General features: G+C 41.3%; 1 long non-coding RNA gene and 1 pseudogene across 1 annotated transcript; one reads left to right on the top strand and one right to left on the bottom strand.

The window, feature by feature from the left end:
- Positions 1 to 33612: 33612 nt before the first annotated feature.
- On the bottom strand, positions 33613 to 60487 carry LOC115680383 (cytochrome P450 CYP736A12-like; annotated as a pseudogene).
- On the top strand, positions 58798 to 59802 carry LOC130138984 (uncharacterized). Its single transcript, XR_008817232.1, has 2 exons — positions 58798 to 58859; positions 59257 to 59802. It is a non-coding gene; the product is annotated as an uncharacterized LOC130138984 (long non-coding RNA).
- Positions 60488 to 72089: the final 11602 nt, after the last annotated feature.

Genomic DNA, 72089 nt, shown 5'->3' with positions numbered 1-72089 from the left:
CTGAAGTGTTTCCCATTTCCCTAGGAAGTTTTGAAAAGTTGTCCACTAATAAGGATAATGGAAATCTACCCGTGTTTGATTTGATTAACTTTTCGATTTTGGAAGTTTTGAGGTTGAGAAATTCGGCTAAAATGCTCACAGGATTAAGTCCAACGGGTGGCTCTACGACCCTAGGTTTAGAATTAATTCCAATGGCGGCTTGATATTCTTCTAATGTTGATACCAATTCATGTTCTCCAAGATGGAATGTGGCGGTGGAAGCCTCCCAAAAATGCGCCAAAGCTTGGATTAAATTGACTTGATGTTCCACATGCATAAGTTCGAGAAGGTATCCAAGCCTTTCTTGGACATAAGTTTGGTTATCCTTGGACATGCCTTTCCACCAAGCAACAAGTTCCTTCCGAAGAATGGGAATTACTTGGATGTCTAGTTTCTCCATTGAGCTTAATCATGCAAGAAGATTTGTCATTAATCACCATGGATTGTGAATCAATTTTAATGCCACCATTTCAATCATATGTCCTTTTGGGGTAAAACGGAGGTAAAATATGCTTGCATGCCTCGAAAGTAATGCAAATGTTATTTTGAGTCCGTTTAAACCTTAAAAGAGCATATAGTTGAGATTATGGACAAATTCAATGTGTGATGTAATGCCCATTCTGTCGTACTCCATTTAGACCATAAAGTCCTAAACTATGGTTTACAACTTCGAACACATGGAAATGAACAAATAAGCATTTGACTTACATGGAAAAATCCACCATGGACCTATACATTTCATCTAAAAATGAAATAATGGTCAAATGGAGTATAACGCCCTAATCTTGCATTCTAAAATGAAAGTGCATTTAGACCAAGCATTGAATGTCATTTAAACTTTTTTTTTTAAATGTGCCAACTAACATGCATAATTGTAAAGGAATGGAATGGAACGATACTTGCTTACCATGATATTTTTGTTTGGTTTTAGGTATACCAACCACAAAGACAAGCGAATGCAACCAGTGAGGTTTTGACGCCTAAAAAGGGTAGGATATGCTAAAGGCTCAAGGTCATCACCTTAATGGACAAGGGATTCCATTCCAATAGGCAATCGGCCTAAAGTTATGGAATATTATTTCACCTCGGTGATCGGCATTGTATTTAAACGATCCCATGAACAATCGGCCCATAGTTTCGCCTAAACACATACCTCCTAAGGGTAATCCTAAATGTAGCCGAGGTTGAGCCAAGGGTGGTGTGTGCTAATGGTGTAGTGCTAAAGCAATTTAAAGATATGCATAGCAATTAATGACCAAACAACACTTCTAAAATTCAATCAAAACACATTCAATCTCAACACCATCCTGCAAAACAAGGGTTAGCAAAGACAACACACCCCTTATAACACCTGCCTGCAAAACCATTTAACACTATCATTAGCGGCACGTACCTGGGATCCTTGCAAGCACAAAACGCAAGCAATTCGTTCTATCTAGGCCTAAGTCCACTTAGAAAAGGTTTCTTCCCCAGCGGAGTCGCCAAGCCTGTCGCGCCGCGCCTTTTTTAGGGCGCTTTCGGGATTTGCGCGCTAAGGAGGTATTTCCGTGTAAGGGTCTCTCCCAGACCATACCTCACGTGACAGTAGAAGGTGATTTCTTATTTAGTCTAGGTTTGTGATTTTGGAGTCGCCACTAGTCATTATTGATAGGTAGACTAGAAACCTAATCGAGGTACGGGAGAAATACCACAATTCTACGAACCAGAGATTCTGAATACGGGGACTTGGTTACGTTATTGATCCCAAATCGAGCTCCCTAATGCCCTTTCGGTACCTAAGAATGATATGATGTCTAACTTGTCATGCGAATTTTCGAGGCTTACCCACTAATCCTATCCGTTCTAATCGTAGGAAAGACCAAACAAGTATTAAACACACAATCAAAGTCAATCCAATCAATCAAATCCTAAATGGTCTCTAAAACGAAAATCAATCAAAACACCCAAACCCTAATGAAGCTCTAAAAGCTTATTCATTTCATGATATGCATTTTTTAGGGTTTTAGGGTTTTCTAGAGGTTATAATCCCTGAATTTGGAATTTTTCTAAAACTACCACTTGGGCACTTCCGAAAATTCAAATTTCACTTTTTATGGTTGGCCACGATGTTTTTGGACCATCCTGTGAATTTTCAAAATTTTTTATTTTTGATTTTTTTTTTTGGAAAATTTTTGTAAACCGAGAATTGATTTTTTATGGTTTTCCGAAAATTTTTATGAATTTTCCAGTTTTTCAATTTTTTTATATTTTCCAAAATTTTTACATTTTTTATTTGTATTTTCTGAATTTTTTGAATTTTTATGAATTTTCTAAAAAAAATAATTTTTTTATTTTTATGAATATCCTTATATTTTATATTTTTTTATGAAATTTCTGATTTTTTTCTGAATTTTCTGTTTTATTTTTTTGAATTTTTTGAATTTTTTATTTTTTATTCTTTATTTTTTTTAATTTTCCCGCCGGGAAACGAACCGGGCATCGCCGACGCCAGTCGCCGATCATCGTCTCCCGCGGGCACGATGCCAAAATGGCACCGTTTTTGGCCTTCTTCATTAGGGCATTTTCACAAACAAGTGGTGTGCACTGTTCTGAGTTTGATGTTTTTGAGGCCGCGACTTCGGATCAGAATCCGGCGACCTTCCGGCGACTGTCTCGCCGTTCCAATTGAACCATCATTAAGTTCATATATTCCAATACTAATCTAGACTAATCAGATGGCCGCCGGACGTTCGCCGACCGGCGAAAAACCGGTCAGAAAAATGTCAATTTACCATTATTCCTGACCTTACATTACCAAAAGCTCTAAGTTCCTATTTTATTCGCCCTAGCCGTCTACATCGATCAAAATGATTTCCAGAACATCAAACAAGGTAAGAACAGACTGACTTGATAGGCCTATGGCCTCGGCGATGCTCCGGCGAGAGCCTCTGAATTCCGACGATATTTTCCAGAAATGACTGACTCGGTTTATACGTTTTTTATGCCCAAAAATGCAATCAAACAACACCAAAAATGATTAGAAATGTATTTAGAACATCAAGGATCTCATAATCATCAAAGAAATTGTAAGATTGGCAATATCAAGCTCAACTTCATTTTCTGAGAATCTGGAAAAACCGAGGTGATGAAGGATTTTTACCTGTTCTGTTCGATGATCAAACAACTTCTTCGAGCTGATCCACGATCGTGAAGATGTTCCTCAACTCTTACGCTTTAAGCTAATGGCCTTGGATCCACCGGAGAGGCTCTTGACACGCTAACAGGGACTCGTTTTCAAGCTATGGCGACCAGTCGTTCACTGGTCGTCTTAGGTGAGGACACTCACCTATGGAGACCACTTCGTCAGCGCTTTTCCGGCCGGAAAAAACGCCAATCACGCAGTCACAGGGAGTGTCGACTCAACCTTTCACTTGTTTCCTCTCTTTCTCTCTCTCTTTCTCTCTCGGTAATTTCCTCGAGCAGGTTCTCTCTGCAATGTTCAATTTTTTTCGTTTTTTGTTGATCGATTCCCGCCCAAATTAAGTTAGAACTGACTTGCAATCGGTTGGGATTGATTCCCTGGTGCTAGCCGGATATTTTCCAACTGGCAAAAACGATTAAAACGTGCTAAATTGATCGGGAATGATCGGTAAAGTCGCGGGCACGAGTTGTTTTTTTCTGGGTTTAGTGCGCTTTGGCTAAGTCGGGCGAAGAAGGTGAGTAACCCGAGTCAGGTCGGGTTGACCCGGTCGACCCGATAGACCGGGGTTGGTCTAAATTCTCAAATTCGACCCGATTTTGACCCAATTTTTCAAATTTAACCCCAAAATTGAATTCCCCATCATATTCCAAACCCAAATATATAATTTGCCCCAATTTTTATTATAATTGTGTCCAAAATTTTCTCATTTTTATATTCGGTTTAATAGGGTTTTGTTCAATTTGATGTCCTAATGACCTGATTAGGCAAAATTGATGCCAAAATTGAATTACCCACATCTAATTAACCCTAGAAATGATGGTCTCATGGTTCGACAATTTCATATTGGGCACGATTCCCAATTTGGATTCAAAATTATTAATTTTCAATCAAATTTTGGGGATTTTTTTATTTTTATTTCAAATTGTGCAATTGGACCGACCATTATGTAATTCAAGGTCCCAGAATCATTTGTTGTGAAGACACTATGACTTAAAAATGACTAGAAAAAATTTAATTGCATTTTTGGTTCAATTCGGATTTAATTTTGCCCAATTTTAGGAAAAATATATACCCGATTGAGATTTTTTAAAATTGACAATGTATTCATGAAATTGGATTTAAAATAAGACTAATGACTATTTTTATGAAATTTTATGATTCCATTTGCTATTTTTCTTGATTTTCTCACCTATTTTGACTAAAAGAAATTAAGGAAAAATGCATAAAAATGCTAAAAAATTATTTTTTCGGTTTAGAAATAGGTTTCTAGGCTTGGCCAAGATTTCTAGACCTAATTTTGAAATTTTTTAAAATATGAAAAAAATGAGCTAAAAATTAGGTGTCAACAGGTGGTTGAAGGCTAAGCGACCAATTGACGTCGAACCCTATGTACCTTTGAGTGTTACTACTCATTTTGATGAACCGTACATCCCAAAGTACATTGTGCCAAGCACGCCAGGTGTAGAGCCGTATGTTCCAGAGGAGGTTGTAATCGATGTGGAAGAATGGGAGATATGAGTCAAGGAATATGAAGAAACTGAAGCTACCTTAGTTAGCAAGAAGCCTAGACTTGTTTAAGTTAGTGTTCCCCTATTTTGATGAATGACATTGTAATAAAAAATTTTAAAATTGAAACAATTGCTTAATGAAGTTTCAAAATATTTTTTGTAAAGAATCACCATGGATTACAATTCTTTAAATTGTATGATTCCTTGAGAAAGGCATTGATGAAGGATTTTATACAAAGCTAAGGCTTGTATGAAACTTCTTACTCTGGACAATCTCATGTAACCATACAATTAAAAGAATGTAGGGTTTCATGATCATTTTACTATACTGATATCTGGTCTTTTTTGGCAAAGCAGGTTGTTTAGCAACGGAAGGTAAAAGATCTCGGACTCGATTACAAGTTAGAATAGCGGAAGAAGAAATCCGTGCTCGACTAGCTGAAGTCGAGAATCAAAAGACCCAAATGGTTTCAATGATGGCAGAAATGAAGGCTTTTATTCTCACATCTCGAGGATCTTATCCTACTACTCCAAATGTGAGAACTTCAAACGCTACCGAAACACCGATTGAAGATTCAGTCAGAAACAAAGAACCGGTTCAAGAAAATCCTCCAAAGACTACGCCTGAGGTAGTAAATTTGCAAGAGGATGATCAAATCAAGAAGACATCCAAAACAAAAGATGAAGAAGAGGGCAAGAGATTGGCCAAAATTGAAGAATGCTTAGCAAGTCAAGGTTATGAGCTTCAAAGGTTTGACAAGTTTTCACCATATACAAAGGTGGTTGTTCCAGAAAACTATAAGGAACCAGAGTTCATGAGCAAGTATGATGGCACTGGTTGTCCCAAAAGTCATTTGAAGTATTATCTCGGTAAGATGGCGAGATATTCAGACACCACGCCACTTCTTATTAGTACATTTCAAGGTAGTTTGAAAGGAACGGCCCTCGCATGGTACACAGCCCTCGACATAGAAGACTTCACTGAATGGGATCATTTGGCGGGAGAATTTCTTCGCCAGTACAAGTTTAATGTTGAATTACTCCCAACTAGAAAGGATCTCGTCAGAACTGAGAAACGGAAGAATGAAGGGTTCAGAGCCTATGCTCAAAGATGGAAAGCTGTTGCCTCACAAGTAAAGCCCACCATAAGTGAAGATGAGCTCATTGAGCTCTTTCTAAAGTCATTGCCAACTGAGTATTATGACAAGCTTCATGTATCAGGCTGTCAAACATTCACCATGTTGGTAAAGGTTGGCGAGAGAATTGAATGGGGGTTAAAAGAGAAGAAGGCTCAAGAAACAGCGATACGAAGGCCTTACCCCGGGAAAAAAGACAAAGAACCCATCCGAGAAGTGGCTATGGTGTCAAGCCCAAATACTCATCAAACATCATTTCCAAGGCAATCAAATGGCGCTTGGAAAAACCCAAGGCAGTTCGAGCCAAATAAAAGACCCGTGAGGCAATATACACCGTTGCCCCGATCCCTATCAAAGCTATTACCAATGCTTCTAGAAATGCATTTGGTAGCCAAGGAAGTACTGAGAGACAATCCTGCAAGATTTTCTTTATATGATGAATCAAAAACCTGCACTTATCACATGGGAGAAAGGGGACATGATGTACATCATTCTAAAGTACAAGGTTCAACAACTCATTGACAAGAAGCTATTGAACTTCCAAGAGCCCGAGCCGAATGTACGTCAGAATCCTCTTTCGGAGCACAATACAGTAAACATGATCAAGGATGAAGAAACAGTGATCAAGTCTGACAATGAAGATGAATATGAGACCAAGATTAAAACTTCTCGATTAGGAGATGCCCGTTTTCGTCAAGAAGCACTACTAAAAGGAGAGATTGTAGACAACTTGGGAGAAGACTCCAGAAAATATAACTTCCAAGTGAAATATACCTCACCTCCGTGAGCATTCAAAGATGAAGTAATTGTGCTTGATGGATGGGGTGGTATGGATGACGAAATCAGCCCTGAGGAGAAGACCCTACCTTAGAAGGAAATGCTCCAAGATAAAATAGATATGGATGAAAAGGAGAAAGAAAAAATCTGACAAGGTGAAAGGCGTTTCACCCAGAAATCATCCGTTGAAGGCGAAACCGTAGGCTTACTCGGTCAAGACAGCGGTGTTGACACCTGATTTTTAACTCATTTTTTTTCATATTTTCAAAAAATCTCAAAATTAGGACTAGGAATCTTGGCCAAGCCTAGAAACCTATTTCTAAACCAAAAAAATAAATTTTTAGCATTTTTCTGCATTTTTCCTTAATTTCTTTTAATCAAAATAAATGAGAAAATCAAGAAAAATAGTACATGGAATCAGAAAATTCCATAAAAATAGTCATTAGTCTTATTTTAAATCTAATTTCATTAATACATTATCAATTTTAAAAAATCTCAATCGGGTATATATTTTTTCCCAAAATTGGGCAAAATTAAACTCGAATTGAACAAAAAATGCAATTAAATTTTTTCTAGTCATTTTAAAGTCATAGTGTCTTCACAACAAATGATTCTGGGACCTTGAATTGCATAATGGTCGGTCCAATTGCATAATTTGATATAAAATAAAAAATCCCCAAAATTCGATTGAAAATTAAGAATTTTGAACCCAAATTGGGAATCGTGCCCAATATGAAATTGTCGAAACATGAGACCATCATTTCTAGAGCTAATAAAATGTGGGTAATTCAATTTTGGCATCAATTTTGCCTAATCAGGTCATTAGGACATCAAATTGAACAAAACCCTATTAACCCGAATACAAAAATGTGAAAATCTTGGACACAATTATAATAAAAATCGAGGAAAATCACATATTTGGGTTCGAAATATGATGGGGAATTCAATTTTGGGGTTTAATTTTGAAAATTGGGTCAAAATTGAGCTTAATTATTGAATTTAGACCAACCCGGGTCTGCCGGGTCGGCCGGGTCAACTCGATCCGACTCGTGTTGGTTGTCTTCTTCGCCCGACTCACCCGAGTCACACCAAACCCAGAAAATTCTAATTCAAACTCGCGACTTCACCGATCATTTCCGGCTAATTTAACACGTGCAAATCGATTTGGTCAGCTGGAAAATATCCGGCTGGCACCAGGGAATCACCCTAACCGATTCAAGGTCGATTCCAACAAACTTTGGGTGGGAATTTTTGATGAATAAAAAGGAAAAAAAACTGAACATTGCGAAAGGGACATGCTCGACGAAATGCCAGAGAGGGAGAATATAGAGAAATAGAGGAAATCAAAGAGAAAGATCTAGAGAGGGAGGGTCGAGAGTCCCCTCACAAGTGTTCATTGCCGCCGTGGACGGCGGAGCACCGGCGAATCGTGGATTGGCCGTGGCTCTCCCCTGGTGGTTTCAGTCAGTCAAACTGGTCACGAAGCCCTGAAAAAGAGCTTCGTCCGGCGCGCTGAGACCTACTCCGGCGAATCATAAGCTACTAGGGTGAAGTTCAAGTGTCATGGAACAACTAAAGAGGCACAGATCAGTTTGGAAATTCCTCTTGATCATCGGACGAAGAAGGTAAAGTTGGCTCATAGTCATTTTTTTCAAAATTTTCCAGAATTTGATTTCAACTTCGATATGCATGTTTGTGTGATTTCGTCGATGAATCTTGGCATTTTGATGTTCAGTACTAGTTTCTACTCATTTTTTGTGTTGTTTGATTGCATTTTTGGGTATTAAAATGCATAAACCGAGTCGGCCCCCCCCATGAACCATCTCGCCGGAGCTCAGGTGACGTTGCCGGAGCATCACCATGGCCATAGGCCTATCAAGTTAGCCTCTTTCAACCTTGTTTGATACCTTGTTAGTGATTAGAATCGAGTTAGACGGCTAAGGCGTGCAATATTGTGATTTGAAGGTTAGGTTAGTTAGTTTAGCACAGTTGCGATTAGGTTTTTTTGACCGGTTTTTCGCCGGCCAGCGGACTTCCACCGGTGTTCTAAGTAGACTAGATTCAAAGTAGAACATATGAACATCATAATGGTGCAATCGGAACGGTGAGATAGTCGCCAGAGGGTCGCCGGATTCCAATCCAAAGTCACGGCCTTGATAACGTTCAAGTCAAAATTGTGCACGCCAAGTGTTCGACCAATTGCCACAATGAAAAAAGGATTAAACGGCGCCTTTTTTGGGTTTTGGGTTCGCCGGAGAAGGTGACCGACGCCGGCACCGGCGATGCCCGGTTCGGCCAAGCCGAATCGGGTCGAACCGGGCCGGTCCGGTTCATTTTCCTGGCGGGAAATTTAAAAAAATTTATAAAAAAAATTATAAAAATTATAAAAAAACTCTCATAAAAAAATCTAAAAAAAACTCACAAAAAAATTAAAAATTTTAGAAAAAAATAAAAAATTTCACAGAAAAATAAAAAAAATATAAAATTATAAAATTTTTTGGAAAATCGAAAAAAATTCAGAAAAAAACAGAAAATTCACAAAAAATTAGAAAATGATAAAAATTAAAAAAATTTCAGAAAAATTCATAAAAATTCAGAAAATTCAGAAAATACAAATAAAAATGTGAAAAAAATTAGAAAATCAATAAAAAATTGAAAAATTGGAAAATTAATAAAAATTTTCAGAAAATCATAAAAAATTAATTCTCGGTTAATAAAATTTCTGAAAAAAAAATCAAAAAAATTCAAAAAAATTCAAAAATTTTAAAAATTCGCAGTATGGTCCAAAAACACCGTGGCCAACCATAAAAAGTGAGATTTGAATTTTTGAAAGTGCCCAAGTGGCAATTTTAGAAAATCCCAAATTCAAGGGTTATAACTCCTAAAAAACCCTAAAACCCTAAAAAATGTAAATCACGAAATGAATAAGCTTCTAGAGCTTCATTAGGGTTTGGATGTTTTGATTGATTTTCATTTTTAGAGACCACTTAGGATTGATTGATTTGATTGACTTCGATTGTGCGTTTAATACTTATTTGGTTTTTCCTGTGACTAGAATGGATAGAATTAGTGGGTAAGTCTCGGAAATCCGCATGACACGTTAGACATCGTATCGTTCTTAGGTACCGAAAGGGCGTTAGGGATCTCGATTCGGGATCAATATCGTAACCAAGTCCCCGTACTCAGAATCTCTGGTTCGTAGAATCGTGGTATTTCTCCCGTACCTCGATTAGGTTTCTAGTCTACCTACCAATAATGATTAGTGGCAATTCCAAAATCACAAACCTAGACTAAAAAAGAAATCATCTTCCACTGTCACGTGAGGTATGATCTGGGAGAGACCCTTATACGGAAATACCTCCTTAACGCGCAAATCCCGAAATCCCCAAACAAAAAGCGCAGCGCGACAGGCGATAAATACAATTACCGTATCAAATATACTCCACCACCATGGGCATTCAAAAATGAAGGAATTGTACCTGATGGATGGGGTGGCATGGACGAGGTCCCGATCAGCCAACTAAATCTCGAGGAGAATGAAGATCGGGAAGAGAAAAAGAAGAAAAAGACTCGCTGAGGTGATAGGCGATTTGTTCGAAAAGCACGAAAACAAGGTGAAGTTGTCGATTTTCTGGGCCAAGATAGTGGCCGGTATAATTACCGTGTCAAATATACCCCTCCTCCATGGGCATTCAAGAATGAAATAATCATACCTGATGGCTGGGGTGGAATGGATGCTGACGAAGTCAATAGAAGCATGGTATCCATGATTATACCATTTCTAATCAAGCTTGATGAGGTAGATAAATATAAGGAGGAGGAAGGTCCCGTCACACCAATCACTATCCAACTTCCCATTGATCAGCTAAGGATCAAATAAGAAGAAACGCAGCCTGTGATTATCACTCTCCCTCCAAAAGAAAAGTTTGACACTAAGTGTGTACCTTGGGATTACTCTCCTAAAGAAATCGATGCCGTAACCCGATCAGGGAGATGCAATGTCCCAAAAGAAGGTGGGCACGAAAAGAGGGGAGTAACTGAAGAAGATGTCAAACAGTTGCTTTTGGTCATGAAGACGAGCGAATATGAGGTAATTGAATAGCCAAGAAAGATGCCGGCATAGATTTCTCTGTTAGATCTCTTCAAGACTTCAGAAAGCCACAAAATGGTGCTTATGAAGCTTTTCAATGAGGTGCACGTCCCGGAGACGATTAATGAAGTGCAATTGGAAGACTTTGTTGGCACTATTCTTCTGAAAGATCAATTTGCCTTCTCCGATGAAGATTTCCCAATCGACGGGCGTTCCCATAATAAGGCTCTGTATATTGCCATTAGATGCCGGGGCAAGGAGGTGTCACGGGTGCTGATCAATAATGGTTCCGCACTTAATTTGTGTCCACTAAGCACACTGCATCTCTTGGGGATTAGTGAAGAGCTCATTAAACCTTCTAAGGTGACAGTACGTTCGTTTGATGGAACGAAGAAGGATGTTATTGGCGATATCGAGCTCGAGGTAAACATAGGCCCTGTGCCTTTTCTAATTGACTTCCAAGTAGTGGATATTCCGAGGACTTTCAACTTGTTACTCGGAAGACCTTGGATTCATATGGCTGGTGCCATTCCTTCAAGTCTCCATCAGAAGGTCAGGTTTGTCATTAATGGCAAGATGATCACCGTACACGGGGAGACAGATTTCACCACCTACAAAGAGAGTGCAATACCGTATGTCGAACCCGAAGTAAAAGAAGAACCAAGTTATCATTCCTTCGAAATGATCTCAATGGTGCAAATTCCTGCAGGTTGCATCATAAAATCCCCGAAGTTCTCAACACCATCCATTATGTCTGGAAGGGTGTTATGCCAGTATGGATTTACTCCCGGTAATGGTCTTGGATCGAAATCCCAAGGAATCAAGGAACTTATCACTCCGCTTGCTACAAGAATGAAACATGGAGTGAGTTATATTCCAGATAACTCTAAAGATCACCATGGAGGCCAAGGCCGAGGTCGAAAGAACCATGGAGTCTATAGAGGCCGAGGTGATCGTATCATTGATCCATCCATATGGAAGGGTAAAGCTAAAGAGCTTCCCTATCATCAGATTCATATCAAAGAAACCTTTCCTAGACCTTCCAAGCTACTTCAAGAAGAAGACTTACATGCAGAGGAAGAATCTGTTCTGCCAAGTTTATTCAAAGAAGATACCGTCAACGTTATCATAATTGAGGCAGAAGATACCTACACACTGGAGTAAGAAGATTCTCTTAAACTTTTACTACAAGCTTTTTCCATTACAATTTGTTGATTATAATTTCAAATTTCTTGTGATTTCATTTACAATTTCAGTTCAGTTACAATTTACATTCCTGTAGATGTAATTGCATTTTTTTTAAAATCAATAAAAGTGGTCAAATGTTTTGTTAAGGACATGTAGAAACAAAAACAAACCTATAATGAACATTATCCTCATTCGTGAGGCTTGAGGCTTTGGATTTCTATATTGCTCTTCAGTGCGAAAATGATTTTAAGAGCAAGGAAGTCTGATGATATGAGGACTAGCTTTGTCCTTTTATTCTTTCAAAATTAGTTTCAAAATGAATTTTCAAAAGGTTTTTAATAGGACCATGTGCGTTACTTACTTCATATGCAATTACTAATCATGTTTGTTATATGTCGAGCACGAGCATTCGCATATCCATAATAGGTTCATATGTGAGCCAAATCTTTCCGAGGAAATTACTTGCGATATTGAAGAGGATAATGGGTCAGAAAGGAATGGATTCGTCATGAAGAATCAAAGCCACTCACATTAGAGAAAACGACCACTATTAATCTGGGTGATAAAGAGAGTCCCAAAGAGGTTAAAATTGGAGAAAGTCTTCCCTCAACCGAAGCAGAAATGATCACAGATTTGCTCAAGGAATATCAAGATATATTCGCATGGTCTTATGCTGACATGCCAGGCCTTGATCCAAGCATAGTTGAACATGCTTTGTCAATTGATCCAAGTATTCCACCAAAGAAGCAAAAACTGAGGCGAACAAAGCCGGACTTGGCAAAGAAAATAGAAGAAGAAGTGATGAAATTGCTCAAAGTTGGTTTCATTGAAGTAGTACCATATCCAAAATGGGTTGCCAACATAGCCGTAATGAAGAAAGATGGTCGAGTACGGGTGTGCGTTGATTATCGCGACCTACATAAAGCAAGTCCCAAGGATGATTTCCCACTTCCACATATCGATGTATTAGTGGATAGCACTACTGGGCTCGAAACATTTTCATTCATGGATGGTTTCTCAGGATGTAATCAAATCATCATGAAGAAAGAGGATAAGGCGAAAACGTCCTTCATAACACCATGGGGTACATTTTGTTACAAGGTGATGCCTTCCGGTTTGAAAAATGCTGGTGCCACATATCAAAGGGCAATGGTAACTTTGTTTCATGACATAATGTACAAAGAAATCGAGGTATATGTGGACGACATGATCGCAAAATCCAAATAAGGAGAAGATCATGTTGTGGTGCTTCGCAAATTGTTCGGAAGACTTAGAAAGTACAAATTGCGGTTGAACCCCAACAAGTGTGTATTTGGAGCAAAATCCGGCAAACTTCTAGGATTCGTGGTCAGTAGCAGGGGCATCGAAATAGATCCCTCCAAGATCATGGCAATATACGACTTAAAAACTCCTTCTACGGTAAAATAAGTGAGAAGCTTGTTGGGGCGATTAAATTACATTGTCCGCTTCATCTATCATCTTTTTGAGACTGCTAAACCATTCTTCAAACTGTTGAAGAAAAATGCCAAAATAAAGTGGGATGCGAAATGTCAACAAGCCTTTGACAAGATCAAAGAATATCTGGTATGCCCACCAGTATTGGTACCACCAATTCCTGGAGTTCTGCTAATCTTATATTTGACGATTCACTATGAGTTGTTAGGAGCGGTGCTTGTACAAAGAAGACCAAATGATGGCAAAGAACAAGCCATTTATTACTTAAGCAAGAAGTTCACAATATCAGAAGTGAATTACCCAACGGTCGAGAAGATATGTGTTGCATTGATTTGGGTATTACACAGATTAAGACAATACACCCTTCATCATCAAATTTTGCTAGTGACTGAGAATGATCCGATCAAGTACCTTCTTGAGAAATCCTCCTTAGTTGGGAAATTGGCAAAGTGGAAAGTCTTGTTATCTGTCGCGCCACGCTCTCGCGTGCTTTACGATAGAGGTATTTTTCTATACTGGCCTCTCCCAGACCATACCTCACGTGACAGCGGGGTTTGTTTGATCTAAATTTAAACTTGGAGTTACCACTAGTCATTTACGGTAGGTCAACTAGAAACCTAATTGAGGTACGGGAGAAGTACCGCAATCCTACGAACCAAAGATTCTGGGTAAGGGACTTGGTTACGTTAACGATCCCAAATTGAGACCATTAACGCCCTTTCGATACCTAAGAACGATATGGCATGTCTAGCGTATCACACGGATCCTTAAGGTCACTTCACTAATCTAATCATGGACAGACGATTAAGCATCCAAAAATCAAATGCACATCCAATGGCAAATCAATCACAGCAACCCTAATTTGGTCACTAGAAATGAAAACCTACCCAAACCCTAACAAAGCTCTAATAGCTTGTTCATTTCATTTTTTAGGATTTAGGGTTTTTTAGGGGTTTTGGCCCTAAATTTGAAATTTTCCAAATTATGCCACTTAGGCATTTTGGAAAATCCAAATTTCACTTTTTATGACTGGCCACAATGATTTTTAATCAATCTGTGGATTTTCAAAATTTTTGATTGATTTTTTTTTTTGGAATTTTTTTTAAAATCGAGAAATGATTTTTTATTATTTTCTGGAAATTTGGGTGAATTTTCCAATTTTTCAAATTTTTATTGATTTTCTAGAATTTTCAAATTTTTTATTTGTATTTTCTGAATTTTCGAAATTTTTATGAATTTTCTGCAAAATTTTCGAATTTTCTAAGAAAATCTAATTTTTTTTTGTGATTTTTGTGATTTTTTTTAGAATTTTTCTATTTTTTGAATTTTTTTTCTCCCGGCGAGGGGAATGAACCGGACCGGACCGGTTCGGCCGAGACCGAACCGGCTGTCGTCGGCGCCGGCGCCGGTCATCCTCTCCGGCGAGCACGATGCCAAAACGGCACTGTTTTGGGTTTCCTTCATTTAGGCATTTAAACAAATAGTTGGTGTGCATGGATTTGCATTTTTTCGTTCTCAAGACTGCCCGTTCGAGCTTACCGCCGACGACCTTCCGGTGACATTTTTGTCATTCTGATTATACCATTAGCATGCCCATATGTTCTATTTTCCATCTAGCCTATTCCGGTCATCGTCGGACCTTTTCCGGCCGGCGAAAAATTGATCCGAATAGCCTAACTTGTAAACTTTTCTAAACTTATAATTTCCAGAATTGCTAATCCTAATTCTAACCGCCTTAGCCGTCTAAATCGTTCAAAACAGACATCAAATCATCATACAAGGTCAGGGAAGGCCTACTTGAACGGCCATTGGCCATGGTGACACTCCGGCGAGCACCTCGCGAGCTCCGGCGAATTTCGGCAATGGTGGCCAAGAAGGTTTTATGCAGTTTTTATGGCCAAAATGCAATCAAGGAACATAAAACATGATTAGAAACTAGCTTCAAACATTCACAAGTCTAAAATCGTAAGGAAAATCGCATGAACATCAAAACTTGGGTTCTGGAATTTTTTCAAAAAATAGGGCAATGAGCGATCTTTACCGCTTTCGTTTGATGATCTGACGAGGTTTCGAGACCAGTGATGGTCACAGAGTTCTTCCTTAACACCTCGGCTTCAAGACCGTAGCTTTGGAATCGCCGGAATGCCTCTAGAATCGCCGGCCGGGGCTTGTTTTCAGACCTTCGCGGACTGGCTTCGTCACCGGCTCGCCGGACGTGGAGGATCACAATCAGAGCCGATTCGCCGGCGTTTTCTCGTCGGAGAAAACACCGATCACTCGGTCTTTGAATCCTCTACACGTCTCTAACACACACTCTCTCTCTCTCTCTCTCTCTCTCTCTCTCTCTCTCTCTCTCTCTCTCTCTCTCTCGCTCTTTCCCTCTCTTCTCTCTCTCGGGAATTTTCTCGAATACCCTCTGTTCTTCTTCTTCATTTTTTTTTCTTTTTTTCTTCTTCGATTTCCCGCTCAAAAATCGTTGAAAACGACTCCCAATCGGTTGGAGTCGTTAACCGGTGCCAGCTGGAGATTCTCTAGCTGGCATCTCGATCAAACACGTGCTAGATTGATCGGGATAAGTCGGCAAAGTCATGGACACATGCGCGGGAAATTCTGGGTTTATTGTGTTTTGGCCGAGTCGGGCGAGGAAGAAGGATTGTTCGGGTCGGGTCGGGTTGACCCGCCCAACCCGGCAGTTCCGATTTTGCATAAAATTGCAAATTAAGTCTAATTTTGACTGAATTTTCAAAATTTGATCCTAAAATTGAATTTCCCAGCATGTTCCGAACCCAAACATATAATTTTTCCTAATTTTTATTATAATTGTGCCCAAGATTTTCTCATTTTTATATTCGGGTTAATAGGGTTTTGTTCAATTCGAGGTCTTAATGACCTGATTAGGCAAAATTGATGCCAAAATTGCATTACCCACCCCTGACTAACCCTAAAAATGATAATCTCACATTTCGAAAATTTCATTTTGGGCACGATTCCCAATTTAGGTTCAAAATTCTTAATTTTCAATCAATTTTTGGGGATTTTTTATTTTTACATCAAATTGTGCAATTGGACTAACCATTATGCAATTAAAGGTCCCAGAATCAATTGTTGTGAAGACACTATGACCTAAAAATGTCTAGAAAAAATTTAATTTCATTTTTGGTTCAATTCGGGTTTAATTTTGCCCAATTTTGGGAAAAACATGTACCCGATTGAGATTTTCCAAAATTGACAGTGTATTTATGAAATTGGATTTAAAAGAAGATTAGTGACTATTTTTATGGAATTTTCTGATTCCATTTACTATTTTTCTTGATTTTCTTGCTTATTTTGACTAAAAGAAATTCAGAAAAAAATGCAGAAAAATGATAAAAAATTATTTTTTTGGTTTAGAAATAGGTTTCTAGGCTTGACCAAAATCCCTAGACCTAATTTTGAAATTTTTGAAAATATGACAAAAATGAGTTAAAATTAGGTGTCAACATTATCTGAATTCGACATCAGAAGTTCATCCCAAAAGTTAGTCAAAGGATGGGCAATAGCAGACATGTTGGCAAAAAATTCGCAAAATATTGCCAGTCCCGAAGAACAACTTGATGATCATATATTGACACTGGTCGACGATAAATGGACCATGTATTTTGATAGTGCAACCAACTTATCTGGATCAGGAACTGGGGCAGTACTGATCTCTCCAGAAGGCCAACACTATCTGGTATCTACGAAATTGGTATTTCTATGCACCAATAACGTTGCTGAATACGAAGCATGCATTCTCGGCTTATAATTAGCCATTTCAATGAAGGTAAAAAGGTTGCAAGTATATGGAGATTCTATGCTCATCATATTGCAAACAACTGGTGAATGGCAAACTCGAGATGCCAAGCTAATTCCTTATCACAAATACTTAGAAGAGATGATAGAAAACTTCGAAGAAGTAACATTCGATTATTTCCCAAGAACTCAGAATCATTTTGCAGATGCTCTTGTAACTTTGTCATCTTTACTATAAGCTGAATATGGTATGGATATAAAACCATTGAGAATCAATATTCTTAAACAACCAGCTCATTGCATGATGGTTCAGGCAGAATTTGACAATGAATCATGGTATCATGACATCAAAAGATATCTTCAAACAGGAGAATTCCCCGAAGGAAGCCAACCAGGTGATAAGAAGTTTATAAGGAAGATAGCCAATAAATTCTTCCTTAGTGGTCAAACCCTCTACAAAAGATCATTTGATTCAACCCTACTAAGATGTGTGGATGCCATAGAAGCTGAACAGATCATGAAAGAATTTCATGAGGGTGAATGTGGACCGCACATGAATGGACATCTTCTAACCCAAAAGATTATGAGGTTGGGATACTATTGGATGACAATGGAAACAGATTGCATCCAACACGTGAGATGTTGTCATCAATGTCAAGTTTATGGAGACAAAATCAATGCACCGCCAAATGAGCTACATCAAATATCCAAGCCATGGCCATTTTCAATGTGGGGCATTGATATGATTGGTCCAATAAACTCCAAGGCCTCAAATGGACACCGGTTTATCCTAATCACTATTGACTATTTCACTAAATGGATTGAAGCAAACTCGTACATGAATGTTACTGCCAAGAATGTTGCAAGATTCATGAAGCGGGACATCATTGCTAGGTATGGAGTTCTAGAAGCAATAATTACGGACAATGGCTCAAATCTAAACAACATGATCATAGATGATTTACTCGAGCACTTCCACATCCGACATCTGAACTCATCGTCCACAAATGAATGGAGCAGTTGAAGCAGCAAATAAGAATATCAAGAAGATATTGGCCAAGACAGCCGAAAATTATCGTGATTGGCACGAAAGGTTACCGTATGCTGTGATGGCATACCGAACTTCAATTCGAACATCAACTGGAGCAACCCCATTTTCCTTGATTTATGGAATGGAAGCAGTGCTACTTGTTGAAGTAGAAATTCCTTCATTAAGGATACTATCCCAGTTGAAGCTTTCAGAAGCTGAGTAGATTCAACAAAGATATGAACAACTCAACATGATCGATGAAAAGAGATTGAGAGCTATATGCCATGGGCAAGCTTATCAGAGAAGAGTGGCTAGATCCTTTAATCGAAAAGTAAAACTGAGGAATTTTAAAACAGAGGATTAAGTAGTGAAGAAAGTCATCTTCAACAATTCAGATCCTCGTGGTAAATTCACTCCGAATTATGAGGGTCCATACATTATCAAGAAAATTCTTCCTGGAGGAGTATTGATTCTTGTAGATATGACAGGAACAGAACTAGCATATCCTGTAAATACAGATGCTGTCAAGATTTTCTACCCATGAAATGATGACGAATATTCAAGAAAGGATTTGGGTTACTTTAGAACATGTGCATATCACACATATTATGCATAGCATGCATTTCATGAACATATTTATCTGTTTTGCAGCAGAAAGCAAAAAAAATTCGAACCAGTGGATGATTTCAGAATTCCCAATGGAATTATCAAATAATAGAGGGAAGTATCACTTTCAATTCTATTTTCCATTGATATCCTCTAATGTGCTTTTCGTTTTGTCATCCCTAGGGAAACAAAGAAAAGGGAGCAACAAAAGAAGAATCCCAAGTGAAACTAAAGCAGAAACATGCAAACAAGAGGGATCTTAGTAAATTGATGAGATGAGTATCCCTAAAATTATAAGGACATGTGTTAAAGAAGTTGCATTTTTAAGAGAAAAATCGAACTTCTTCTTCCCCAAGCAGAATGACACTAAGGCTGAACAAAACAAAACAGATTGTTTTGAAAAGAAAATACCTTAGAAATGTTTCAATCAAAAGTTTTGAAACACGCATTCTTTGAAAATGCATTAAGCATCAAAATTCCCTAAAATGGATAATTTGACAAAAGGTTTTGAAAAATTTCGAAGAAAAAGTTTGGATCAAATTGAATGGAAAGACCTTCAAATGATGAAAGGTAAGCCATATCCAAATTCGTCCTTTATACACTCAAAGTCAAAATGGAGAAGTAAGTGAGAAAAACTCATCCGAAGGAAATAGGGGATATTCGCAATGATTACATTGATTGAAATGATGAAAGGCAATCATCTCACTATCTCAAATACATGCTTATCACTTGCAAACCAAATTTGAGCCAAAACAGTAGAGAAGTGTTCCCAAAACAACCTTGTTAAGAACCACCCCACATTGGGGCAAATCAGGAGGTTTGTGGACTGACAGCTATGGAGAATAGGATCAAGAAAGATTTTATTGCATACTCTTGCATCAATCTTTCCGTGATAACTTCAAATGAAGTCATATGGAAGCTCAAGACATCCCAAGAGGAAGAAGAGCACTTCATTTCCTATACCCAAACACATTACCTTTGGTAAAGCCCAATTGAGCCTGAATATTCATTTCAGAAACTTAAATTGGTGATCATCTCTTCACACTAGAGCATGAGCATATGATCCACTTTAATAGATAAGAAACAAAAGGGTATGACACAGAGTCCTTAGAACTCAAAAAGATCAAAAATAAAAGAATGTGGGGCATGAAAAAGCAGTGTGCCTCGTAAAAGCAATGCCAAATGTCCAAGGAAAATGAGAAAGAAAAGAGAGTTCGAAATGACAAAAAAAGTCATGACAAAGCAAAGTCAAAATCACGAGAGATCATAGATCATAACAAGTGTGAATAAACAAAAGAAAAGAGATTGTAATGAATGTTTAGGGGACTCTAATGTTCATAAAAGAAAGATCCCTAATGAGCAAAAAAAAAAAGAAGAGAAAAGTGGTGATGCCAAGAAGATCACCAATTTCATAAAAACCCTGAATCCAAACAAATGAGCCTTTTGAGCCTACCCAATACCAACAATACAACCTCTCCCAAAAGACTCTTCAAATTGGGATGTTGAAAATAGAAACATGACTTTATGACAAGAAGTCATCACTCAAAGAAGTGTATGCAATAATATCTTGCTTTATCCTCGAGGTTCTTAAGTTGTAGACCCGAAGTCAGAGATGATGAAATCTTTGTTTATTGGCCTCAGAATGCTTATCCTTTGAATAGCCATTGACCAAACCAACATTACAACCTTTTGAAAGACCTTATCAGATCAATTGGATTGTATACATTATGAACATCTCTGAACACCTAAGGATTGGATAAGAGAGATAAAATTGAGGGATATCAAACAAGTCCCCTTTCAATCAAATAAAGAAAAGACCAAGTTCATAAATTGAAATAAATCCTTTCAAATGAAGGTCTTCCAAATGATCATTTCAAGCATTTTTTGAAAAAATTGCAAGCATTTTGTTCAAATAATTCCTTAAAAAGGAAATTTGATTGTCTGAAATGCGTTAATGCAAAGAATGCATATTTCAAAACCAGGTTTCAAAAGTTTTTGGTCAACTTAAAATCAAGTTTTCAAACAGTTTGTGGTAAGTTAAGAAAAAACCATGCTTCAAACAGTTTTGATTAACTTCAAAACTACTTTTCAAAAAAGTTTTTGGTCGACTAAAAAATCATACAAAAGTTAGTGAAACCTCAAAATCACATAACTCACGGTCAAGGCATTCATTGTTTAAAGTCTTCCCAAAGTCCTACAGGCGAGGAGCCCCTAGGCAAATTCAAGTCCTACAGGCGAGGAGCCACTAGGCAAATTTAAAGTCCTACAGGCAAGGAGCCCCTAGGCAAATTCAAGTCCTACAGGCGAGGAGCCCCTAGGCAAATTCAAGTCCTACTAGTGAGGAACCACTAGGCAAATTCAAATTCCTACAGGCGAGGAGCCCCTAGGCAAATTCAAGTCCTACTGATGAGAAACCACTAGGCAAATTCAAAGTCCTACAGGTGAGGAGCCCCTAGGCAAATTCAAGTCCTATAGGCGAGGAGCCCCTAGGCAAATTCAAGTCCTACTAGTAAGGAACCACTAGGCAAATTCAAAGTCTTACAGGTGAGGAGCCCCTAGGCAAATTCAAGTCCTACTGGTGAGGAACTACTAGGCAAATTCAAAGTCCTATAGGCGAGGAGCCCTTACGCAAATTCAAGTCCTACTGGTGAGGAACCATTAGGCAAATTCAAGTCCTACAGGCGAGGAGCCCCTAGGCAAATTAAAGTCCTACTGGTGAGGAACCACTAGGCAAATTCAAAGTCCTACAGGCGATAAGCTCCTAGGCAAATCCAAAATCCTACTGGTGAGGAACGACTAGGTAAATCCAAAGTCCTATAGGCAAGGAGCCCCTAGGCAAATTTAAGTCCTACTAGTAAGAAACCACTAAGCAAATTTCCAAACTCTCAGGCGAGGAGCCTCAAGTGTTCATGGTTCGTGAATTCGTCCTTAAACCACGAAATATGAATAATCATCATAATCATTACCGCCATCAATTCATGCCCTTGGATAAGCAACAAAGATACGCTCACAAACATGTAAGTTTCTCTCCCTCAAACATTAAAAACCTTTCAAAATATGTTCTGAAAAGAGAGCCTTTGGATTAGATCACGAATTTCAAAAAGCAAGATCCCTAATCAGTTGTTGTGAAATTTTCATCTTATCTTGTTCAGTGAGTCGACTAAAAATTCAGGTATCACCTTGTTTTTGAGATCAACCTCTAACGAGCTCAATCTCAAAGAGAGGTAGCTGTTGGAACCTAATTTTTAGCTCATTTTTTTTTTCATATTTTCAAAAATCTCAAAATTAGGACTAGGAGTCTTGGCCAAGCCTAGAAACCTATTTCTAAACAAAAAAAAATAATGTTTTAGCATTTTTCTGCATTTTTCCTTAATTTCTTTTAGTCAAAATAAATGAGAAAATCAAGAAAAATAGTAAATGGAATCAGAAAATTCCATAAAAATAGTCATTAGTCTTATTTTAAATCCAATTTCATGAATACATCATCAATTTTGAAAAATCTCAATCGGGTATATGTTTTTCCCAAAATTGGGCAAAATTAAACCCGAATTGAATAAAAAATGCAATTAAATTTGTTCTAGTCATTTTTAAGTCATAGTGTCTTCACAACAAATGATTCTAGGACCTTGAATTACATAATGGTTGGTCCAATTGCACAATTTGACATAAAAATAAAAAAAATTCCCAAAATTTAATTGAAAAATAAGAATTTTGAACCCAAATTGGGAATCGTGCCCAATATGAAATTGTCGAACCATGAGGCTATTATTCCTAGGGTTAATCAAATGTGGGTAATTCAATTTTGGCATCAATTTTGCCTAATCAGGTCATTAGGACATCAAATTGAATACAAACCTATTAACCCGAAAACAAAAATGAGAAAATCTTGGACACAATCATGACAAAAATTGGGGAAAATTATATATTTGGGTTCGGAATGTGATAGGGAATTCAATTTTGGGGTTTAATTTTGAAAATGGAGTCAAAATTGAGCTTAATTGGTGAATTTAGACCAACTCGGGATTGCCGGGTCGGCCAGGTCAACCCGACCCGACCCGGGTTGGTTGTCTTCCTTACTCGACTCACCCGAACCACACTAAACCCAAAAAAAACCATTTCAAGCCCGCAACTTCACCGATCATTTCCGGCTAATTTGGCACGTGAAAATTGACTAGGCAGTTGGAAAATCTCTAGCTGGCACCAGTGAACCGATCTAACTGATCGGAAATCGGTTTTAATCAATTTTGGGCGGGGATTTTTTATAAACAAAAACCAAGAAAAAACTGAACATTGCGAGGGGGGTATTCGACGAAAATCAAGAGAGAGAGAAGAGAGAAATAGGCGAAACCAAAGAGGAAAAGTTAGAGAGAGAGGGTCTGAGGTTCCCACCCGAGTGTCCGATGCTGCCCTAAACGGCGGAGCGCTGGCGAATCGGAGTTTGGCCGAAACCTCCCCTTTACTGTTCCAGTCGAATCGGCTGGTCCCGAAGGCTTGAAACCGAGCCTTTTCCGGTCAATCCCGAGCTCTTCCGGCGAGGCCAAGACCACTAGGCGAAAGTGCAAGTGTCAGGGAACAACCCTATAGGCGCGGATCAATTCGACAATTTCTTCTGAATATCGAACGAAGAAGGTAAATATTACTCATTGTCACAGTTTTTCCAGAAATTTCAGAAAACACAATTTGATTCAATTTTGCTGTTCATGCCATTCTGATCGTGATTTTGTATTTATGAATGTTCAAAACTTGTTTCTAATCATGTTTTGTATTGTTTGATTGCATTTTGTGCTGTTAAACCAACAAAACCGAGTCAATCCACCATTAAAAACCTTCGTCGGAGCTTGGGAAATTTCGTCGAAGCACTCCCCGTGGCATTAAGCCACTCAAGTTAGCTTTCTTGACCTTGTTTAATGTTTTGTCCTTGATTGAAACCGAGTTAGATGGCTAGGGCGAGTATGGTAATGGTTTAAGTTCTGAAAATTCAAGTTTTAGCTAGAAATGGTTTAGGTTCTTCGGACTTGAATCTCGCTGGCCAGTAGAGGTTCGACGACGTGCTAAATGGATCGGACTGAAAATAGAACATAGGAACATCACAATGGTGCAATTGGAACGGTGAAATAGTCGTCGGAAGGTCATCGGTGATGGACCCGAACCGGTGACCTTGAGAACGTAGAACTAGGATTCATGCCCATCACATGTTTGATAAAATGCCACAATGAAGAAGAGGGAAAAACGGCACCGTTTCAGTGCTGTGATCGCCGGAGAAAACAACCCGGTTCGGTCAGGCCGAACCGGGTTGAACCGAGCCGGTCCGGTTCGTTTCCTAGCGGGAATTTAAAATAAATAAATAAATAATAAAAAATCTTAAAAAATCTTAAAAAACATAATAATTTCAAAAAAAAATTTCACAAAAAAAATCAAAATAAATAAAAAATTTAGAAATTTGAAAAAATTCATAAAAATTCAAAAATTCTCAGAAAATTCATAAAAATTCAAAAAATATAAATAAAAAATGTGAAAAATTGAGAAAATCAATAAAAAATTTGAAAAATTGGAAAATTCATAAGAATTTTCAGAAAATCATAAAAAATCAATTCTCGGTTAATGAAATTTTCGAAAAAAAAATCTCAAAAATTTTAAAATTCACAGAATGGTCCAAAAACACCGTGGCCAACCATAAAAAGTGAGATTTGAATTTTCGGAAGTGTCCAAGTGGCATTTTTAGGAAATCCCAAATTTAAGGGCCATAACACCTAAAAAACCCTAAAACCCTAAAAAAATGTAAATAATGAAATGAATAAGCTTCTAAAGATTTATTATGGTTTGGATGTTTTGATTAATTTTCGTTTTTAGAGACCCTTTAGGATTGGTTGATCTGATTGACATTGATTTTATATTTAATACCGTTTGGTTTTTCCTGTGATTAGAATGGATAGAATTAGAGGGTAAGCCTCGGAAATTTGCATGACACGTTAGATATCATATCTTTCTTAAGTACCGAAAGGGCATTAGGGATCTCAAATTGGGATCAATAGCGTAGCCAAGTCCTCGTACTCAGAATCTCTGGTTCGTAGAATCATGGTATTTCTCCCGTACCTCGATTAGGTTTCTAGTCTACCTACTAATAATGACTAATGGCGACTCCAAAATCACAAACCTAGACTAAATAAGAAATTACCTTCCACTGTCACGTGAGGTATGGTTTGGGAAAGATCCTTATACGGAAATACCTCCTTAACGCGCAAATCCTGAAAGCCCCAAAAAGCGCGGCGCGACACCAACTCTTCACGGGTTGGAGCAATTTCAGTATTAAACTTGTATTGTTAGAGGAATTCATCTGTGAGGTCTTCCCAGGTGCAAATTTTCTCCAAATCCAACTCGATGAACCACGTTAAGGCGGAATCAATCAAGCTATCTTGAAAAGTGCTGATTAACAGCGATGTGTTATCGGAGTAACGAGCCATTTTGCTCAAATAATACCTCAAATGGGTCTTTGGGCACCCAGGTCCATCGTACTTTCTTGAAAATTCACGATCCTTGTAAAAATCAGGAACCTTCACTTTTGTAAAAGGTGACGGCTTTTCGAAGCCTTGAAGTTGGTAACCGTGTAGCATACACAGGCATTCTTCCAATTTTGCGAGATGTCTCGCACTCTCTTCATCTACGTAAAGAGCAGGGGACTCCTTAAGTGGAGTTTCCAAATCAACAACAGTGAGAGTAGCATAAATGGGGACCTCTTCAGCAGGTCCTTTGTCAGCACGATCTGCCACCGGTACATTAACAAGCGCATTGGGAGTAGAAGCTGCAGCAGCAGGAGCCACAGGTGTGAGGTTCTTTACTTGGTTTGAAAGATCAGTTAAGAGCGCCATCATTTGCGCCATCTGATTCTCGATGACAATAATGCGGGTACGAGTGTCCTCATTTTCGATCCTTGCTTGGCGACAGGTGCGTATAATAGAACGCGTCTCAACCGTATTTTAGTACCTTTTATTTAAAAAAAATAGAAATCAAGTTAGTATGTAGAAAATGAATTGAGACGAAAATATAAAACCCTTCAATTTTATATTTTCTTTGGATGAAGTAGAGATAAGAAATATTCTCATGATCCCAATACCATGTGAATAATCTCTTATCAAAATTTCTTCACAAGAAATTATACAATTGAAGGGGTAACACACGATGATTAATCAAGATGCCCCATCTATATTCCATTGGAATCTTGAAAAAAAGAAAGTGCACACAAGGGAAATTTCACTATTAACAACATAATTTGTGAAATACAATTCCTATACATCAATCTAGAAAAAAGAAGAGAATCCTATTACATCATTACTAAAATGAGTAAAAAGGAAACCCTATACATCAAATCTATAAAATGAAAATTACATGAAAGGAGATTTCCTCATGGAATATAGCCAAACTCATAATGGATTTTCTTTAGGTACGAGGCGAATTCGTTTATTTTCTTGGGTCAAATATTCAACCTCGGCTAAAGCCTCATCCCTTTCCCTAAGAGCTCTTGCGGCTATAGCTTGTTGTTGAGTTGGTGTCGGTATTGAGAATTGGCTCTGGGTGGCATTTGTACCACATATCAATGATGGGCTTGATAATTTCCTTCAAATCTGCCATTTGGTCCTTTTGGATGATATCTTTGCGATAGTCAAGACGATATAACTCCAACTTGAGGAATGGCGGAATCTTTTGAAGCGCGCGATATTGACGAATCACGCTAAAAGGGTAATATGACGTAGACCCCGTGAGACCCAAAAGTGGAATTGGGTTGTCGAATCCGTTATTAAGGCGCACCTCGATATTTCCAAGCCAACGAACATGCCATTGGATTTGATTTGGAACAAGGTTCTTAAAAAAATTAAACCAAGTTGAGAATGACCAATAAGGAAAGATTTCTTCCTTTTCTCGGAAAAGTGAAATAGGATGACAATCTTTTGATACACCTATGATTTTCAAGCTCAAACCAAAATCTTTAAGGTGAGAGACCAACCAAATTTGGAGTAAACCTATTGGGGCTCTAAAAGTACCATTTTTGTTTTGTTTAAACCTATTGAGTGATACGAAGGTCTCACCTAGGATCATATTGGAGAGTCTTTTGAACATACACAGTTGATTGACAATGTGGACTACCAAAGGATCCAGTCTTTTTGGTGTATGGAAAGACCACAAAACTAAGAAATGCTAAGAGAGACGCGAGGAATTTGATTACCCACTTCTTTTGGCAAGCTAGAAAAATATCGTTCTAAGAATGCAAAAGGGAGCGCATTGGAATTTCCTCTAAGAACACATTTGATTTGGAGAATGTCAACTCCTAAGAATTGGCTCAAAAGAGTTATAGGATCTATATCTATTGGAGGACTAACTAGACCAAAAAAATTGACTCTTCTAATGGCAATATCGTACTCCTCAATTGTAGGGGTCAATTCATTTCGACCAAATACAAAAGTGGATGTCTTTGAGTTCCAAAAATGGGACAATGCCTTGACCATGGCGACACGAGGCTCGATGTATAAAAGAGCAGGAAGGTATCAAATCTTCTTTTCCACGTAGTTCTTGTGCTTTGGCTCAAAGCTTTCCCACATGGCCACGAGAGCTCTAGGTATGGGGATGACTCGAATCTCTGACATATCCATTTTGACTAACCCTAATTTGGAGCATCGAGATTAATCACTATGCGTTATAGAAAGAAATATAACATGAAATGACGTAAGTGAAATTACAATAAAAATATTAAAACGATGCAATCAATCTTACCGCGAAGAGAATGGCAAACACATTGACATATCGCATGAGGACGTGAGGTTTGACGCCTAAGGGTAGGATTCTAAAAGTTCAAGGTTCCCACCTTGATTAGATAAGAAGAGTTTACCCACCGCTACTAACGTCGGTCGGTGCACTTCTTACTAACCAAGATGAGCGATATTGAAGAATGGATTACCACATGGATTCACATGTGAATTCCACTCTTAATATCTCCTAAAGGTATCCTAAAAGCGATATGGGGTTTTAGACCGCGGGACGTGGGTACATTATGTCGTGCTAAAGCGGGTAAACATGCGTTCAAATTTAAAGCAAATAACACTTCAATATAATCCACCATACATGCATACATCCTTTCACCACGTACAAAACAAAGGGTTAACACACACGCCTCCCCTTATAACTCCCACCTACAAAAATATTTAACACTTGATTAGCACCTTACCTCATTTTCCACGTGACTTTGACATGCAGTCGATGCTATAAAATGCAAACAAGTGAGATAACAATTAACAGGTTTATTATAGTTTTAATCCACTTAGGTTTGTAACCTAGTCCCCAGTGGAGTTGCCAAGCCTATCGCGACCTACCTTTCGAGAGCCGAACTCGATAAGGTGGGTTTAGAGGTAAGTGTTCATGAAACGGTCCATATGGCACATCATAAAAGATAGCTTTACCGAAGCGTCGATCTTTTAGTCATCCATATGGTCCTCATGGCATATCATAAAAGACGGCTTACCAAAGCGTCGATCTTTTGGTCATCCATACGGTCCATTTGGCACATCATAAAAGACGGTTTACCAAAGCATCGATCTTTTAGTCATCCATACGGTCCATTGATCATGAACGTGAATTTTCCCTAAATCCATACCTCGCATGACAGCGGATTGATTTTATCTTTTTAGGAGTCGCCACTAGCCTAGGTCGGGGGCCGGCTAGATACCCAACCGAAATGCGGAAGTTTTGTTTCGGTTTCTACGAAAATCAGAGATCATGAGCTCGGGGACTAGCTTACGTTAATATTTCTATTAACGCCCTTTCGGTACCGCTAAACTTAACATAGCTATTATCTAAATTGTCATGCATTTATTTTTTACCATTTTTCATGCCAAAGTCTTAGTCCAATAGGTGATCATGTATTTTGTTTTTGTGTCTTTATTTAAGATTCTAAACTAATCCTATCTTAGTCTAGCAAGGAAAGAAACAAACAATTGTATTGAAAAGCATTGCGCAAAGTAAACACTTAAGGTATTAAAAGGACGAGCTAATTCTAAGTGCGAGAAAGTAAAACCCGCAACTCATCGGGTTTTTATTACAACACAAGTTGAAAATCTGAGACATGATCGGGAACAAATGAATTGAATACAAATTGAGATCGGATTGGACATCGGTCTATCGCCACCGTTAAGTGAATACAAACTGAGACCGGATTGGACATTGGTCTATCGCCTTGGTCTTTTACAATTTTGGACTATCCCTTCCATGGACCGCCTCTCGGGTGTCGGTGTTTATATTCATAAGATACATTCACAACAAACAATGCACAAAGGAACAACCAAAGAAAGGTAATGATGCAAACAATTTAATAATCAAATATGGGCCTCGGGATCGGTCTTTGCTTTACATGCATTTCGATTCACCCACCCACTTAATCATCTAACATTATTTGATTAATGTTTAATGATAACAGGCTACATTTGCATTCACAAAATGGCAACTCATATCGATTAACCCCTAAAGTTGAGTTCTAAGTGACTATAATGGGCTACTCGCTGAACATGCACCGGACCTAATATACATCTAACAAACACATGCATAGCAATGAGTAAAGCATGCATTTAGGCTCATGGGCCTTGTTTCTTTAATCAATCAAGCAATGGGAGGTGGGCCTCATAGGAGGACCACTTAATCAATCATTAGTTACGAAATTCGGACACATTCTGTTTGAGTATGATTAATCAACCTAATGATATCAAAATGAAGTGATTAAGGTGTCGTTAGAAAGCTTATGTCATGAGGATAAAAATTCAAGAGGACTACTTTTCCTAGTTCCCCACCGATTTTCACGAAAAAAGACAATTCTACCCTCTGTGACAGTCTGGACCCGGTTTGAATTTGAATTCAAATCAAATTGCGGGAAAAATAGTGACCGTTATCAAAATCCTGCCAAAATTTTTAGATAGTTAGGATTCTCCGTGTTCAAAAGTTTGAATGTTTTGAGTTTTTTCTAAAAAGCCCTCCAAATTTTTATAAAATTATGTTTTCACCAAGGACTGTTTGCGAATCAAGTTTTAAGCCGAGAGGACCTTATCTGAGACTTTTAGCAAATTGACCCCGTAAAAATTGCTATTAGGCCCTCAAAATATCTGTTCTACATAATAAGACCCTAATGAACAACTTTGTAGTTTTGAGTTTTCGCAAAAGAGGACTCAAAGTTTATCAAATTCGAAGAAACATATTTTGGATTTCGAAGAAAGGAAAATCAGATCAGAACACATATATTGACTAAATCATAAAAATTCCTTTGAAAATACAAATGAACTCCGATTTTTATAAAATTTATGTCACTGGAAAGCTCTCAATTTCAGTGTAAACTTTTATGAAGAACATGTTTTCATATTTTGAATACACGAATTTATAAAAATCAAAGCACACATAAAGGTTATTCAAAAACTCATATGTTACCAGAACTATGCCTAGATGACGTTGCTAATCGTCCTAACCTAACATGCTTGAAATTTTATGAAATGTTTACAGTGAACATATGGGAATGTTAGCGACAACTTTCAAAGGAGTTTTGACCTAGCAAACAAAGTCCAATTGAGGCATACACATATCAAATCGAAGCTCTCGACATATCCTACGATTCTCTAGTTGATCACTTCTTCAGATTTCGACATTTACGAGATGAAATCAACATTTTAAGCATGCAGACCTCTCTATGCACGATTTCACAGGATAAGATCTAAGTATACCTACCTTGTTCAAAGATGTTGCTGAGCTCAAATGAGCTATTTTGGACACCAATGATGTCCGGAATGGCACCAAATATAGCTCCCGATATCTATGTCACAAGGTAAGAAAATCAACGTGAGATTGCGATCCAAAGAATAAGAAGTAAAATCACGCTTAAAGTGGAACTCCGATGGCTTTTCCAGTAGAAACCGGCCACCACAGCTTCGAGATGAAGTTGAGGATGCTAATCGCAAGCCTCAAACCGCCTAGGAAAAACGCCGGGATGCTGGAATCACCACGGAAGCCGGCTGGATCAATCACCAGCTCGATTGCCGGTGATGTAATCGACGGAAAGATGGAGCTGATCGGAGGTGCTCTGGCTACCAACAGCTATAGCCAGCCTTGCGACTAGCTCTAGGACGTCCGGAGGGCTACCGGAGTAGTGGCGGTGTGCCGGAAATCGGCCGATAAGTGGCCGGCGTGAGCAAGGAAAGCTCATGGCCAAGAGAGGAAAGTGAGAGAATGTGAGATAGAGAGAGAGGGAGAGAGATGAGAGAGAAAATAGATATGGAAAAATGAGTGTCGCCCTCCAATTTTGGAGGGAAAAAGCTTATATACCCCTCAACTTTGAATCCTAGCCCTTAAATCGATCTAATGGCGTAGAATGCATCCTTCATGATTAAGAATATTCCTTAAGGACTAAAAAAAGGTGACATGACATTATGGATGGCCATGATTAATTCTAAATGAATGGCCATGATTAATTTGCTTATTCCCTAAGTAATTTGCTTAATCCTTAAGGAATGGCATTTTAGTAATTTCACTTAGGGGCATTTTTGTAATTTTCATTTAAGGGCATTTTTGTCATTTTGGTCTCAAAAGGATGTGGCCGACCTTGGCCGGTTGGAATGGACCGCCGACTATCGGATTTTCGATCGGAAAATGGCCGGTCCGATCTGACCGATTCAATTCGGGTTAAACCGGGTTGAACCGATTTAACCCGAGTTTGACCGGGTTGAATAGGTTTAATTCTCGGCCCAATTTGTTCTAATTTTGTGCAATTTAATCCCTATCATGATTGATTGACCTAATTAATATTGAATTCGATTAAATTGGATTGAACCAATTTGAAATTCACGCACAAATTGATCCAATTTAACTTGTTTAACCCAATTGTTCCTTAATTTAAGTTAAATTGCATGGCCAAGCTAAACTAACGAATTTAATTGAAGTCCAATTAGCCAAATTGAGCCTCAATTCACCAAATTAGATGTTAGTCTAGAATGGGTCAAGTTGAATTGCACTAATTGGACCAATTAGTCGTAGATTTCTCAATCATTGGATCACTAAATTGATCATATTAGCTCAAATTCATGCGAATCTTCCAAAATTGATTTCGAATTTGGATTTCATATAAGAAATTACGCTCATTCGTGTTTTAATTGCGCAAATCATGAAGAATTGATCAAAATTACTGATTGGGGCCTAAATTGGGGGTTTTTGCGCTTGGCTTGGAATTACAAAATTGGTTCCAAAATTGAATGTAATACAACTTCTAGATCAAATGTCATGAAGGAAACTAACCTAAAAAATGACTAGAAATGAAGTAATTTCATTTTTGGCCGATTTGAACTAAATTCCGCAAATTGGGGAAAAATTGATTCTAAACTGATTTTTGCAGAATTTCAAATGCTAAAGTCAAATTGAATGTAAAATAAGATGATTTTGGGATTTTGTATTTTCTAATTTTTTTGATCAAAGGTTTGACTAAAAGTCAAACCCGAGTTGTCTTTTTACTAGGAGTTTGATTTTGTGATCAAATCTTTGAATTTTTCTGAAATTTTCACTTTTAAAGTGAAATTAAACTCAAAAGAAATCTTTTTATATGAAAAGCTCCAATTTGCCCGGGGTTGACTTTTAGTCAAAGGGTTGACAAAAAAGTCAACCCAAAAGTCAACCGTATAACTTTTCGGGGTTTCGTGTGAAATGAATAGAAAATTATTTATAGAAGCTAAATCCATAAATAGAATTGAAAAACGACACTTTTTATTCGAGAAATGGACTCCGTCACGATCGGAGACCTAAATCTCGAGTTTTATGTTTGTTTTTTGAATAACGAGTCGGGTAAAAATTAGGTGTAACGGACTCCCCGCTCTATAAAAAGTAGAACAAAAGTTAGAGAGTGAGCAGAGTTAGAGATAATAGACGTTTACTTCGAAATGCCGGATAAAATAACTCGATGATTGTATATACATGACACAAGAGAGGGAAAGAACTAAGGGTGATCGGTTCCAGAGTGAGTCGATTCCAGACCTGGAACCTAAAACTGACCCTGTTATAACCGGATCCTAATTTTTTGAACTTGAAACCTATCCTGTTTGCTCTGGACCATGTTTTGGAAGCTACCTGAGAACCCCTTTTTTTTGTTCCCTTTTTTGTTTAATTTTTTCCGGGTAGTAAATAGGAAAACTTAAAACACAAATCAAAGGTTATAAGTTTGACTATGCAGACAATCTTAAGTATTCATACAAAAGCATATTATCTTAGTCCCAATAATTTAATGGATGTGATAAAACAACATAGATTCCAGTTGAATATGTAGTTTCTTCGTTACAGAATAAAAATTTTAAAAAAAAAGGAAATTGCTCCATATAATGCTTACAAGCCCTTGAGTTAGACTATCCGCAAATAATGATCACCTCTCTCATCCTTTATGATAGTATTCGCTTTGAATTCTGGCTATATAAAATTGCAAGTGGACTTCCATAAAAAACCGGTTCTAAAATCGGTCTGGGTGGGTTTTCACTTGGAACCGGAAACCGGACCGGTTCTAACCGGTTCCCAAAAAATGGAACCGGTTCCCGGACCTATTTTTCGAGTGGGCCGGTCCGATTTCCGGGTAAACCTGTTCCGGTTGCACACCCCTAGAAAGAACTGACCGGAAATCCCCTTTTTATTTAGAATGTTCTAATGTTGTGATGCACCTTGATATGTTTCTCAAACTACCAAGTTGACTTTGAAGAGACCGATGAAGGCTACAATGTTCGATCAGTCTTAAGTACTATGTTGTTCAGATTAGCACAGAAAAAAAAAAACCTTGCGAAATTTCAAACAAGCAGGCGTTAACTCAGCCTCAGGATCAAGTGCTTCGCTCTTGGCATCGACAACCCGGAGTCCTTGCTCATGTCCAGCTCTTTTGGCAATGTCCCCTCCGGCAACTCCCAGTCGAAACAATGCACTAGTTGGGCCAAAACAAGACGAATATTAACGAGGCCCAAGTTCATCCCTGGGCAGCCTCTCTAACCCGACCCTAGGCGGCCTCTCTAACCCGACCCTAGGCGGCCTCTCTAACCCGACCCGAACGGTATGAGCCGGAAGTCTTCTCCTTTGAAATCCACACCGCTGTTCGCGAACCTCTCTGGGAAGAACTCCTATGTATTCTCGGCCCAAGCGTTGGTGTCTCTCCTAAGGGCCCACGCGTTCACGATGACCCGAGTCCTCTTCGCGATGTAATACCCGACAATCTCGACATCCTCAGTGGACTCGTGCAGGACCAGGAGCGGGCCCGCACAGATATAGCCTGAAGCTCTCTTTCATCACCATGTCCAAATAATTAAGCTCTGGCAGATCCTACTCCTCGACGGTCCGGCCAAACCCGACGACAGCTTTGAGCTCTTGCCAGAGGTGTTTCATCATGCGTTGGTTGCGGATCAGCTCGAACAAGGCCCACTCAATCATGATGGCCGATGTCTCGTACGCCGCAGTGATCATGTCGAGGGTTATGGCCTTGATGTTGGTCCGATCCATTATATGACCCGGCTCGTCTTGCGAGCTATTTATGGGATGGCCCACTATGGACAACAACGTGTCTATAAAGTCACCCTTGTATTTTCCAGTCGTGTCTTCCTCATGTTCTCTGATGATGTCTTCCAACACTTTGTCCATGGCCCGGTTGACTGCTTTTGCTTGCCGAGTCATTCCCTTCCAAGGCAAAACCATAATTGTTAAACATACTTCTTCTTCGATTTTTGAAAAGCAATGTCGTAGAAGTTGCCAATTTTCCCATTTAAAGAACCAGCTAGCTAGATTCATGCTCTTTGTTTTTATGCCTCTCTAGATCTCTTCTTCCTATTGCTCATAGAAAGTAGAAACTCCTGACCAATTGCAAACTCATAAGCACTGCGGACGTACGTGACAAAAGCAATTGACTTAAGCGTAATTCATATAATTACAATTCACTGTTCTATATGCAGCAAGCAAAAATTTGCCATACTATATTAATATTTCACAAGTCTTGAAGTTACCATAAGTAAAAAAAATAATAATGAAAGAATAAGAGAAGCCCATAATAATAGAAACGCAAAATATCTTAAGATCGAGAGCTCCAAGAAAAGGCACATAATTCGCCAAATTGAGGGCGCGTTTGGCAACCGGCCAAACAGTAACTATTTTTATTCTTTTGTTCCCAGAATCAGTTTTGGAACATAAATCCGTTTGGTAAATTTTTTGTTCCCGAGCACAAACTTGTAAAAATTTATTTCTAGAATCAGTTTTGGAACAGAATCAAGAACAAAAAAAAAGTTGATTCTTGATTCTGGGAACAAGAATTAGAAATGAAAAATAAATTTTTTCTTCTTCTTCTTCTTCATCCTAGCCTGTGGCTAGTCACCGGTCACTGGCGATCGGCCATAAGCCAGGGCCGGCGAGGGCCGCCCTCATTGGATCTGGTGTGGGTAACCCTTCCTGTTGCCCTCGCCAGATCTGGCGAAGGCGGCCGCGAGGGCGGTACTCGCCCAAGTCGTGTGCCGCCCTCACCGGATCTGGTGAGGGCGGCGGCGAGGGTCCAGCCCTCGCCTGTGGCCAGTTGTCGGCGCTAGCAACCTGGCCATGGCCAAGGAAAGGGAAGAAGAAGAAAAAAAAAGAAAGAAATATCAAAATATTTAAAATATTATTAATAAAAAGAAATTTTGTGCAGTTACCAAATACATTTCTATTCTTTTTCTTTTTCAAGAATAGAAATTTTGGACAGTTGCCAAACACCTTCAAATGCTTAGAAATTGTTCCCGGGCATGAAATTAAAAAGAATCATTTCTGAATAGAAATTATTTTCGGGAAGAGAATGGTTGCCAAACTCACCCTGAAAGCCCTGGCCAAATTCAGAGCCTCGTGAATCATAGGCTTCAAGTTGACCTTATCTCTTGTGCTGCACCTGAATATCATCTTGCACGCCATGTCCCCGATTAGCTGCGCCACCTCCGTGCTCACGTCCATCGCCTCATATGTCGCCACTGCCGCCCTCACCTTGTCACGCCCCAACGCTCGGGAACAATAACATCCCACTAAGGTCATTATGTTTGTAACGTCCCAAGACGCGTCACCGACCCAATCGAATTGCTAACGATATTACACATGCAGAAGCGAACTCAAAAGACTCCAATCAACACTCATACAAAGGGATAGTAAAGGAAACACATTGATACACAAACAAGTGAAGCCATTTTTATAAACATATTGTTAGCCATGGAAGATATAACTTACAAGCCTACCACGAGGCCACCTCCTAACGGACCACACGTAAACAAAAAAGGATCGGGTTGTCATGCCCCGATCCCCACGAGCACGCGACATCCCGATAGGCCGATAAGAATGCGACATCCTAGGATTTGTCGTCGACCTAAACGAACGAACCAAAGAGCAACACACGCGGACGCAATTCGAACTCTCCATACAACATACAATCAAATGGGGTAATAAAGAGACAATTGAATCACATCAACAAAACACTTTTATAAACAAAGCGTTACTTACAATTGCACAACATACAAGCCTTACTAGAGGCCGTCACTACAAACCATGCACATAAAAAAGGGTTGGGTAGTTGGGTTAGCCTAACTTCTCTATCAAAAGATGTACTCAAAAGACGGGGGACTAGACCTATCATCAGTCATCGCGGTACCCTGGCAGCGTCCCCGGATCTTCCATATCATCATAAGGCTTGGGGTTCTGAAATGTTTATAATTCAATAATGAGAATAAATCTCAATAAGCAACTACCTAAGCCTTGCTTAGGCTAACACGTATCGTAGGACAATTTTAAGCATGCAATTCTATCACTCAACGTGCCACATCAATCACAGGCGGCCTTACCTCGCCTTGGCACATACACGAGCCCTGCACGTTAGTAAACCATCACAATATTACAACCACTCAACGAACATCACAATCCGAATCGGGGCAAGAACATGCATAGCACAATTAATAATCCAGACATGCCCAACAATAATCTCAACATGGCATACCCTAATGTATATCACACTCACTAAGTCCAGATTATTAATGGCCCCTCGAGCTCCTTGAACCTGCATAAAACGCATTAGGTTGTCTGGCTTCCGGCGTAACCGGGTATCATCCCGCTATGTTGGCGATGGCATTGTCCTGCGTCACACGCATCAAGACGGCATTCCATGAGAAGCATCAGTTTGGCCTCCACTGCGATTGGCATCCGAGCCCACGCCGAGCATCTGATAAGTCGGGCATCGTCTCGCGTAAAACACATCAAGACGGTTTACAATCCTACGTAACACGCCTCAGGGCATTATGTGATCACACGGGCATTCAAGCACTCAACCAATTCTCATCTTTCGATTAGCCAATTGCCACTCAAACCGTATTCGACTAACAATCAGCCATGCCCCTCACATGCCACAACAACACCGAATAGCCCCCGAGAGAGAGAAAACCGAATTGCACAGAATCGGGCTAAAATAGGCAATTGCGCAGTAACCAAAATCCTTTCGAAATAAATAGCAATTCAACTCCAAAAATTTTTAATTTTGGATATGTCATTGGAAACATCTTGATAAACATTTTTCATGAGAACACGAAACTCAGTTCCAACTGTAAACACCTTGTTTTGCCACTCGAAGTCAAACGGAAATCAGTCTGTCGGGACAGACCGTCCGGCCTTCAAAATATCTTTTAATCAGTACCCAAATCTCTTTGGAAAGATTTGAAATTTATATATGTCATAGACACAAGTGTCCTTAACAACTTTTATGAAGGAAGTTTGTTGAAAAGAGGTTTGAAAAATTTTATAAAAAGTCAGAAAGACAAGCCGGTCGGATGAACAGTAAATCCGGTAAAATTGAGACGGTCCGAAAATGGACCTCCGAATGCCCCAAAATGGTCTCCAAAAATTTCAGATTTAATATATGTCATACTTCAAGATATTAGGGACAACTTTCATGAAGAACACCACCTCAGATTCGGCCCACACAAGTCTCCACAAAAATAACAAAACAACAAGGCACATCAGCAATCAATCCGAGAACCAACCAAGCAACAACCAATCATCAACCAAGCTTAACCAGGCATTAAACCAACCTTAATTAGCCCCTAATCAGCCTCTAAATATGTCATTGATAACCTATTGTCCTAATCAAAGCTTAGGGAGTACTTACTAGAGTCCTAAGTCAAGACAAGCCAACCAAGCCAAGCCAAGCAGCTGCTGTTCCGGCGGTCGAACGGGAAGATTAGCGGCGGCTATGATCACGGCGGTCCACGGCTGGGGCGAGCACAGGCTGGTGGTCACGGTGAGGGAAGGTGTTGGTCTCGGTGGTGGCTGGTGGTGTTCGAAAATGATGAGGAAAGAGAGGGAAAAAGAGAGGTGTGGCGGTGGTGTGTAGTAGCGGCGCCGGCAGTTGCTCCGGCGGCGTCACGGCGGCTGGACAGAGGCTAGGATGAGCTGAGCTGGTCGGCAAGGTGAGGGGGAAGCTTTGGCCGAATGAAGGAGGAGAGAGTGAGAGAGAGAATGAAGAAGAGAGAGAGAGAGAGAGAGAGAGAGAGAGAGACTTGATCTTGATCCTGCTAACCCCCACTCACACGCAAACCCCATTACCAACCCTACTCAAATCCAATGGCCTATAATCCATCCTCTTCCCCAAGCCAAGATTCAATGGCCCATAATTTTTCTCCTACTAATTTCCCAAAAATTACAAATGACAAACAAAATAATTAAGCAAGATGAGGAGGGGTAGAATGGTCTACAATTTTCGGCCAAGGAGGGAAAGTCTCAATGTCTAAATTGCCCTTCAACCTTTCAAATGAATCTAAATATCCTTGGGGGTAAAATAGTCTTTTTCCATACCCGGTCCAAATTACACTAATTCGATAATTCCGAACGATCTAATAATTGGCCACGCTTGATGAGACGACGTCCGATAAATTTTCTTGAAATATTGAAAGTTCAACATCCCACTCCGGATTATAATTCATGGCTAAAACCAATCAATCGCGACTTTAGTGTATGTCAAACTAATGGGCGGCTTTTAGGAGTTACGCGTATCGACTCGTGGCCGATTCGATATCGAGCCACATCTAAGTTTACTCGAGCCATGGTGAGCTCGGTTGTCATGTAATTGCGAGGGACAATCACTAGTTTCAATTGACGCGATCGTTCGGATCAGGTTTGGGGTCGTTCGAAATTCATACAATGGTCAAGCGAAATCACCCGCAATCTAATTGTATAACATTTGTGAATCGTTCCATAGCCATCCTTAGATCGGTCTATAATGGTCTAAAATATCTCATCGTCAATCTTTATGGCCAAAATGTCGATCCACGACCAAATTCTTAGGTCCACGTACTTGATTCCTAGCTAGCCATTCCCTAATGGTTAGTCTTCTCAAGAGTGATCAATTCCAAGTGAGATTTAACTAAAGTGCATCGAGGATATAATCATTTCATAAATCCCGAAAATGGATCGAATTTCAGAATGTCATACAAGTGGTCGGGCTAACTTAGCTTCACTACCAAAAAGGGATAGTAAAAAAGATGGGGTATCCAAACCCATCACCACAGCTAGCCATAACCCGGAGGAGGCTCCAGGTCGGACTCCACTTTGTTTGCTTCGGACTCCATATCATCTGAATCGGTGTCCGGAACAGTCACAGTCCCATCTGGAGGATCGATCTCCATGGGATCCCAGACCTCATCCCCTACTCCACCAGCAAGAGGTCTATCAAAACCACAATTTGGACCGAACAACGCATCCCCTTTACGAATAAACCACGCCACAAACTCATGAGCCTTGCACCCAGGTAAGTCTTCGTCAACCCAGACGGTGGACGAGTGTTTCTAGTAAGCCTTATCCTGTTCTATTGGATACTCCGCAACTATCATGTCTATATCTATAGTCACGCCAAAACGTAAGGGATGATGATTCATACTTGAGAGTCTGAAATGATTAAATATCAATCATGAGAAAATCTCAATAAATAAACTTTCTAAGCCTCGTTCAGGATAACACGTACCTCCGGAATGCCCTAACATGCAATTCTAACCTAACCAAGCGTGCCACAAAACAATCATAGGCATTCTTACATTGCCTTAGCATACACATGCCCTGCACATTATAACCCATCAAGACATGGCAAATGTCCCTCGAGCAAATAACGAAGTCATAATATCACATGTGGTATAACATGGCAATTGCGTCCCCGAGCACACACGATACATACCATTGCATAAACATGCATATCAACAATTAATAATCAGACATGCTCGGCATCAATCTCAGGCACATAGCATTCCACAATGCACATCACACTCGTAATTGTTCGGATTATTAAACGACCTGTCAGGTCTACAATCAAACCCCCGTTGATGTCTACCGGCGTAACTGGGCATTGTCCCGCTCTGTCGGGCACGGCAACATTTGGGATCCACCCCTCGACAACTGTCGGTTACCAAACGACATTCCAAAAGGAGTATTGGTCCGGTATCAACTGCGATACGGCATCGTCTAAAACCCCTGCCTAGACAGCATCCGAACCTCCACCGGGCATCGTCTAGAACCCCCGCCTAGACGACACTTCCATGACTATGCACACACATCAATCACTCAATGCTAATTCTTATCTTTCTTAATTAGCCAATGTAAGGTGTTTATGACGTGCAATTCTCCACGAACGAACATGTCATGAAACGCATTTATTCCAAGCACCATTAGCTAATCCCAACCAGCCATCAATGAACTGAGATCAACCACCACAATCCAGGTCAGCCATGAATTAATCACAATCAGCCAATACTAATCAGAATCCACCATTAATAACCCAACTCATATCAGCCGTTCCAAAGACCATGATCAAACATGCATTAAACCATAACTAGCCATGCATTAACCAAACCAGTCAACCATTAGCCCTAAGATCAGTCATTAACTGAACATAACCAGCCATGAACAAATTCAAAATCAGCACCCTAATTAGCCTCTAATCAGTCACAAACAGTCCACTAAACTAATCAAGAGATCAACCACTAATCATCTCACAAACGGCCACTAACCCACCAACGATTAGTCCACAAATTGGCCATCAAATAGCCCCATGATTAGCCAACAAAACTAAGATCAGCCACCAACTTACTAAACCATAAACAACCCTAATCAGCCCCTAAACACATCCATTAGTCACCTATCATCCTAGTCAAGGTTTAGGGGTTTACTTACAAGTAAACCTAAGCAAACGGCCAAACTAAAGGGCAGCAATAACCACGGCGATGCAGTAGCAGCTTCGACGACCACGGCGGCGAACGACGGACAACGGCGGTTCACGACTGAGACGGGGACAGCTCACGGTGAGGGACGGTGATGGCATGGTGGCAACGGTGTGGTGATGTGGTGGTGGTGACCGAACAAGATAGGAGGGAAAAGGGTGGTGGCGGTGAGCAATGGTGGTTAGTGGTGACCGGCGAACGACAGTGCAGGCGGCTGGAGGTAGCGATCAACAGTGATAGTGGTGCTGGTCGATGATGGTGGTGGTGGCCAAAGGTGAGAGGGAGAGGGAGAGAGAGAGTGAAGTGTTATCCCAATAATGGAAGAGAGAGAGATGTCTAACTACCCCACCAACAAGCCCACTCAAACAATCAATGGTCTAGATTCAAACTTCTCCACCAAGCCAAGATCTAATGGTCACCAATTAATCTTTCTAAACAAGCTTCTCAAAATATCTAGTGGTAACATTGTAAATAACAAAAGCCACTAAGGGCAAAACTGTCCAAACTGGCCGGCCACAAAAAGGAGGGGCAAATGACCGAAATGCCCTTCCAAGAACCAAAGGAATCCAAAATAACTCAGGGGTAAAAAGGTCTTTTCTAACTTCTGGTCCGAATTTCACTTTTCCAACAATTTTCGAGCAAATCGAGAAATAGATGAGCTTAATGAGGCGACGTCCAATAAATTAGTCATGGAACTCTTGAAAGTTCGATACCTAATTTCGGATTCTAATTCATGGCCAAAATTTATCAATTGCGACTTTAGTGTATCTCAAATTAAAGAGTGGCTTTTAGGAGTTACTCGTATTCGACCCGTGGTTAACTCAATATCAAACTACGTTTAAGCTTACTCAAGCCATGGGTGACCTCGGTTATCATGTAATCGTAAGGGGTCAATTGTCCATTTCGAAGAACACGATCATTAGGAATTGGCTTAAGATTGATCGAGATTGATAGGGTAATCGTGCGAAATCACCCGCAATCTAATCCTATGCTTTCGTCGAATCAATTTATAACCATTCCCGGACCAGCTTGAAAGGGCTCATGAGGATCCCTCAATAATCCTTGTGGTCGAATTGTTAATCCATAGTCGAGTTCTCAGGTCGTGCGTACTTAATTTCTTGGTAGACTTTCCCTAATGGTTAGCCCTCTCATAAGTGATCAATTCAAAGCGAGATTTAACTAATAGTACATCGATAAAATAATCATTTCATATATTTCGAAAAAGGGTTGAATTTCAGAATGTCACACACCCTCCCGACCACCCTCCTGAGCTCCTCCTTCCTTATCGGTGTGAAAAGCTACACGTTCGCTAGGCTCAGCAGCTATAGCACGCACATCCTCCTCACGCCCCGCTAGTTAGGGGTGAGCGTGGTTCCAGGTTCCATGGAGAGAGGGTCCGGTCCAGTTCCCCATTTTTGGGAACCGCGGTTCCGGTTCCGGTTCTCGGTTCCCATAGGAACCGGAACCGGGATCCCTAGAGGCTAAAACAAAAATTATAATCCCTAATTCGAAAATCTTACTATTTCGATCTTTTCTCTCTTCAGTTTCCTTCACTTCTTCCTCGATCTTGAAGGCGAAGACCGTGAGGAAGGACGAAGGAGCAGCTTACCAGTTGAGCATCGGATGGAGCTCGGCTCTTTCCTCTCTTTAATCTCTCTGCCCTCTTCTCCGTCGGTGAATGACTCTTCGAGTCTTTTGGAGGAAGATGAGGGTTTCGCAGGCGTGATTTTCCCCTAAAATCCGGTGCCCTAATTCAGAGACTCACCGTTTCACAAGCGTGGTTTTCCCCCAAAATCTGGAATGGCCCAGCGGGGGTCTTGAAGGTGATCTTCCTGGTGAGCTCCTCGATCTTCCCCCAAATTCCTGATCTTACTCTCGAGCGTGATCTCGGGCGTGTAGGAGACCAGCTTCCCGATCTTCTCGAGCTTGCAGGGACCTAACAGGGTTTTCTTTGGAAGGGCTACTGGCATCGGAGCTTGGAAAACTTAGTCAATTATGATCTCTGTAAGTAGGCCACATCGGTTTCTTTGAAGTTGAGGAGATCTTACTGTATGGCATTACTGTAAAATTACACATCCAAGCGAAATTTAGTTATATTCTGTCTCTTTGACACGTAAGTTGACTTATGGTAATTCGGAGAAAATTTCTGTAGAAAGCCTAGCACTTTTATCTAAAAACAAAGTTGCATGTGCTGGGAGTTCTTGCCTGAACTCTAGTGTTAGAAAGTTGATAGTTTCATTGTTATTAGGGAAAATACCACCAAAAACCCCAAACTATGTCACTTGTGATAAATTTACCCTGAATTTTTTTTTGTAACATGAAAAATCCTAAACTATGCCACTTGTGATAAATTTATCCTGAACTTTTTTTTGTGACACGAAAAATCCCAAACTATGCCACTTGTGATATATTTACCCCACAATACTTTGGCTATGGGCATTTTCGTCTTTTTCCTTTTTATATTTTTTTTCCTTTTTTTTAAATATTTCGGCGAGGGTAGCCCTCGCCGGATCCGGCGCAGGGAGCCTTCGCCGGCCCGGGCGAGGGCGACCCTCACTGGCGTCTAGCGAGGGTCCGGTCGAGGGGGCAGCCCTCGCTCGACGGCCGGCGAGGGAAGCCCTTGCCGGATCCGGTGAGGCGGCCTCGCTGGGCGGCGAGGATCCCTTCGCCGGATCCGGCGAGGGCTCCTTTTGCTAGATCCGGCGAGGGCTTCCCTCACCGGATCTGGCAAGGGCTTCCCTCGCCGGCGTCGAGCGAGGGCTGCCCTCGCCTGGGCCAACAAGGGAAGCCCTTGCCTGACGCCGGCGAGGGCTGCCCCCGCCGGAAAAGAAAAAAAAAGAAAAAAAATTGAAAAAGGAAAAAGACAAAAATGCCCATGGCCAAAGTATTATGGGGTAAATATGTCACAAGTGACATAGTTTAGGATTTTTCGTGTCACAAAAAAAAGTTCAGGGTAAATTTGTCACAAGTAGCATAATTTGGAGTTTTTCGTGTCATAAAAAAAGTTTAGGATAAATTTGTCACAAGTGGCATAATTTGGGCTTTTTGGTGATAACTGATACATAAGTCTGCATTATTTGGTGAATTTTACGATGATCGTCTGTACTCCTGATAGACCATAAGTTGATTGTATCAGACTTCATAGTTATATGCTAGTAAGAATCAGACATTTAAAACAGTAGATTGGATGCAAGATATATCCCAATCTCTGTCTTAACCATATGCAGTAGTACTTCATTCAATATGTCAAAGGGTGGTAGATACTTCTTCTCCAGCAGCAATCTGAGGATCATTGAGGTAGGAATGGGCATTTTAACTCTTGCTACTAAGAGAGCCAACTTAGCTAGAACTTCGACATGAAAAATGTGTGATTTTCTCTTTCGGTGCTTGAAAACTAAATCACAAGCTCTGCGTAGCCATTGTGGGTCAGATGAGTATGAAAGTCCAGTGAGTAATCTATTGATGAGAGAACAATCGGAAATATCATATGACTTTCTATAATCCTTAAATATATCCTAGGCTTATTCTATTTGGTGATCTTTGAGTGCAACTCCAATTTTCTCCAGCAAAAGTGCTCGAGTTGAATTTGGTGCTATTTTAGTGTTTTTGCAGAGTGTGAACTCTCTATGCTGACTGAAGTAAGGAAAAAATAATCTCAAGAAATGGCTCTTTCCAATGCAATGATGCACAATAATCTCTCCTTGTGTTGTTAATGTGACATTCTAAATTTCGACCCACTTGGTATTTATGGGGGGAAGAACAGCATTGGTGCCAAAACTTGTGTACGGAGGCCACTTTGGTGCCAAAAGTTTCATTTGGATCACTTAAGTGCCAAAAGTTTACGCCGGCGATCACTTAAGTGCCAAATCGGAGAAAAAACGATCACTTAAGTGCCAAATCGGAGAAAAAACGATCACTTAAGTGCCAAATCGGAGAAAAAACGATCACTTAAGTGCCAACGGCGAGAAATTCCGACCAAATTTAATACGTGGCTTTTATATTTAAATTTTAATAACACGTGGCATTTCCATGTGTATAATTCAATTTTTTAAATATTTTTTTCTGATTTTCTTCTTTCTTTTTTCTTTTCTTTCCTTTTTTTTTTTTCATTTCTGTCTTCTTCTTCTTCTATCATGGCCGGAGGCCGGCCACCGGCCATGGCCGGCCTCGCCGGGCGTCGCCTTCCTCCGGCGAGGCCCGGCGAGGCAGCCGTGGCCTCGGCGAGGCCGGCCTCGCCGGGGCTCGCCCCGCCCGGGCCGAGGGTCGAGGTCGCCGGGCGTGGCGAGCCCCGGCAAGGGCTCGCCCGGGCGAGGCGAGCCCCGGCGAGGGCTCGCCTCGCCCGAGATCCGGCGAGGCCACGGCTGCCTCGCTGGGCCTCACCCGGAGGAAGGCGAGGCCCGGCCTCGCCGGATCTGGCAGAGGCGAGCCACTCGCCGGGGCTCGCCCGCCCGGCAACCTCGACCCTGGCTCGGGCGGGCGAGCCCGGAGAGGGCTCGCCTCGCCCGAGATCCGGCGAGGCCGGCCCTCGCCGAAGCCACGGCTGCCTCGCCGAGCCTCGCCGGAGGAAGGCGACGCCCGGCGAGGCGGCCGTGGCCTCGGCGAGGGCCGGCCTCGTCGGATCCGGCGAGGCGAGCCCTTGCCGGGCTTGCCCCGCCCAGCGACCTCGACCCTCGCCTGGGCAGGGCGAGCCCCGGCGAGGGCTCGCCTCGCCACGCCAGATCCGGCTAGGCCGGCCCTCGCCGAGGCCATGGCGGCCTCACCGGGCCTCGTCCAGAGGAAGGCGATGCCCGGCGAGGCCAGCCATGGCCGGACACCGGCCATCGGAAATAAGAACAAAGAAAAGAAAAAAAAAGAGAAGAAAGGAAAAAAGAAAGAAAAGGAAAAAAAAAGAAAGAAAAGAAAGCAAAAAAGAAAGAAAAGGAAAAAAAAGAAAGAAAAGAAATGCCACATCAGCCTTCGGCGAGCCACATCGGCCTCTGGCGAGCCACATCAGCTTGAGAAATTAATAAAAAAATGCCACGTCGGATTTCCGGCGAAGTGGCACTTAAATGATCGTTTTTCACAACTTTTAGCACTTATGTGATCCGATTGAAACTTTTGGCATCAAAGTGGCCTCTGTACACAAGTTTTGGCACCAATGCTGTTCTTCTCCCGGTATTTATGAAATGCATAATTTCAATAACGCACTTGAAGTAAATCTCGCCCAGACTTGATCACTCTTGGGACACTAATCAGTAGGGAAAGGCTAATTAGGAATCTAGATTTGCGCGACCATAGAACCTGACCATGGACTGACTTTCGACCATAAGGATTGTCGAGGTGATATTTTGGGCCAATATAGATGGATCTAAGGATGGTCATGGATCGATTTGCGAATGCCGTATAATTGGATCGCGGGTGATTCCGCCTCGCCAGAATACGAAATTTGCGAACGATCTCAAACCTATTCCAAACGATCGCGTTCTTTAGAACTAGTGATTGATCCTCGCAATTACATGACAATCGAGGTCTCCATGGCTCAAGTGAACTTAAACGTGGCTCGATTTAGTATCGACCACGGGTCGAATATACGAATTTTCCCGAAAGACCCCCGTTAGTTTGAGATAAGCTCAAGTCGCGTTTATTTGAGTTTGGCCATTAAATAGAGACTGAGTTTGGGTGTTGAAAATTTTGAAAGTCATGACAGAGTAATTGGACGACGTCGTTATTAACGTGGTCAGCCTTGGATTTGTCCGGATTCGTCAGAAAACTGAAATTTTGACAGGAAGTGAAAAATGACCGTTTTGCCCTTGGGACTTTGTGAAGACCAAGTGTAAAATGAGAAGGGTATTTTGGTCATTTCATACCAACTTTAGAGATAAAAAATTTTGAACGATTTTGTCCCTGCACTTTTTGTGAAATTCCAATTTTACCCTTGGATATTTTTGGTGGGGATCGATCTGGGCCGTCGATTTTCGGATAAGATTGAATCGTGGCCGTCGGATGGAAAGTAGAGAGAATGGCAAGATGATAATTTCTCCGGGGCAGGCTTAGACTAGCCTTTTTCCTCTTCTTTTTATCTCTTTTCTCTCTCTCTCTCCCCGCATTTTCTCATGCCCAACTCCCCCTTTTTCCCCCGGCCGAGTCCTCCTCTCCCTCACGTGAAAGTGGCCAGCCGGCCACACCTTTGGCCGCCGCCGCACGTCCGTCCGCCGTCGTCCGCCTGTGGCCGTCGTAAGCTACCGGTGGTTCTTGCCGCTCACCGCCGTCTCTGCTGCTGTCCCTCCTCTGTTCAATCACCTTCGAGTGCTCGAGCTCGCGTAGGACCTCGAGTAAGTGATAGCCTAAACCTCGCCTAGGATAGCGGGTAATTTCGGAATAGTTCGGGTGCGTTTTAGTAAGTTTTAGTGGTTATTCGTAGAGAAATTGGTGGAATGATTTGGCTGAGTGGTTTGGATGGAATTGTGATAGTGTTTGAGGTGGAATTGAGGTTAGAATTGATTAATTAGGTAATCGGAATGATTACGGGTGATTATCGTGATTTATTGCGTGAAAAACGGGCCTAAATGTGCCGTTATAGTGATTTTTCTGTGGTGGTTGAGTTGCTGTGCATATTGTGGCTGAATTGGTGTATGTTTATGTTCGAAATGTGGCGCCTACTAGATTGGGGTTGTCGGTAGGAGTACGACGCCCTTGAGTGGTGTAATTTGGCTTAAAATGCAAAAATTCGCGTTAAATTGTGCACGTGCGAATTGAATTGGTAAAATTGTGAGTTATCATGGCTTATTGTTAGCCTGAATATGTCGAATGACATGTGCGAGTTGGTTGTATGAAATTGGCATGTGATTGGGTGTCCGACGTGTTGCACGATCATTAAATATCCTGAGGCATTTTTACACGAGGTCCAGATAATAAATGGAAAATGTGTGCACGTGTGATAACATAATCCCTGATATGTTTTACGCGGGGAATTGAACCCGTCCTAAGGCGTGTTACATGGAACAATGCCCGGTCATACCAGAAGACCGCCAACCTGATGCGTTTTACGCGGGTTGTGCCGTAAAAAGGAGATGGTGTTGCGCCTGAGGCGTGTTACGCTGGCTAGAGACACCGAGCCTGAGGCATTTTTACGCGGGCTATAGAAGTGTTGTTCTACCTAATGTGTGTTACGCGGGTTGTGTTATAAAAAGGGAGATGGTGTTGCGCCTGAGGTGTGTTCGTTTATGCGGGCTAGAGACACTGAGCATGAGGCGTTTTGATGCGAGCTATAGAAGTGTTGTTGGACCTGAGGCGTATTTACGCGGGTCAGAGATCGATGGCTAGTTTTTGGACCTGAGGCGTGTTTACGCGGGTCAGAAATGAATTGGATGCGTGTGCTCGAGTGAAATGGGAATCGTATGATGTTGTGTTTGTTATGCGAATGTGGGCATGAATATGGTTTGATTGGTATTATTGAGTGCGACATGGTGTCGGTTTCTAGTAATAGTGCTTGAATTCGCATGTTAGATTTCGTGCGTATCAAGGTGAGACATTTGTGCATGCTATTGTTTTGGCTTGATAGTTATGTGATTTGTGTGCTCGAACATGCCCAGAGATACGTGTTAGCCTAAGTGGGGTTTATGGTTTCGCTTATTCAGACCCCCGGCCGGTACAATGAATATCCCTTCTCCACAACGTTTTGGGATCCCAATGCACACGGATCATACAGTTTTGGAGTACCTTATAGATGAGAACCATACTTGGATTAAGCATACTAGTATAGTTTGGGTAGATGTGGGTGAACAGTTGTGGCAACCCCATACCTATGTAGCATGGTGCTTCCGAGACAGGCTAGATGACTTCGGGCCAGTGCGAGGTTTCGATGTCCCATTCGATGGAGTAGGTGATTGGGACCCGTCGGCTATACCTCCTCCCGAGGGCGAGTTGACCAGTACAGGCACCGGTCTTGCGGAGTCTGGGCATCAATTTGCACCCCTGGAGTCAGATCAGATGGAGGTAGCCTTCGAACCAATACCCGAGAAGCCTTATCAAGAGGAAGCACTGATAGAGTTGGACCCGGAGGAAGATCCCGAAGAGATGGAGCCAAAAGAGGAGCCCGAGGAGGAACCCAAGATGGAGTTCGAAGAGGAACCCGAAGAAGAACCGGAGGAGGAGCCAGAAGAAGAGGATATGATTGAGGTTCCATTGGAGTCGGGAGATGAGGATAACCCGATTGAGATCGATGCTGAGTCTGAGTCTCAGAGTATCAGACTGACTCATATGAGACTGACTCTGAGTGGACCCCCTCTAGGGTTAGGTAGAAGCTAGGCGTTGGACCCTTTTTGGTGTAAGTAATAGTCTACCCATAGTCGCTAGCCTATTTTGATATCGGCGGTTGTCAGTGCGGAGGTTTGATGGTTGCGATATTTTGTATTGAATATTGTGAATATAGTGGGTGTAATGAAGTGGTTGGTTGCTTGGTTAATTATCCCTCCCTGTTACCCCTTTCTAATTCTTGTTCGAGAGTTATTCTCGTTTCCACCGTGTTCGAACTCTGAAGTGTTGGTTTGGGGTCGGCGATGTTCCTAGGACGTCGTACTATTTCAACCGAGCTTGGGGTGTGGCGCACTCGTCGGCGTTCGGGGCGTGACATCCCGTTGATTTGGTATCAGAGCAAGGTCAGCTCGATCCAAGTTGATCGAAGCCTGGAGTGATAAGGAGCGGAGACCCCGGGGTAGTCATCTAGGGAGACCTTAGTAAGTCATAGGTGTGTCTAGCGCTACACGTATCTCTGGATTGTTTGTTATGATTGATGGGTGAATTGAGTGCTTTAACGGTTGAGTTGCAGGTGCGTCTGGACCTGAGGTACGTGCACGAAACTTATTGATTGTGATCTCGTGTTGTGGTGGTTGATTGCCTGCTAAGTGAATTATCATCGTGATTCACTGCCTAGGACTAGACTGGTATAGTTGGCCTAGGTCTCTAATTCCTGAGTGGAATTATAGCAGGTAGGTGAGTGATAGAATTCTGTGAGTATGGACAGCCAAGGAAGGGGTGTAGGAAGGGGTGCAGGAAGAGGAACAAGAGGTCGAGGGGGTGCATGAGCTAGAGTTGTGGAAGATCCCAGAGTTGATGGAATTTTAAGAGTACTTAAGGAGGTTGGGACTTTAATGGGTAGGCAGACTCAGGAGCGAGCTGCCAATATCGCTCAGGCTGCTGAGGCCGCTGCAGCTACTGCTGTTGCTAATAATGGGAATCAGGGTCAAGGTCAGGGATAAGTGAATGCGAATAGGCAGATGCACCAGTTAGTTGAGCAGTTCTTGAAGTTGAAACCTCCGAAGTTCGATGGTAAAGGCAATCCTGAGGTTGCATCGCTTTGGGTGGAAGAATTAGAAAAGGCTTTTGAGGTTTTGGGGTGTACGAATGAGGAGAAAGTGACTTTACCAGTGTATCAATTGCAAGGAAATGCAAGTGATTGGTGGAAAGCCACCAGAGGTCGAATGTTCCCGCAGGGGTCGTTCAAACTTGGGCTGTATTTATGGAAGTCTTTAATGGCAAGTATTTTTCGGAAAGTGCTCGGGAGAGAAAGTTGGCTGAATTCATGAGACTCCGGCAGGGACAGATATCTGTGGATCAGTACGAGGTAGAATTTTCTAGATTATCCAAGTTTGCCCCGAGAATGGTGGAAGATCCATGGCATAAGGCCCGAAGGTTCCGAGATGGGTTGAAACCGGACCTTCGTAGTCATATGGTATCTTTGAATTTAAGAGATTATAATGAGATTTATGAGTGGGCTCAGGCGATTGAGCATGACTTAGCGGATAGAGCCGTTGCTTCTGGATCAAGATATGCTCCAGCTAGGGACAACCGCCACTTCGGAAAGAAACCGATGGCGGGAAATCGGTGCTTTGTCCCACCCGTTAAGAAGAATATCGGGAAGCCAAACTCACTTGAAGTTGTGTTATGCGTTAATACTCCATTGAATGATAAAGTGCTAGTTTCACTAGGATGTTCGGACTGCAAAATTGTGATTGGTGATGTAGAAGAAAGAATAAGATTTGGCTATTCTACCTATGTTTGATTTTGATGTGATTGTGGGTATGGATTGGTTGACTAAGCAGAGGACTGTAATAGATTGTAGTAGTAGGGTGCTCCAATTTAATCCAGTTGGACATCCTAGATTTGAATTTGTGGGAAATCGAGAAGGAACCTCAATTCCCTGGATTTCGTCACTGGAAGTGACTAAGTTGTTGGACGAAGGGTGCGAAGGGTTTTTAGCGGTAGTAGTTGATTCGACAATTGAGGAACCAAGGCTAGAGGATATAGCTGTAGTGTGCAACTTTCCCGATGTCTTTCCTCAGGAACTACCGGGATTGCCACCAGAAAGAGAAGTAGAGTTTGTAATCGAGTTGGCCCCTGGGACAGAGCCAATTTCGAAAGCACCCTATAGGATGTCACTGTCTAAATTAAAAGAATTGAAAGTTCAGATGCAAGAATTATTGGACAAAAGTTTTATTCGTCCAAGTGCATCCCCATGGGGAGCACCGGTGTTGTTTATAGGGAAGAAAGATGGGTCATTGAGGTTGTGTATCGATTATAGGCAGTTGAATCAAGTGACCATCAAGAATAAATATCCCCTGCCAAGGATAGATGATTTATTTGATCAGTTACAAGGGGCTTCGGTATTTTCTAAGATTGATTTGAGGACAGGATATTACCAGTTGAGGATTAGGAAGGAGGACATACCGAAAACGGCATTCAGGACGAGATATGGGCATTATGAGTTTACAGTAATACCGTTTGGGTTGACTAATGCCCCTGCTGCCTTTATGGATTTAATGAATCGAGTGTTTAAGGAATTCTTGGATCAATTTGTAATAGTTTTCATAGACGACATATTGGTGTACTCGAAGAGCCCGAAAGAGCATGAGATACATTTAAGTAAAGTTCTACGGACCTTAAGAGAACACGCATTGTACGCCAAGTTTAGTAAGTGCGAGTTCTGGCTCAATCGAGTAGCATTTCTTGGACACGTGATCTCTAGGGAAGGAATCTCAGTAGATCCAGCCAAGATTGAAGCTGTAATGAAGTGGCCGAGACTAACGACGGTAACAGAGGTTCGAAGCTTTTTGGGTTTAGCAGGATATTACCGACGTTTCGTGGAAGGGTTTTCGGCAATAGCAATACCGTTGACACATTTGTTGAAAAAGGAAACAAGATTTGAATGGACCGACGAATGTGAAAGGAGTTTTCAAGAACTAAAGCATAGATTGACAACGACGCCAGTGTTGACTATTCCATCAGGACCAGGAGGATATGAAATTTATAGCGATGCGTCGTTAAAAGGACTGGGGTGTGTACTAATGCAAAATGGATGAGTAGTGGCTTACGCATCAAGACAGTTGAGATCGCATGAGTTGAACTACCCGACGCATGATTTGGAATTAGTCGCAATAGTATTCGCACTTAAGATTTGGCGACATTACTTATGCGGAGAGAAGTTTCAGATATATACGGACCATCAAAGTTTGAAATATCTATTTTCTCAAAAGGAGCTTAACATGAGACAGCATCGTTGGATGGAGTTACTTAAGGACTACGATTGTGATATTCTGTATCACCCCGGAAAGGCCAATCGGGTAGCTGACGCGTTAAGTTGGAAGTCGAGCGTCGCATACTTGTTAGTTAAGGAATGGACCTTGTTGGAAGAGGTGCGAGACTCGAAATTTAGACTTGAAGTAAGTCAAGTCTCGAGTTTGCTAGCCACACTAAGAATTGAACCGGAAATTCAAACTAAGATCAAGGCCTTACAATCTACGGACCAAGAGATTCAGAAGATTCTAGAGATGGACGCTACTAAGAGAAAACCGGACTTCCAAGTATTCGAGGATGGGATCTTGAAGTTCCGTGGATGATTGTGTGTGCCTGACGATGCGGAACTTAAGGAAGAGATTTTGACAGAAGCACATCGAAGTAATTATAGTATCCATCCGGGGAGTACGAAAATGTACCAGAACTTGAGACAGTACTATTGGTGGAATGGCATGAAGGTGGACATAGCTAAGCACGTAGTTAAGTGTTTGACCCGCCAGCAGGTAAAAGCACAACATTGTAAGCCCGGAGGATTGTTACGACCTTTGGAAATTCTAGAATGGAAATGGGAGCACGTGACTATGGATTTTGTAATGGGATTACTAAGGAGCCAAAAGGGCCATGATTCCATTTGGGTGATTATTGATAGATTGACAAAGTCAGTGCACTTCTTGGCAGTACGAAAAGACTTCGCAATGGATCGGTATGCCGAATTGTACGTACAACAGATAGTTCGTTTGCATGGGGTACCAGTGATGATTACTTCGGATCATGATCCTAGGTTTACCGCCAACTTTTGGAAAAGTCTGCAGACGGCATTAGGATCAAAACTGCAGTTTAGTACGGCTTACCATCCACAAACGGATGGCCAGTCTGAGAGGACAATTCAGACTCTAGAAGATATGCTTCGGGCATGTGTATTGGATTTTCAAGGCAAGTGGGAAGAACAACTACCTTTAATGAAATTCGCATACAATAATAGTTTTCAGCAGAGTATCAAAATAGTTCCATTTGAAGCGCTATATGGCAGAGCATGTAGAACGCCCGTATGTTGGGAAGAAGTTGGAGAAAGGAGTATAACCGGGCCAGAATTAGTTCAACAGTCAGTTGAGGCGGTTAAGATCATTCGTGAAAGGTTAAAAACAGCGCAAAGCCGTTAAAAGAGTTATGCAGACAGAAGGCAAAGACCTTTGAAATTTCAAGTAGGGGATCACGTATTCCTCAAGGTATCGCCAATGAAAGGATTGTCCCGATTTGGTAAGAAAGGGAAATTAAGTCCACGGTTTGTGGGACCTTTTGAGGTGTTGGAAAGGATTGGAGATTTAGCGTACCGACTCGCCTTACCGCCAAACTTATCTCAAGTGCACAATGTATTCCACGTGTCGATGTTGAGGAAGTATGAACCGGATCCCGCTCATGTACTGAATTATGAGGAGATAGAAGTGGATGACAAAGTGTCGTATGTGGAAAGACCGGTGCGGATTGAGGATAGGAAGGAACAAGTCTTAAGGAGCAAGACAATTCCGCTGGTCAAGGTGATTTGGGAACATCACGAGACCGAAGGTGCTACTTGGGAAAGCGAGGAATTGATGAGGCGTCATTACCCCCAGTTGTTTGAATAGTTTGGTTTTGATTGTAAATTTCGAGAAGGAAATTTTTATAAGGGAGAAGAGTTGTGACATTCTAAATTTCAACCCACTTGGTATTTATGAAATGCATAATTTCAATAACGCACTTGTAGTAAATCTCGCCCAGACTTGATCACTCTTGGTACACTAGCCAGTAGGGGAAAGGCTAATTAGGGATCTAGATTCGCGCGACCATGGAACCTGACCATGGACTGACTTTCGACCATAAGGATTGTCAATGTGATATTTTGGGCTAATATAGACGGATCTAAGGATGGTCATGGATCGATTTACGAATGCCGTATAATTGGATCGCGGGTGATTCTGCCTCGCCAGAATACAAAATTTGCGAACGATCTCAAACCTATTCTAAACGATCACGTTCTTTAGAACTAGTGATTGATCCTCGTAATTACATGACAATCGAGATCGCCATGGCTCAAGTGAACTTAAACGTGGCTCGATTTAGTATCGACCACGGGTCGAATATACGAATTTTCCCGAAAGCCGCCCGTTAGTTTGAGATAAGCTCAAGTCGCGTTTATTTGAGTTTGGCCATTAAATAGAGACTGAGTTTGGGTGTTGAAAATTTTGAAAGTCATGACAGAGTAATTGGACGACGTCGTTATTAACGTGGTTAGCCTCGGATTTGTTCGGATTCGTCAGAAAACTGAAATTTTGACAGGAAGTGGAAAATGACCATTTTGCCCCTAGGACTTTGTGAAGACCAAGTGTAAAACAAGAAGGGCATTTTGGTCATTTCATATCAACTTTAGAGATAAAAATTTTTGGACGATTTTGTCCCCGCACTTTTTGTGAAATTCTAATTTTACCCTTGGATATTTTTGGTGGGGATCGATCTGGGCAGTCGATTTTTGGATAAGATTGAATCGTGGCCGTCGGATGGAAAGTAGAGAGAAGGGCAAGATGGTAATTTCTCCGGGGTAGGCTTAGACTAGCCTTTTTCCTCTTCTTTTTATCTCTTTTCTCTCTCTCTCCCCCCTCATTTTCTCACGCCCAACTCCCCATTTTCTCCCCCGGCCGAGTCCCCCTCTCCCTCACGTGAAAGCGACCAGCCAGTCACGCCTTTGGCCGCCGCTGCACGTCCGTCCGCCGTCGTCCGCCCGTGGCCGCTGTAAGCTGCTGGTGGTTCTTGCCGCTCGTCGTTGTCTCTGCTGCTGTCCCTCTTCTATTAAGTCACTTTCGAGTGCTCAAGCTCACGTAGGACCTCGAGTAAGTGATAGCCTAAACCTCGCCTAGGATAGCGGGTAATTTCGGGATAGTTCGAGTGCGTTTTAGTGAGTTTTAGGGGTTATTCGTAGAGAAATTGGTGGACTGATTTGGCTGAGTGGTTTGGATGGAATTGTGATAGTGTTTGAGGTGGAATTGAGGATAAAATTGATTAATTAGGTAATCGGAATGATTACGGGTGATTACCGTGATTTATTGCGTGAAAACGGGCCTAAATGTGCCGTTATAGTGATTTTTCTGTGTTGGTTGAGTTGCTGTGCATATTGTGGCTGAATTGGTGTATGTTTATGTTTGAAATGTGGCGCGTGCTGGATTGGGGTTGTTAGTAGGAGTACGACGCCCTTGAGTGGTGTAATTTGGCTTAAAATGCAAAAATTCACGTTAAATTGTGCACGTGCGAATTGAATTGGTAAAATTGTGAGTTGTCATGGCTTATTGTTAGCCTGAATATGTCGAATGACGTGTGCAAGTTGGTCGTATGAACTTGGCATGTGATTGGGTGCCCGACGTGTTGCACGATCATTAAATACCCAGAGGCGTTTTTACGCGGGGTCCAGATAATAAATGGAAAATGTGTGCACGTGTGATAACATAATCCCTGATGCGTTTTACGCGGGGAATTGAACCCATCCTTAGGCATGTTACGCGGGATGATGCCCGGTCATACCGGAAGACCGCCAAACTGATGCGTTTTACGCGGGTTGTGCCATAAAAAGGAGATGGTGTTGCGCCTGAGACGTGTTACGCAGGCTAGAGACATCGAGCCTTAGGCCTTTTTACGCGGGCTATAGAAGTGTTGTTCAACCTTATGCGTGTTACGCGGGTTGTGTTATAAAAAAAGAGATGGTGTTGCACCTGAGGCGTGTTCGTTTACGCGGGCTAGAGACACTGAGCCTGAGGCATTTTGACGCGGGCTATAGAAGTGTTGTTGGACCTGAGGCGTGTTTACGTGGGTCAGAGATCGATGGCTAGTTTTTGGACCTGAGGCGTGTTTACGCAGGTTAGAAATGAATTAGATGCGTGTGCTCTAGTGAAATGGGAATCGTATGTTGTTGTGTTTGTTTTGCGAATGTGGGCATGAATATGGTTTGGTTGGTATTATTAAGTGCGACATGGTGTTAGCCTAGGTGGGGTTTAGGGTTTCGCTTATTGAGAAGTGTCTCATGGTTGTTAAACCAAACCATTTCAGACCCCCGGCCGGTACAATGAATATCCCTCCTCCACAACGTTTTGGGATCCCGATGCACACGGATCATACAGCTTTGGAGTACCCTATAGATGAGAACCATACTTGGATTAATCATACCAGTATAATTTGGGTAGATGTGGGTCAACAGTTGTGGCAACCCCACACCTATGTAGCATGGTGCTTCCGAGACGAGCTAGATGAGTTCGGGCCAGTGCGAGGTTTCGATGTCCCATTCGATAGAGTAGGTGATTGGGACCCGTCGGCTATACCTCCCCCCGAGGGCGAGTTGACCAGTACAGGCACCAGTCTTGCAGAGTCTGGGCATCAATTTGCACCCCTGGAGTCTGATCAGATGGAGGTAGCCTTCGAACCAATACCCGAGGAGCCTCATCAAGAGGAAGCACCGATGGAGTTGAACCCGGAGGAAGATCCCGAAGAGATGGAGCCAGAAGAGGAGCCCGAGGAGGAACCCGAGATGGAGTTCGAAGAGGAACCCGAAAAAGAACCGGAGGAGGAGCCTGAAGAAGAGGAGATGATTGAGGTTCCATTGGAGTCGGGAGATGAGGATAACCCGATTGAGATCGATGCTGAGTCTGAGTCCTCAGAGTATCAGACTGACTCAGATGAGACTGACTTTGAGTGGACCCCTCAAGGGTTAGGTAGAAGCTAGGCGTTGGACCCTTTTTGGTGTAAGTGATAATCTACCCGTAGTCGCTAGCCCTTTTTGATATCGACGGTTTTCAGTGCGGAGATTTGATGGTTGCGATGGTTTGTATTGAATATTGTGAATATAGTGGATGTAATGAAGTGGTTGGTTGCATGGTTAATTTTCGGTAAAAGTACACCACAAGTGCCATAACTTGTGTACGGCGATCACTTTAGTGCCATAAATTTTTTTCGGATCACTTTGGTGCCAAGTCGGAGGAAAAGAGATCACTTTGGTGCCAATTTGGCCGGAAATTCGACGTGGTATTTTTTATTCATTTTTTACGCCGACGTGGCTCGCCGGAGGCTGAGTCAGCGTGTACAGTCAACATTTTTTATTTAAAATAATTTTTTTTAGCGTGTACAGTCAGCATTTTTAATTTTAAATATTTTTTTCCTTTTTTTTTTCTTTCCTTTTTCTTTTCTTTTCTTTTTTTTCTTTTCACCCTTCGACGGCCGGTTGCCGATGGCCGGCCCGCCACCGGCGAAGCCTGGAAAGGGCTGGGCGAGGGCGGCCTTGCCCATGGCCGGCGAGGGGCGGCCGACCCTCGCCGGCGACAGGGCGAGGCCGGCCCTCGCCGCCCGAGCGAGGGTCGCCCTTGCCGGGATCCGGCGAGGGCAACCCTCGCCGGCATTGGGCGAGGGAAGCCCTCGGTAGATCCGGCGAGGGCGACCCTCGCCGGCGTTGGGCGAGGGAAGCCCTCGCCTGTGCGGTTGAGGGCGATCCTCGCCGGCGTCGGGCGAGGGAAGCCCTCGCCTGTACGGGCGAAGGTCGCCCTCGCCTGAGTCGGTTGTGGGCGACCCTCGCCTGGGCCGGCGAGGGCCGGCCTTGCTTGTCGCCGGCGAGGGTCGGTCGCCCCTCGCCGGCCATGTGCAAGGCCGCCCTCGCCCAGCCCTTCCCGGGCTTCGCCAGTGGCCGGCCAGCCACCGGCAACCGGCTGGCGAGGGGAGAAAAGAAAAGAAAAAGGAAAGAAAAAAAAAGGAAAAAATATTTAAAATTAAAAATGGTGACTGTATACGTTAAAAAAAATTATTTAAAATAAAAAATGCTGACTGTACACGCTGACTCAGCCTCCGGCGAGCCACGTCGGCGTAAAAAATGCCACGTCGAATTTCCGGTCAAATTGGCACCAAAGTGATCTCTTTTCCTCCGACTTGGCACCAAAGTTATCCGAAAAAAAGGTATGGCACCAAAGTGATCGCCGTACACAAGTTATGGCACTTGTGGTGTACTTTTGCCGTTAATTATCCCTCCCTGTTACCCCTTTTCTAATTCTTGTTCGGGAGTTATTCTCGTTTCCGCCGTGTTCGAACTCTGATGTATTGGTTTGGGGTCGGCGATGTTCCTGCGACGTCGCACTATTTCGATCGAGCTTGGGGTGTTGCGCGCTCGTCGTGGTTTGGGGCGTGATAGTTAAAGCCATTCATATATAAGTCAGATGGCCCTTTTATTTGGAGAGAGTCTGGGATTTGCAGTAGGAGCTACTATCAAATGCTGTGAAGTATTCATCATATCTTGATATGAACAACCATTGGCATATTTTCATAAGGAGCAGAATCAGATGACCCTTGTATTTGGAGTCATTGCCAAACTATCATACTTGTTTCCTAGTCTACTAGGCTTAAATCTCACCCATGCACATTGGGAACCTGTCCTGCTGTTCCTTGCACCTAAACATCACCCTGCTGAGGCAAATTACAAAGTTTGAAAGGTTAAAGGGATAAACATAGTCCACTCATTCAGATTCATGATGCATTGTAACTTTCAATGTCGAATTGTACGGTTTCTCAGCGATTTCTGTCATACTTTTTCTCTTGTTAGAAATTCATGCCAAGTTCCTCACTTTAATCTTGATATTTTCGCTCCTGTAGGCCTGGAGAGTTGCTGAGGCTTCGAAAAATGACAAGTATCAGTACACATACTTCGGACACAAGATAAACAGTTTCAATAGTGCTCCCAACAAAGTTCTGGCTTCTAACTCTCATTTACGTCCCAATAGATATGCACTTGAGCAGGGTGACCACCCTAAAGCTGGTGCTAAAAAGAGCAGGTTTCTCTTCTTCTTTTTCTTCTTCTTGACTTTAGATGTGATGTTTTAATTTGGCATTAGTTGGTACATGAAAAAAAATGAATTTTAATTCTTGTTTGTGCCTGCTTTTGGTGTTGGTTATGGTTAATTTAGTTCTGTGCAGCTTGCAGAGGATTGGCTTTTGTTGACATTGTGTTGTTCATTTCATGGCGGTTTCTTTACTTGGGTTCTGTTGCTGAGAATAGAGGACGAGCACTTCATGTTTCTGAACTTGAGGAGTTGTTGAGTGGTTGCACTGAGTTAGAAGTGAGCTTCATAGTCTTCAATCATCAGTAGACCCTTAATGCAAATATTGCATAAATTGATTAATTACAAATCCATTGTGTAACAGGCCACTCTTTATTCTTTATACATTCACAATCTCCGTGGGTTTTCCAACAATTAGTCTTTCATTTTGATTAACTAAAAATGAAAAAAAAAAAAAGAACCTGTCAAACCCTGAAACCAACCCTGGAACCTGTGACAGGGTAGGTTTCAGGTCTCACGTTTTGACGGGTAGGTTCCAGGTTCTAAAAAATGAGGAACCTATACCAAAGGGTAGGTTCCAGGTTCCACCTGGAACCTGTAAGGAACCTGGAACCGTTCACCCCTACCGCCAGTACACACCGCTCTCCGTGAACACGATGCCCTTGTTGCCATAAGACAAGTGGCGTGAGCCATCCACGCTCGGGCGGCTCGAGAAGATGCTGTCATAGGTCTTGAGGATCAGCTCAGTCGCCTTTGGCGACGAGACCACCACCGTCGGCTTGTTGCCGAGGTGGAGGGACATGATGGGGTCGTAGGACTCGACGAGGCTGTGGAGGCAGCGGTGGGGAAGGTTGCCCAGCCGGTGGAGGTTCTCGATGACGGGCAGTGGCGGCAGACCCGGCGGCAGCTTGGGGGCATTCTGGCGGCGGAGGTGGTGGAAGAAGTAGATAGTGATTAGAAGAGTGGTTGAGAGAATGGTGAGTGGGGAAGTGTCCATTTGCAGGTTGAAGGTTGAAGGTTGCGTCTTGTTTTGGTGCAAAGGGTTTTTGTAGAGGTAGAGGATGAAGCGGAGATATATGGAGAGTGATGACCCAACCGCTTTTTGTATAAGTAGGCGACGAGAGAGACTCCCTTGCATTTAACTACAGGTGTGAGTTAGGGCTCATATGGCTAAATGCACTAAGAAAGCTTAGGCGCTTGATTTGACACTGCCGGAGAAGAGAAGATGGGCGAAAGATCAAGGTTGGCTGGCGAAACGTATTATCAACATTTCTATAAATCTAGTACAAAGAATTAATTACGCAACCACGAGTTCGGCAAATAGCTAGGAATAAACTCTTTAACACGGCTAATTAAAGTAAGGGCCATATGATGTTGGGCCTAATTTCCTAAAAACTCCCCTACTTTCGATTTAGTCTCAATTCTGTCCCGAACGATTTTTTATCTTGGAAAAAACCCCTTAACTTTAGGTCTAGCCTCAAATCTGCCTCGAACTTTTTTTTTATCTTGGAAAAAAATCCCAAACTTTAGATTCAGTCCCAAATCTGCCCCAAATTTTATTTTGTCTAAAAAAATCATCAACTTTCAATTTATTTTCAAATCTACCCTGTGGTCTAGTCCTGACTTGGCGAGGCATTTCCGCATCGATAACAAATTCACATCAACAAGATTCTTCGAGAAAATAATTGGAATTTCCAAATTTATATATAGAAAAATTATGCAAAGTTAAAGTCAATCTAAGAAAGTGTAAGAAGAGACATGACGCACCAGGTTGTGACTATTTCAACTGCTTCTTTGTAGTGCTGACGTGTAGTTTCAAGAGTTTAGTGGGATCTTGGGCATGCTTCATGCGTTTGCCTGGTTGCTTTCGTCATTTTTATTGCGTACAATTAAAAAAATCTGCAATCGATGTCGACGTCAAAGAGATGTGGATGTACATGTGAACCGTCAGATTGAGCAACGTGTGAATTAATTGAAATTTTAACGTTTGCGAATGATGGAGTAAGAAGTTGGCAGTAAAACGCATTCAAGGCTAGATAATTGTGGGTAATTATCGTCTTGCGGATTTTCGATAACCGGAGTGAATTAGTTGATAAGTGCGAATAGAAACCGTCGAGAACGTATCTCAAGTTTGAGCTCGGAAACGAAACATTTCTAATTTAAGTAGGTTTCTTAAGGGTACGTTTGGTTCAACTTTTCCAGGTGGCTTTTGGCTTCTAAAGCCCCTTGAGGAAATGCCGAGGTATTTGGCAATCCGTCCCAAGGGGCTTTTGGCCAAATGCTGGCATTGGGAAAGCTGAAAGCCCAATGCTGGTAGGGATCGACAGAGAAAATATTCGACGAAAGGGCATTAAAGTTCATATTCTTAAGCTATGCACAAGGTGAAAGGAGCTATTGATTGTGGTGCTCGGAATTAAATTCACATTTATTAGCAAAGAAATTATATTTGACGAGTCTTCGTTACTTTTGGGTAGGTGCGATTGTGGCAGTTTTACATGGATATAGATAGTGTTGAGCTCGAGGTGAAGTTGCAACCAGAACTCTAGAGGAGTAGTCGACAGAGATGATGCTTGTGGTGAGGTGGAAATGTGGAGCCAACAGTCACTCTAGCTATCGAGTTTGATAAGGTGCATGTTCGATCTCTGTCGCGCCGCGCTTTTGGGGGTGTTTTCGGGATTTGCGTGCTAAGGAGGTATTTCCGCATAAGGGTCTCTCCCAGACCATACCTCACGTGACAGTGGAAGGTGATTTCTAAATTTGTGATTTTGGAATCGCCACTAATCATTATTGGTAGGTAGACTAGAAACCTAATCGAGGTACGGGAGAAATACCCTGATCCTACGAACCAGAGATTCTGAGTACGAGCACTTGGTTACGTTATTGATCCCAAATTGAGATCCCTAACGCCCTTTCGGTACCTAAGAATGATATAATGTCTAACGTGTCATGCGAATTTCCGAGGCTTACCCACTAATCCTATCCGTTCTAATCGCAGGAAAGACCAAACAGGTATTAAATGCACAATCAACATCAATCAAGTCAATTAATCCTAAGTGGTCTCTAAAACGAAAATCAATCAAAATATCCCAAACCCTAATGAAGCTCTAATAGCTTGTTCATTTCATGATTCACATTTTTTAGGGTTTTAGAGTTTTTTAAGGGTTATAACCCATGAATTTGGAGTTTTCCAAAAATGTCACTTGGACACTTCCGAAAATTCAAATTTCACTTTTTATGGCTGACCACGATGATTTTGGACCATTATGTGAATTGTCAAAATTTTTTATTTTTTTTTTGGAAAAAAATTTTTAAACCGAGAATTGATTTTTTATGGTTTTCCGAAAATTTTTATGAATTTTCCAATTTTTCAAATTTTTTTATTGTTTTTTCTGAATTTTTTTTATTTTTTATTTGTATTTTCTAAATTTTCTAAATTTTTATGAATTTTCCGAATTTTTTGGATTTTTCTGAATTTTCTGAAATTTTTTTTTTGAATTTTTATGAAATTTTCTAATTTTCTGATTTTCTAAAAAAAATCTCTAATTTTTTTATGATTTCTGTCATTTTTTTATTTTTTTAAATTTTTTGATTTTTTTTAATTTTTTTAGAAAATTTTTTTAATTTTCCCGCCGGGGGAAACGAATTGGACCGGCCCGGTTCGGCTTGGCCGAACCGGGCGTCGCCGACGCCGATCGCTGGTCGTCTTCTCCGGCGAGACCAGGGCAAAAAAAACAACGCCGTTTTGGAGTATTTTCATTGAGGCATTTTTACAAACAGTTGGTGGGTACTGTTTCGCATTTAACGTTCTCGAGGTCACCGGTTCGGGCTCGTCGCCGACGAGCCTTCGGCGACCTTTTGACCATTTCGATTGCACCACGATGAAGTCCATGTGTTCGAGTATTAATCTAGTCCAATCAAATCACCGCCGGACGTTCGCCGACCGGCGAAAAACCGATTGGAAAATACTAACATAACACTAACCTAAACAAGATTTTCCAGAACACTAATCCTAACACTAGCCGCCCTAGCCGTCTAAATCGGTTCCGACTATCAAAACATCAAACAAGGTCAGGGAAACTAACTTGAATGGCCTTACGGCCATGGCAATGCTCCGGCGAGGCTTCGGGTTTTCCGGCGAGAGGGTTTAATGCACGGCCGACTCGGTTTGTACATTTTTAACCATTCAAAGTGCAAACAAGCATACAAAAAGTGATTAGAACAAGGTTTAGGCATCAATGTAACAAAATCAAGAGGAAATATGCACGAGCAAACCTAAAACCTATTCTGGAAAATTTTACAAAAAATTGACCCTGAGTCGATTTTACCTGCTTCGTCCGATGATTAAATAAAATTGTTGAAGTGATCCGTGCTCCAAGGATCGTTCCCTGACACTTGATCTTCCTCCTGGTGCTCTTGGATTCGCCGGAACAGGTCTGGATTGGCCGAAAAACTTCCGGTTTCAAGTCTTCACGGTCAGACTTTCCCGACTGGAACGGAGAGGGGAGGTCACGATCAACTCACCATTCGCCGGCGCTCCGCCGTCTAGGGCGGTGCCCCGCCGTTTAGGACGGCGCCGGACACTCGTGGGAGGACCTACAACCCTCTCTCTCTAATTCTCTCTCTTCGGTTTGACTCCGTTTTGTCTCCTCTCTCTCTCTGGAATTTCAGCGAACACCTTCCTTCCTCTCCTTTAGTTTTTTTCCATTTTTGTTCTGCGATTTTTCCTGCTCAATATTGGTTGGAACCGACTTCTGATCGGTTCGATCAGTTACTTGGTGCCAGCTGGATGTTTTCCAACTGGCCAAATTGATTTTCACGTGCCAAAATATCTGGAAATGATCGATGAAGTCTCAAGTTTGATTCGGTTTTTCTGGGTTTAGTGTGCTATGACTAAGTCGGGCGAAGAAGGTGAGTAATCCGGGTCGGGTTGGGTTGACCCGACATACCCGGATTGACCTAAATTCTCAAATTTGACCCGATTTTGACCCAATTTTCTAAATTTAAACCCAAAATTGAATTTCCCATCATATTCCGAACCCAAATGTATAATTTGCCCCAATTTTTATTATAATTGTGTCCAAGATTATCTCATTTTTATATTCGGGTTAATAGGGTTTTGTTCAATTTGATGTCCTAATGACCTGATTAGGAAAAATTGATGCCAAAATTGAATTACCCACACCTGATTAACCCTAGAAATGATGGTCTCACATTTCGACAATTTCATATTGGGCACGATTCCCAATTTGGGTTCAAAATTTTTAATTTTCAATCAAATTTTCGGGATTTTTTATTTTTATGTCAAATTGTGCAATTGGACCGACCATTATGCAATTCAAGGTCCCAGAATCAATTGTTGTGAAGACACTATGACTTAAAAATGACTAGAAAAAATTTAATTGCATTTTTGGTTCAATTTGGATTTAATTTTGCCCAATTTTGGGAAAAACATATACCCGATTGAGATTTTTCAAAATTGACAAGGTATTTATTTTTCTTGATTTTCTCGCCTATTTTGACTAAAAGAATTTAAGGAAAAATGCTAAAAAATTATTTTTTGGTTTAGAAATAGGTTTCTAGGCTTGGCCAAGATTTCTGGTCCTAATTTTGAAATTTTTAAAATTCTTTGAAAATATGAAAAAAAAATGAGCTAAAAATTAGGTGTCAACAGCTGCCCCTCTTTGAGATTGGCTCGTTAGAGGTTGATCTCAAAGACAAGGTGGCACCTAAATTTTTAGTCGACTCACTAAACAAGATAAGATGGAAATTTCACAACAACTGATTAGGGTTCTTGCTTTTGAAATTCGTGATCTAATCCAACAGTTCTCTTTTCAGAACACATTTTGAAAGGTTCTTAATGATTGAGGGAGAGAAACTTACCTATTTGTGAGAGTTTCTTTGTTGCTCATCCAAGGGCATGAATTGATGGTGGTGATGATTATGATGGTTATTCGGATTTCGTGGTTTAAGGACAAACTCACGAACCATAAACGCCTGAGGTTCTTCGCCTGAAAACTTGAATTTGCCTAATGGTTCTTCACCAGTAGAACTTTGGATTTGCCTTAGGGCTCATCGCCTGTAGGACTTTGAATTTGCCTAGGGGCTCCTCACTTGTAGGACTTTGAAATTGCCTAGCTCTTTGCCAATAGGACTTGGATTTTGGAGACTTGCCATGTAGTTCCTCACCCGTAGGATTTTGGAAATTGCCTAAAGGCTCTTTGCCAATAGGACTTGGATTTTGGAGACTTGCTATGTAGTTCCTCACCCATAAGATTTTGGAAATTGCCTAAAGGCCCCTTGCCAATAGGACTTGGATTTTGCCTAGTGGTTCCCCACTAGTAGGACCTTAGGAAGACTTCAAACAATGAATGCCTTAACCGTGAGTTTTGTGATTTTGAGGTTTCACTAACCTTTGTATGGTTTTTTAGTTGACCAAAAACTATTTTGAAAAGTAGTTTTGAAATTGACCAAAACTGTTTGAAATGTGGTTTTTTCTTTAGATTACCACAAACTGTTTGAAAATTTGGTTTTAAGTTGACCAAAAACTTTTTGAAACCTGATTTTGAAATATGCATTCTTTGTATTAAATGCATTTCAGGTAATCAAATTTCCTTTTCAATGAATTATTTAAACAAAATGCTTGCAAACTTTCAAGAAATGCTTGAAATAATCGTTTGGAAGACCTTCATTAGAAAGGATTTGTTTCAATCTATAAACTTGGTCTTTTCTTCATTCAATTGAAAGGGGACTAATCTGATATCCTTCAATTTTATCTCTCTTACCCAATCCTTAGGTGTTCGGAGATGTTCACAATGTATACAATCCAATCGATCCGATAAGGTCTTTCAAAAGGTTGTAATATTGGCTTGGTCAATGGCTATTCAAAGGATAGGCATTCTAAGACCAAGAAAAGGATTTCATCATATTTGACTTCGGGTCTACAAGTTAAGAACCTCGAGAATAAGACAAGATAGTATTGCATACACTTCTTTGAGGGGGTAAGTACAGCGCAAGTGCCATAAATTTTATACGGAGGACACTTAAGTACCATAACTTTGTTTTGGTTCACTTGAGTGCCATAACTTAAAAAAAAAAAGATCACTTAAGTGTCACTTAAGTGCCACTTACGAGCTGGTCGTGAGGGCCCGAAACCGCGGCTTTTCTGGCCGAACAATGACCTTCCAAGTGAGGCGAGCACCACCAGCTTAAAGAAGGGGTGTCGGTGAATCATTCCATGGCCTTCGTTCGTCTCAAAATTTCTGTTTTAGCCTCCGTCGACGAAGGTAAAAATGCTTCGTAGTCACACATTTATCGAGCCGATTTGTGTGACTACAAAGCATTTTTACCTTCGTTAACAGAGGCTAAAACGGAAACTTCGAGACGAACGGAGGCCATGGAATGATTCACCAACACCCCCTCTTCAATCTAGTAGTGTTCGCCTCGCCGGGAAGGTCACCGTTTGACCGAAAAAGCCGCGGTTTTAGGCCCTCACGACTAGCTTGTCAGAAGGGTTGGTCGTGAGGGCCCGAAACCGCGATTTTTCCAACCAAACGGTGACCTTCCCGACGAGGCGAGCACCACCAGCTTGAAGAGGGGGTGTCGGTGAATCATTCCATGGCCTCTGTTCGTCTCGAAATTTCCGTTTTAGCCTCCGCTGACGAAAGTAAAAATGCTTCGTAGTCACACAAATCGGCTCGATAAATGTGTGACTACGAAACATTTTTACCTTCATCAACGGAGGTTAAAATGGAAATTTCGAGACGAACGGAGGCCATGGAATGATTCACCGATACCCCCTCTTCAAGCTGGTGGTGTTCGCCTCACCGGGAAGGTCATTGTTCGGCCGTAAAAGCCGCGGTTTCGGGCCTTCACGACTAGCTTGTCAGAAGGGTTGGTCGTGAGGGCCCGAAACCGCGGCTTTTCCAGCCAAATGGTAATCTTCTTGATGAGGCGAGCACCACCAGCTTGAAGAGGGGGTGTCAGTGAATCATTCCATGGCCTCTATTCGTCTCGAAATTTCCGTTTTAGCCTCCGTTAACGAAAGTAAAAATGCTTCGTAGTCACACAAATTGACTCGATAAATGTGTGACTACGAAATATTTTTACCTTCGTCAACGGAGGCTAAAACGGCAATTTCGAGACGAACGGAGGCCATGGAATGATTCACCGATACCCCCTCTTCAAGCTAGTGGTGCTCACCTCACTGAGAAGGTCATTGTTCGGCCGGAAAAGCCGCGGTTTCGAGCCCTCACGACCAGCTCGTAAGTGGCATTAAAGTGATCTTTTTTTTTTTAAGTTATGGCACTCAAGTGAGCCAAAAAAAAGTTTGGCACTTAAGTGTCCTCCGTACAAAAGTTACGGCACTTGCACTGTACTTACCCCCTTCTTTGAGTGATGACTTCTTGTCATAAAATCATGTTTCTACTCTCAACATCCCAATCTGAAGAGTCTTTGGGGAGATATTGTATTGTTGGCATTGGGTAAGCTCAAAAGGCTCATTTGTTTGAATTCAGGATTTTCATAAAATTGGTGATCTTCTTGGCATCACCACCTTTTTTTTCTCTTCTTTTTCACTAGAGATCTTTCTTATGAACATCAGAGTCCTCTAAACATTCATCACAATCTCTTTCTTTTGATCATTCTCACTTGCTGTGATCTATGATCTCTCATGTTCTTGACTTTGCTTTATCACGACTTTTTGTCGTTTTGAGCTTTCTTTTGAACTCTCTTTTCTTTCTCATTTTTCTTGGGCATTTGGCCTTGCTTTTACCAGGCACACTGCTTTTTCATGCCCCAGACTCTTTTGTCTTTGATCTTTTTGAATTCTAAGGACTCTGTGTTCTGCCCTTTTGTTTCTTATCTATTAAAGTGGATCATATGCTTATGCTCCAGTGTGAAGAGATGATCATCAATTTAGGGTTCTGAAATGAATATTCAGGCTCAATTGGGCTTTGCCAAAGGTAATGTGTTTGGGTATAAGAAATGAAGTGCTCTTCTTCCTCTTGGGATGTCTTGAGCTTTCATATGACTTCATATGAAGTTACCTCAGAAAGATTGATGCAAGAGTATGCAATAAAATCTTTCTTGGTCCTATTCTCCATAGCTGTCAATTTACAAACCTCCTGATTTGCCCCAACGTGGGGTGGTTCTTAACAGGGTTATTTTAGGAAGACTTCTCTACTGTTTTGGCTCAAATTTTAGTTTGCAAGGGATAAGCATGTGTTTGGGATAATGAAATGATTGCCTTTCATCATTTCAATCCATGTAATCATTGCGAATATCCCCTATTTCCTTTGGATGAGTTTTTCTCACTCACTTCTACACTTTGACTTTGAGTGTATAGGGGACATGTTTGGATATGGCTTACCTTTCATCATTTGAAGGTCTTTCCATTTGATTTGATCCAAACTTTTTCTATGAAATTTTTCAAAGCCTTTTGTCAAATTATCCCTTTTAGGGAATTTTGATGCTTAGTGCATTTTCAAATAAAGCGTGTTTCAAAAATTTTTTATTGAAACATTTCTGAGGTATTTTCCTTTTCAAAATAATTTGTTTTGTTTTTGGCTTAGCCTTAATGTCATTCTGCTTGGGGAAGAAAAAGTTTGATTTTTCTCTTAGAAAGAAAACCTCTTTAGCACATGCCCTCATGATTTAGGGATACTTGTCTGATCGATTTATCAAAATCCCTTTTGTTTGCATGCTTTTGCTTTGGTTACACTGGGGATTCTTCTATTGTTGCTCCCTTTTCTTTGTCTCTCTGGGGATGATAAAAAGGAAAGCACATTAGAGGATATCAATGGAAAATAGAATTGGAAATGATACTTTCCTCTACTATTTAATAACTCCATTGGGGATTCTGAAATTGTCAACTGGTTCAGATTCTTTTTGCTTTCTTCTGCAAAACAGATAAACATGTTCATGAAATACATGGTATGCATGATATGCGTGATATGCACATGTTCTAAAGTGACCCGAATCCTTTCTTGAATGTTCGTCTTCATTTCATGGGTAGAAAATCTTGACAGCATCTGCATTTACAGGATAGGTCAGTTCTGTTCTTGCCATATCTACAAGAATCAATGCTCCTCCAGGAAGAACTTTCTTGACAATATATGGACCCTCATAATTCGAAGTGAATTTACCATGAGGATCTGAATTGTTGAAGATGACTTTCCTCACTACTAAATCCTCTGTTTTGAAATTCGTCGGTTTCACCTTTCGATTAAAGGATTTAGCCACTCGTCTTTGATAGGCTTGCCCATGGCAATTAGCTCTTAATCTCTTTTCATCGATCATGTTGAGTTGTTCATATCTTTATTGAATCCACTCAGTTTCTGAAAGTTTTAACTGAGATAATATCCTTAATGAAGGAATTTCTACTTCAACAGGTAGCACTGCTTCCATTCCGTAAATCAAGGAAAATGGGGTTGCTCCAGTTGATGCTCGAATTGAAGTTCGGTATGCCATCAGAGCATACGGCAACTTTTCGTGCCAATCACGATAATTTTCGGCTGTCTTGGCTAGTATCTTCTTGATATTCTTATTTGCCGCTTCAACTGCTCCATTCATTTGTGGATGATATGGAGATGAGTTCAGATATCGGACATGGAAATGCTCAAGTAAATCATCTATGATTCTGTTGTTTAGATTTGAGCCATTATCCGTAATTATTGCTTCTGGAACTCTGTACCTAGCAATGATGTCCCGCCTAATGAATCTTGCGACATTCTTGGCAGTAACATTTGTGTAGGAGTTTGCTTCAATCCATTTAGTGAAATAGTCAATAGCAACCAGGATGAACCGGTGTCCATTTGAGGCCTTGGGGTTGATTGGACCAATCATATCAATGCCCCATATTGAAAATGGCCATGGCTCGGACATTTGATGTATCTCATTTGGCGGTGCATTGATTTTATCTCCATAAACCTGACATTGATGGCAACATCTCACGTATTGGATGCAATCTGATTCCATTGTTATCCAATAATATCCCAATCTCATAATCTTTCGGGCTAGAAGATGTCCATTCATGTGCATTGAAAATGAACCGGTGTCCATTTGAGGCCTTGGGGTTGATTGGACCAATCATATCAATGCCCCATATTGAAAATGGCCATGGCTCGAACATTTGATGTATCTCATTTGGCGGTGCATTGATTTTATCTCCATAAACCTGACATTGATGGCAACATCTCACGTGTTGGATGCAATCTGATTCCATTGTTATCCAATAATATCCCAATCTCATAATCTTTCGGGCTAGAAGATGTCCATTCATGCGCGGTCCACATTCACCTTCATGAATTTCTTTCATGATCTGTTCAGCTTCTATAGCATCCATACATCTTAACAAGGTTGAATCAAATGATTTCTTGTAGAGGGTTTGACCACTGAGGAAGAATTTGTTGGCTATCTTCCTTATGAACTTCCTGTCACCTGGTTGGCTTTCTTCAGGAAATTCTCCTTATTGAAGATACCTTTTGATGTCATGATACCATGGTTCGTTGTCGAACTCTGCTTAGACCATCATACAATGAGCTAGTTGTTCAAGAATATTGATTCTCAATGGTTTTATATCCATACCATCTTCAGCTTGTAATAAGGATGACAAGGTTGCAAGAGCATCTGCAAAATAATTCTGAGCTCTTGGGAGATAATCGAATGTTACCTCTTCGAAACTTTCTATCATCTCTTCTAAATATATGTGATAAGGAATCAGTTTGGCATCTCGAGTTTGCCATTCACCAGTTGTTTGCAATATGATGAGCATAGAATCTCCATATACTTGCAACATTTTTACCTTCATTGAAAGGGCTAATTGTAAGCCGAGAATGCATGCTTCGTATTCAGCGACGTTATTGGTGCATGGAAATACCAATTTCACAGATACCGGATAGTGTTGGCTTTCTGGGGAGATCAGTACTGCCCCAGTTCCTGATCCAGATAAGTTGGTTGCACCATCAAAATATATGGTCCATTTATCGTCGACCAGTGTCAATATGTGACCGTCAAGTCATTCTTCAGAACTGGCAATATTCTGTGAATTTTCTGTCAACATGTCTTCTATTGTTCATCCTTTGACTGACTTTTGGGATGAACTTCTGATGTCGAAGTCAGATAACAAGACTTGACATTTTGCTAATTTCCCGACCAAGGAGGATTTCTTAAGAAGGTACTTGATCGAATCATTCTCGATCACTAGCAAAATTTGGTGATGAAGGGTGTACTGGCTTAATCTGTGTAACACCCAAATCAATGCAACGCATGTCTTCTCAACTGCTGGGTAATTCACTTCTGATGTTGTGAATTTCTTGCTCAAGTAATAAATGGCTTGTTCTTTACCATCATTTGGTCTTCTTTGTACAAGTACCGCTCCTAACGATTCATAGTGAATTGTCAAATATAAGATCAGTGGGACTCCAGGAATTGGTGGTACCAACACTGGTGGGTATACTAGATATTCTTTGATCTTGTCAAAGGCTTGTTGACATTCCGCATCCCACTTTACTTTGGCATTTTTCTTCAACAGTTTGAAGAATGGTTTAGCAGTCTCAGAAAGCTGATAGATGAAATGGGCAATGTAGTTTAATCGCCCCAACAAGCTTCTCACTTCTTTTACCGTAGAAGGAGTCTTTAAGTCATATATTG

This window comes from Syzygium oleosum, unplaced genomic scaffold (genome assembly GCF_021117445.2).
Source record: "Syzygium oleosum isolate NSW1041296 unplaced genomic scaffold, Sole_v2.1 Sole_v2.09, whole genome shotgun sequence".
NCBI lineage: Eukaryota > Viridiplantae > Streptophyta > Magnoliopsida > Myrtales > Myrtaceae > Syzygium > Syzygium oleosum.
The sequence above is the reverse complement of the archived record's forward strand: the minus strand, read 5'-3'. Positions and strand labels throughout refer to the sequence as shown.